General features: G+C 38.4%; 2 protein-coding genes across 5 annotated transcripts; both read right to left on the bottom strand.

The window, feature by feature from the left end:
* Window positions 1-17547: 17547 nt before the first annotated feature.
* LOC148100880 (kinesin-like protein KIF1B) lies at window positions 17548-22489 on the bottom strand. 2 transcript variants are annotated; one of them, XM_087847257.1, is made up of 4 exons: window positions 21921-22489; window positions 20340-20572; window positions 19957-20113; window positions 17548-19745 (listed from the first exon to the last, which is right to left on the bottom strand). In XM_087847257.1, the coding sequence occupies exons 2-4, from the start codon at window positions 20429-20431 to the stop codon at window positions 19512-19514; spliced, it is 483 nt and encodes a 160-aa protein (XP_087703383.1). In that variant the 5' UTR covers window positions 20432-20572; window positions 21921-22489; the 3' UTR covers window positions 17548-19511. The 2 variants fall into 2 exon arrangements, with proteins under 2 accessions (XP_087703383.1, XP_087703384.1); XM_087847258.1 differs by lacking the exon at window positions 21921-22489 and having other exon boundaries at window positions 17548-19517; window positions 19627-19745; window positions 20340-21606.
* Window positions 22490-48533: 26044 nt separating this feature from the next.
* Window positions 48534-52367, bottom strand: LOC148100879 (kinesin-like protein KIF1B). Of its 3 annotated transcripts, none has more exons than XM_087847255.1 (5): window positions 51088-52367; window positions 50218-50450; window positions 49835-49991; window positions 49505-49623; window positions 48534-49395 (listed from the first exon to the last, which is right to left on the bottom strand). In XM_087847255.1, exons 2-5 carry the CDS (start codon window positions 50307-50309, stop codon window positions 49371-49373), a joined length of 393 nt encoding a protein of 130 aa, XP_087703381.1. In that variant the 5' UTR covers window positions 50310-50450; window positions 51088-52367; the 3' UTR covers window positions 48534-49370. The 3 variants fall into 3 exon arrangements, with proteins under 3 accessions (XP_087703381.1, XP_087703382.1, XP_087703380.1); XM_087847256.1 differs by having other exon boundaries at window positions 51799-52367; XM_087847254.1 differs by lacking the exon at window positions 51088-52367 and having other exon boundaries at window positions 50218-50942.
* Window positions 52368-72089: the final 19722 nt, after the last annotated feature.

The following is a 72089-nucleotide window of genomic DNA, read 5'->3' as shown; positions in this document are numbered from 1 at the left end:
TGAAGTTCATCAGGTCAGACGACCAACAGATGATAAGAAATATAATCTTACTAATTATTAGAGTTGAAAAGTACTTTGCTAAGCAAAATTCAATGAGGTTAGGCTGGAGTTGAGACGTTAACATAACAGGTTCAGTTGGTGATGCATGAAAGAAAATAATTTTCTTCTACAAATCTATTGGAGAATTCTGATTGTAAGAAATGAAAAATATTCAAAGAGTGAAACTGTTAAAAAAAAGTGAAGGTTTTGTGCAGCTGGGTGTTGCAGCCCCTTTAGAGGAAAATGGAAACTTGGTTTCATGAGGTTAAAAACAAACACTGGGATGATCCAGACACATTTATTGTTTCTTTAATCACCACAATAGTTTCAGTTTGTGCAAAAATCTCTTAAAAAGCTGTTTTGAGTGATAAGTTAGGCTTTAATGTGTTAAGCTTGCATTAGATAAGACAATGTACCACTGAACACAGGAGGGATTATTGCTGAAAATGGGTCTCTGAACACCTCTGTAGATATTCTATTAAAAATCATTCATGATTTGTGATCAGTGTTAATATTAAGCATTTATATGATTATTTTTTAAAAATTGCTGTGATTCAAACTGAAACCTAATTTGAGTCTATTCTGAAAACAAGACATTTCTAATTCACCTCAGACTTTTGAGCTGTAGTCTACATTGTAATGATAGTGTACCGTTATTTAGTAGAGCAGATGATATGAGACTATCAGGAGAGACTGTTAAAAAGTTATGAGCTGTCTTGATGCAGAGAAAGTGGAGTTTGTCATCCTGGAGCTGCTGCCAAGATTGAATGATGCTCTGCCTCTGTGGTCAAGTTCAGACATAGGCTTTAAGCAACCATGAGCCACTGATAAGCGTGATAGATTAATAAGCATGTATAAAGTGGGCTTGTTAAACAGCTCTGATAGGAGAAAGTCAATGAGCACGCAATAAAGTGGACTTGTTAGGGACAGTTTACCATCAGCCTTGATAAAGTTTAACTTCATTTGTATTGAAAGACAGACTTTAAAGAAGATTCTTATTTGAAACTGGTGATAAAATCCAGGTCAGATACAGTTACATACAAGCATACAGTAAATACTACTGCTCAAAGGTCAGAGGTCAGTTAGAAAAGTCCCTGATTTCAATAGAAAATTGGCTTTAATGTAACATCACATGAAGTTTAGCAGTAATGTTTCACAGCTTTAATCAAATCATTCATCATAAATAAGTTGTGATGGAAAAATGTCTGCAAGTGTGCAGGAGCCCATTTTTAGAGACAATCACTCCTGTGTCATAATGTTCATTGAAGTTTATCAGGTCAGACGACCAACAGATGATAAGAAATATAATCTTACTAATTATTAGAGTTGAAAAGTACTTTGCTAAGCAAAATTCAATGAGGTTAGGCTGGAGCTTGAGACGTTAACATAACAGGTTCAGTTGGTGACGCATGAAAGAAAATAATTTTCTTCTACAAATCTATTGGAGAATTCTGATTGTAAGAAATGAAAAATATTCAAAGAGTGAAACTGTTAAAAAAAGTGAAGGTTTTGTGCAGCTGGGTGTTGCAGCCCCTTTAGAGGAAAATGGAAACTTGGTTTCATGAGGTTGAAAATAAACACTGGGATGATCCAGACACATTTATTGTTTCTTTAATCACCACAATAGTTTCAGTTTGTGCAAAAATCTCTTAAAAAGCTGTTTTGAGTGATAAGTTAGGCTTTAATGTGTTAAGCTTGCATTAGATAAGACAATGTACCACTGAACACAGGAGGGATTATTGCTGAAAATGGGTCTCTGAACACCTCTGTAGATATTCTATTAAAAATCATTCATGATTTGTGATCAGTGTTAATATTAAGCATTTATATGATTATTTTTGATAAATTGCTGTGATTCAAACTGAAACCAAATTTGAGTTTATTCTGAAATCAAGACATTTCTAATTCACCTCAGACTTTTGAGCTGTAGTCTACATTGTAATGATAGTGTATGGTTATTTATTAGAGCAGATGATATGAGACTATCAGGAGAGACTGTTAAAAAGTTATGAGCTGTCTTGATGCAGAGAAAGTGGAGTTTGTCATCCTGGAGCTGCTGCCAAGATTGAATGATGCTCTGCCTCTGTGGTCAAGTTCAGACATAGGCTTTAAGCAACCATGAGCCACTGATAAGCGTGATAGATAAATAAACATGTATAAAGTGGGCTTGTTAAACAGCTCTGATAGGAGAAAGTCAATGAGCACGCAATAAAGTGGACTTGTTAGGGACAGTTTACCATCAGCCTTGATAAAGTTTAACTTATTTTGTATTGAAAGACAGACTTTAAAGAAGATTCTTATTTGAAACTGGTGATAAAATCCAGGTCAGATACAGTTACATACAAGCATACAGTACACACTACTGCTCAAAGGTCAGAGGTCAGTTAGAAAAGTCCCTGATTTTAATAGAAAATTGGCTTTAATGTAACATCACATGAAGGTTATCAGTAATGTTTCACAGCTTTAATCAAATCCTTCATCATCCATAAGTTGTGATGGAAAAATGTCTGCAAGCGTGCAGGAGCCCATTTTTAGAGACAATCACTCCTGTGTCATAATGTTCATTGAAGTTTATCAGGTCAGACGACCAACAGATGATAAGAAATATAATCTTACTAATTATTAGAGTTGAAAAGTACTTTGCTAAGCAAAATTCAATGAGGTTAGGCTGGAGCTTGAGACGTTAACATGACAGGTTCAGTTGGTGACGCATGAAAGAAAATAATTTTCTTCTACAAATCTATTGGAGAATTCTGATTGTAAGAAATGAAAAATATTCAAAGAGTGAAACTGTTAAAAAAAAGTGAAGGTTTTGTGCAGCTGGGTGTTGCAGCCCCTTTAGAGGAAAATGTCAAGTTGGTTTCATGAGGTTAAAAACAAACACTGGGATGATCCAGACACATTTATTGTTTCTTTAATCACCACAATAGTTTCAGTTTGTGCAAAAATCTCTTAAAAAGCTGTTTTGAGTGATAAGTTAGGCTTTAATGTGTTAAGCTTGCATTAGATAAGACAATGTACCACTGAACACAGGAGGGATTATTGCTGAAAATGGGTCTCTGAACACCTCTGTAGATATTCTATTAAAAATCATTCATGATTTGTGATCAGTGTTAATATTAAGCATTTATATGATTATTTTTTAAAAATTGCTGTGATTCAATCTGAAACCAAATTTGAGTCTATTCTGAAAACAAGACATTTCTAATTCACCTCAGACTTTTGAGCTGTAGTCTACATTGTAATGATAGTGTACCGTTATTGATTAGAGCAGATGATATGAGACTATCAGGAGAGACTGTTAAAAAGTTATGAGCTGTCTTGATGCAGAGAAAGTGGAGTTTGTCATCCTGGAGCTGCTGCCAAGATTGAATGATGCTCTGCCTCTGTGGTCAAGTTCAGACATAGGCTTTAAGCAACCATGAGCCACTGATAAGCGTGATAGATAAATAAACATGTATAAAGTGGGCTTGTTAAACAGCTCTGATAGGAGAAAGTCAATGAGCACGCAATAAAGTGGACTTGTTAGGGACAGTTTACCATCAGCCTTGATAAAGTTTAACTTATTTTGTATTGAAAGACAGACTTTAAAGAAGATTCTTATTTGAAACTGGTGATAAAATCCAGGTCAGATACAGCTACATACAAGCATACAGTACACACTACTGCTCAAAGGTCAGAGGTCAGTTAGAAAAGTCCCTGATTTTAATAGAAAATTGGCTTTAATGTAACATCACATGAAGGTTATCAGTAATGTTTCACAGCTTTAATCAAATCCTTCATCATCCATAAGTTGTGATGGAAAAATGTCTGCAAGCGTGCAGGAGCCCATTTTTAGAGACAATCACTCCTGTGTCATAATGTTCATTGAAGTTTATCAGGTCAGACGACCAACAGATGATAAGAAATATAATCTTACTAATTATTAGAGTTGAAAAGTACTTTGCTAAGCAAAATTCAATGAGGTTAGGCTGGAGCTTGAGACGTTAACATGACAGGTTCAGTTGGTGACGCATGAAAGAAAATAATTTTCTTCTACAAATCTATTGGAGAATTCTGATTGTAAGAAATGAAAAATATTCAAAGAGTGAAACTGTTAAAAAAAAGTGAAGGTTTTGTGCAGCTGGGTGTTGCAGCCCCTTTAGAGGAAAATGTCAAGTTGGTTTCATGAGGTTAAAAACAAACACTGGGATGATCCAGACACATTTATTGTTTGTTTAATCACCACAATAGTTTCAGTTTGTGCAAAAATCTCTTAAAAAGCTGTTTTGAGTGATAAGTTAGGCTTTAATGTGTTAAGCTTGCATTAGATAAGACAATGTACCACTGAACACAGGAGGGATTATTGCTGAAAATGGGTCTCTGAACACCTCTGTAGATATTCTATTAAAAATCATTCATGATTTGTGATCAGTGTTAATATTAAGCATTTATATGATTATTTTTTAAAAATTGCTGTGATTCAATCTGAAACCAAATTTGACTCTATTCTGAAAACAAGACATTTCTAATTCACCTCAGACTTTTGAGCTGTAGTCTACATTGTAATGATAGTGTACCGTTATTGATTAGAGCAGATGATATGAGACTATCAGGAGAGACTGTTAAAAAGTTATGAGCTGTCTTGATGCAGAGAAAGTGGAGTTTGTCATCCTGGAGCTGCTGCCAAGATTGAATGATGCTCTGCCTCTGTGGTCAAGTTCAGACATAGGCTTTAAGCAACCATGAGCCACTGATAAGCGTGATAGATTAATAAGCATGTATAAAGTGGGCTTGTTAAACAGCTCTGATAGGAGAAAGTCAATGAGCACGCAATAAAGTGGACTTGTTAGGGACAGTTTACCATCAGCCTTGATAAAGTTTAACTTCATTTGTATTGAAAGACAGACTTTAAAGAAGATTCTTATTTGAAACTGGTGATAAAATCCAGGTCATATACAGTTACATACAAGCATACAGTACACACTACTGCTCAAAGGTCAGAGGTCAGTTAGAAAAGTCCCTGATTTTAATAGAAAATTGGCTTTAATGTAACATCACATGAAGTTTATCAATAATGTTTCACAGCTTTAATCAAATCCTTCATCATCCATAAGTTGTGATGGAAAAATATCTGCAAGCGTGCAGGAGCCAATTTTTAGAGACAATCACTCCTGTGTCATAATGTTCATTGAAGTTTATCAGGTCAGACGACCAACAGATGATAAGAAATATAATCTTACTAATTATTAGAGTTGAAAAGTACTTTGCTAAGCAAAATTCAATGAGGTTAGGCTGGAGCTTGAGACATTAACATAAAAGGTTCAGTTGGTGATGCCTGAAAGAAAATAAATTTCTTCTACAAATCTATTGGAGAATTCTGATTGTAAGAAATGAAAAATATTCAAAGAGTGAAACTGTTAAAAAAAAAGTGAAGGTTTTTTGCAGCTGGGTGTTGCAGCCCCTTTAGAGGAAAATGTCAACTTGGTTTCATGAGGTTAAAAACAAACACTGGGATGATCCAGACACATTTATTTTTTCTTTAATCACCACAATAGTTTCAGTTTGTGCAAAAATCTTTAAAAAGCTGTTTTGAGTGATAAGTTAGGCTTTAATGTGTTAAGCTTGCATTAGATAAGACAATGTACCACTGAACACAGGAGGGATTATTGCTGAAAATGGGTCTCTGAACACCTCTGTAGATATTCTATTAAAATCATTCATGATTTGTGATCAGTGTTAATATTAAGCATTTATATGATTATTTTTTAAAAATTGCTGTGATTCAATCTGAAACCTAATTTGAGTCTATTCTGAAAACAAGACATTTCTAAATCACCTCAGACTTTTGAGCTGTAGTCTACATTGTAATGATAGTGTATGGTTATTGATTAGGGCAGATGATATGAGACTATCCGGAGAGACTGTTAAAACGTTATGAGCTGTCTTGATGCAGAGAAAGTGGAGTTTGTCATCCTGGAGCTGCTGCCAAGATTGAATGATGCTCTGCCTCTGTGGTCAAGTTCAGACATAGGCTTTAAGCAACCATGAGCCACTGATAAGCGTGATAGATTAATAAGCATGTATAAAGTGGGCTTGTTAAACAGCTCTGATAGGAGAAAGTCAATGAGCACGCAATAAAGTGGACTTGTTAGGGACAGTTTACCATCAGCCTTGATAAAGTTTAACTTCATTTGTATTGAAAGACAAACTTTAAAGAAGATTCTTATTTGAAACTGGTGATAAAATCCAGGTCAGATACAGTTACATACAAGCATACAGTACACACTACTGCTCAAAGGTCAGAGGTCAGTTAGAAAAGTCCCCGATTTTAATAGAAACTTGGCTTTAATGTAACATCACATGAAGTTTATCAGTGATGTTTCACAGCTTTAATCAAATCCTTCATCATCCATAAGTTGTGATGGAAAAATGTCTGCAAGCGTGCAGGAGCCCATTTTTAGAGACAATCACTCCTGTGTCATAATGTTCATTGAAGTTTATCAGGTCAGACGACCAACAGATGATAAGAAATATAATCTTACTAATTATTAGAGTTGAAAAGTACTTTGCTAAGCAAAATTCAATGAGGTTAGGCTGGAGCTTGAGACGTTAACATAACAGGTTCAGTTGGTGATGCATGAAAGAAAATAATTTTCTTCTACAAATCTATTGGAGAATTCTGATTGTAAGAAATGAAAAACATTCAAAGAGTGAAACTTTTTAAAAAAGTGAAGGTTTTGTGCAGCTGGGTGTTGCAGCCCCTTTAGAGGAAAATGGAAACTTGGTTTCATGAGGTTAAAAACAAACACTGGGATGATCCAGACACATTTATTGTTTCTTTAATCACCACAATAGTTTCAGTTTGTGCAAAAATCTCTTAAAAAGCTGTTTTGAGTGATAAGTTAGGCTTTAATGTGTTAAGCTTGCATTAGATAAGACAATGTACCACTGAACACAGGAGGGATTATTGCTGAAAATGGGTCTCTGAACACCTCTGTAGATATTCTATCAAAAATCATTCATGATTTGTCATCAGTGTTAATATTAAGCATTTATATGATTATTTTCATAAATTGCTGTGATTCAATCTGAAACCTAATTTGAGTCTATTCTGAAAACAAGACATTTCTAATTCACCTCAGACTTTTGAGCTGTAGTCTACATTGTAATGATAGTGTATCGTTATTGATTAGAGCAGATGATATGAGACTATCAGGAGAGACTGTTAAAAAGTTATGAGCTGTCTTGATGCAGAGAAAGTGGAGTTTGTCATCCTGGAGCTGCTGCCAAGATTGAATGATGCTCTGCCTCTGTGGTCAAGTTCAGACATAGGCTTTAAGCAACCATGAGCCACTGATAAGCGTGATAGATTAATAAGCATGTATAAAGTGGGCTTGTTAAACAGCTCTGATAGGAGAAAGTCAATGAGCACGCAATAAAGTGGACTTGTTAGGGACAGTTTACCATCAGCCTTGATAAAGTTTAACTTCATTTGTATTGAAAGACAGACTTTAAAGAAGATTCTTATTTGAAACTGGTGATAAAATCCTGGTCAGATACAGTTACATACAAGCATACAGTACACACTACTGCTCAAAGGTCAGAGGTCAGTTAGAAAAGTCCCTGATTTTAATAGAAAATTGGCTTTAATGTAACATCACATGCAGTTTATCAGTAATGTTTCACAGCTATTTATCAAATCCTTCATCATCCAGAAGTTGTGATGGAAAAATGTCTGCAAGCGTGCAGGAGCCCATTTTTAGAGACAATCACTCCTGTGTCATAATGTTCATTGAAGTTTATCAGGTCAGACGACCAACAGATGATAAGAAATATAATCTTACTAATTATTAGAGTTGAAAAGTACTTTGCTAAGCAAAATTCAATGAGGTTAGGCTGGAGCTTGAGACGTTAACATGACAGGTTCAGTTGGTGATGCCTGAAAGAAAATAATTTTCTTCTACAAATCTATTGGAGAATTCTGATTGTAAGAAATGAAAAATATTCAAAGAGTGAAACTTTTTAAAAAAGTGAAGGTTTTGTGCAGCTGGGTGTTGCAGCCCCTTTAGAGGAAAATGGAAACTTGGTTTCATGAGGTTAAAAACAAACACTGGGATGATCCAGACACATTTATTGTTTCTTTAATCACCACAATAGTTTCAGTTTGTGCAAAAATCTGTTAAAAAGCTGTTTTGAGTGATAAGTTAGGCTTGAATGTGTTAAGCTTGCATTAGATAAGACAATGTACCACTGAACACAGGAGGGATTATTGCTGAAAATGGGTCTCTGAACACCTCTGTAGATATTCTATTAAAAATCATTCATGATTTGTCATCAGTGTTAATATTAAGCATTTATATGATTATTTTGATAAATTGCTGTGATTCAATCTGAAACCTAATTTGAGTGTATTCAGAAAACAAGACATTTCTAATTCACCTCAGACTTTTGAGCTGTAGTCTACATTGTAATGATAGTGTACCGTTATTGATTATAGCAGCTGATATGAGACTATCAGGAGAGACTGTTAAAAAGTTATGAGCTGTCTTGATGCAGAGAAAGTGGAGTTTGTCATCCTGGAGCTGCTGCCAAGATTGAATGATGCTCTGCCTCTGTGGTCAAGTTCAGACATAGGCTTTAAGCAACCATGAGCCACTGATAAGCGTGATAGATTAATAAGCATGTATAAAGTGGGCTTGTTAAACAGCTCTGATAGGAGAAAGTCAATGAGCACGCAATAAAGTGGACTTGTTAGGGCCAGATTACCATCAGCCTTGATAAAGTTTAACTTCATTTGTATTGAAAGACAGACTTTAAAGAAGATTCTTATTTGAAACTGGTGATAAAATCCTGGTCAGATACAGTTACATACAAGCATACAGTACACACTACTGCTCAAAGGTCAGAGGTCAGTTAGAAAAGTCCCTGATTTCAATAGAAAATTGGCTTTAATGTAACATCACATGAAGTTTAGCAGTAATGTTTCACAGCTTTAATCAAATCCTTCATCATCCATAACTTGTGATGGAAAAATGTCTGCAAGCGTGCAGGAGCCCATTTTTAGAGACAATCACTCCTGTGTCATAATGTTCATTGAAGTTTATCAGGTCAGACGACCAACAGATGATAAGAAATATAATCTTACTAATTATTAGAGTTGAAAAGTACTTTGCTAAGCAAAATTCAATGAGGTTAGGCTGGAGCTTGAGACGTTAACATAACAGGTTCAGTTGGTGACGCATGAAAGAAAATAATTTTCTTCTACAAATCTATTGGAGAATTCTGATTGTAAGAAATTAAAAATATTCAAAGAGTGAAACTGTTAAAAAAAGTGAAGGTTTTGTGCAGCTGGGTGTTGCAGCCCCTTTAGAGGAAAATGTAAACTTGGTTTCATGAGGTTGAAAATAAACACTGGGATGATCCAGACACATTTATTGTTTGTTTAATCACCACAATAGTTTCAGTTTGTGCAAAAATCTCTTAAAAAGCTGTTTTGAGTGATAAGTTAGGCTTTAATGTGTTAAGCTTGCATTAGATAAGACAATGTACCACTGAACACAGGAGGGATTATTGCTGAAAATGGGTCTCTGAACACCTCTGTAGATATTCTATCAAAAATCATTCATGAATTGTGATCAGTGTTAATATTAAGCATTTATATGATTATTTTCATAAATTGCTGTGATTCAATCTGAAACCTAATTTGAGTCTATTCTGAAAACAAGACATTTCTAATTCACCTCAGACTTTTGAGCTGTAGTCTACATTGTAATGATAGTGTACCGTTATTGATTAGAGCAGATGATATGAGACTATCAGGAGAGACTGTTAAAAAGTTATGAGCTGTCTTGATGCAGAGAAAGTGGAGTTTGTCATCCTGGAGCTGCTGCCAAGATTGAATGATGCTCTGCCTCTGTGGTCAAGTTCAGACATAGGCTTTAAGCAACCATGAGCTACTGATAAGCGTGATAGATTAATAAGCATGTATAAAGTGGGCTTGTTAAACAGCTCTGATAGGAGAAAGTTAATGAGCACGCAATAAAGTGGACTTGTTAGGGACAGTTTACCATCAGCCTTGATAAAGTTTAACTTATTTTGTAATGAAAGACAGACTTTAAAGAAGATTCTTGTTTGAAACTGGTGATAAAATCCAGGTCAGATACAGTTACATACAAGCATACAGTACACACTACTGCTCAAAGGTCAGAGGTCAGTTAGAAAAGTCCCAGATTTTAATAGAAAATTGGCTTTAATGTAACATCACATGCAGTTTATCAGTAATGTTTCACAGCTTTAATCAAATCCTTCATCATCCATAAGTTGTGATGGAAAAATGTCTGCAAGCGTGCAGGAGCCCATTTTTAGAGACAATCACTCCTGTGTCATAATGTTCATTGAAGTTTATCAGGTCAGACGACCAACAGATGATAAGAAATATAATCTTACTAATTATTAGAGTTGAAAAGTACTTTGCTAAGCAAAATTCAATGAGGTTAGGCTGGAGCTTGAGACGTTAACATAACAGGTTCAGTTGGTGATGCCTGAAAGAAAATAATTTTCTTCTATAAATCTATTGGAGAATTCTGATTGTAAGAAATGAAAAATATTCAAAGAGTTAAACTGTTAAAAAAAGTGAAGGTTTTGTGCAGCTGGGTGTTGCAGCCCCTTTAGAAGAAAATGTAAACTTGGTTTCATGAGGTTGAAAACAAACACTGGGATGATCCAGACACATTTATTGTTTGTTTAATCACCACAATAGTTTCAGTTTGTGCAAAAATCTCTTAAAAAGCTGTTTTGAGTGATAAGTTAGGCTTTAATGTGTTAAGCTTGCATTAGATAAGACAATGTACCACTGAACACAGGAGGGATTATTGCTGAAAATGGGTCTCTGAACACCTCTGTAGATATTCTATCAAAAATCATTCATGAATTGTGATCAGTGTTAATATTAAGCATTTATATGATTATTTTCATAAATTGCTGTGATTCAATCTGAAACCTAATTTGAGTCTATTCTGAAAACAAGACATTTCTAATTCACCTCAGACTTTTGAGCTGTAGTCTACATTGTAATGATAGTGTACCGTTATTGATTAGAGCAGATGATATGAGACTATCAGGAGAGACTGTTAAAAAGTTATGAGCTGTCTTGATGCAGAGAAAGTGGAGTTTGTCATCCTGGAGCTGCTGCCAAGATTGAATGATGCTCTGCCTCTGTGGTCAAGTTCAGACATAGGCTTTAAGCAACCATGAGCTACTGATAAGCGTGATAGATTAATAAGCATGTATAAAGTGGGCTTGTTAAACAGCTCTGATAGGAGAAAGTTAATGAGCACGCAATAAAGTGGACTTGTTAGGGACAGTTTACCATCAGCCTTGATAAAGTTTAACTTATTTTGTAATGAAAGACAGACTTTAAAGAAGATTCTTGTTTGAAACTGGTGATAAAATCCAGGTCAGATACAGTTACATACAAGCATACAGTACACACTACTGCTCAAAGGTCAGAGGTGAGTTAGAAAAGTCCCCGATTTTAATAGAAAATTGGCTTTAATGTAACATCACATGCAGTTTATCAGTAATGTTTCACAGATTTTTATCAAATCCTTCATCATCCATAAGTTGTGATGGAAAAATGTCTGCAAGCGTGCAGGAGCCCATTTTTAAAGACAATCACTCCTGTGTCATAATGTTCATTGAAGTTTATCAGGTCAGACGACCAACAGATGATAAGAAATATAATCTTACTAATTATTAGAGTTGAAAAGTACTTTGCTAAGCAAAATTCAATGAGGGTAGGCTGGAGCTTGAGACGTTAACATAACAGGTTCAGTTGGTGACGCATGAAAGAAAATAATTTTCTTCTACAAATCTATTGGAGAATTCTGATTGTAAGAAATGAAAAATATTCAAAGAGTGAAACTGTTAAAAAAAAGTGAAGGTTTTGTGCAGCTGGGTGTTGCAGCCCCTTTAGAGGAAAATGTCAACTTGGTTTCATGAGGTTAAAAACAAACACTGGGATGATCCAGACACATTTATTGTTTCTTTAATCACCACAATAGTTTCAGTTTGTGCAAAAATCTCTTAAAAAGCTGTTTTGAGTGATAAGTTAGGCTTTAATGTGTTAAGCTTGCATTAGATAAGACAATGTACCACTGAACACAGGAGGGATTATTGCTGAAAATGGGTCTCTGAACACCTCTGTAGATATTCTATTAAAAATCATTCATGATTTGTGATCAGTGTTAATATTAAGCATTTATATGATTATTTTGATAAATTGCTGTGATTCAAACTGAAACGAAATTTGAGTTTATTCTGAAAATAAGACATTTCTAATTCACCTCAGACTTTTGAGCTGTAGTCTACATTGTAATGATAGTGTACCGTTATTGATTAGAGCAGATGATATGAGACTATCAGGAGAGACTGTTAAAAAGTTATGAGCTGTCTTGATGCAGAGAAAGTGGAGTTTGTCATCCTGGAGCTGCTGCCAAGATTGAATGATGCTCTGCCTCTGTGGTCAAGTTCAGACATAGGCTTTAAGCAACCATGAGCCACTGATAAGCGTGATAGATAAATAAGCATGTATAAAGTGGGCTTGTTAAACAGCTCTGATAGGAAAAATTCAATGAGCATGCAATAAAGTGGACTTGTTAGGGACAGTTTACCATCAGCCTTGATAAAGTTTAACTTAATTTGTATTGAAAGACAGACTTTAAAGAAGATTCTTATTTGAAACTCGTGATAAAATCCAGGTCAGATACAGTTACATACAAGCATACAGTACACACTACTGCTCAAAGGTCAGAGGTCAGTTAGAAAAGTCCCTGATTTCAATAGAAAATTGGCTTTAATGTAACATCACATGAAGTTTAGCAGTAATGTTTCACAGCTTTAATCAAATCCTTCATCATCCATAAGTTGTGATGGAAAAATGTCTGCAAGCGTGCAGGAGCCCATTTTTAGAGACAATCACTCCTGTGTCATAATGTTCATTGAAGTTTATCAGGTCAGACGACCAACAGATGATAAGAAATATAATCTTACTAATTATTAGAGTTGAAAAGTACTTTGCTAAGCAAAATTCAATGAGGTTAGGCTGGAGCTTGAGACGTTAACATGACAGGTTCAGTTGGTGACGCATGAAAGAAAATAATTTTCTTCTACAAATCTATTGGAGAATTCTGATTGTAAGAAATGAAAAATATTCAAAGAGTGAAACTGTTAAAAAAAAGTGAAGGTTTTGTGCAGCTGGGTGTTGCAGCCCCTTTAGAGGAAAATGTCAACTTGGTTTCACGAGGTTAAAAACAAACACTGGGATGATCCAGACACATTTATTGTTTCTTTAATCACCACAATAGTTTCAGTTTGTGCAAAAATCTCTTAAAAAGCTGTTTTGAGTGATAAGTTAGGCTTTAATGTGTTAAGCTTGCATTAGATAAGACAATGTACCACTGAACACAGGAGGGATTATTGCTGAAAATGGGTCTCTGAACACCTCTGTAGATATTCTATCAAAAATCATTCATGAATTGTGATCAGTGTTAATATTAAGCATTTATATGATTATTTTCATAAATTGCTGTGATTCAATCTGAAACCTAATTTGAGTCTATTCTGAAAATAAGACATTTCAAATTCACCTCAGACTTTTGAGCTGTAGTCTACATTGTAATGATAGTGTACCGTTATTGATTAGAGCAGATGATATGAGACTATCAGGAGAGACTGTTAAAAAGTTATGAGCTGTCTTGATGCAGAGAAAGTGGAGTTTGTCATCCTGGAGCTGCTGCCAAGATTGAATGATGCTCTGCCTCTGTGGTCAAGTTCAGACATAGGCTTTAAGCAACCATGAGCCACTGATAAGCGTGATAGATTAATAAGCATGTATAAAGTGGGCTTGTTAAACAGCTCTGATAGGAGAAAGTCAATGAGCACGCAATAAAGTGGACTTGTTAGGGACAGTTTACCATCAGCCTTGATAAAGTTTAACTTCATTTGTATTGAAAGACAGACTTTAAAGAAGATTCTTATTTGAAACTGGTGATAAAATCCAGGTCAGATACAGTTACATACAAGCATACAGTACACACTACTGCTCAAAGGTCAGAGGTGAGTTAGAAAAGTCCCCGATTTTAATAGAAAATTGGCTTTAATGTAACATCACATGAAGTTTATCAGTAATGTTTCACAGCTTTAATCAAATCCTTCATCATAAATAAGTTATGATGGAAAAATGTCTGCAAGCGTGCAGGAGCCCATTTTTAGAGACAATCACTCCTGTGACATAATGTTCATTGAAGTTTATCAGGTCAGACGACCAACAGATGATAAGAAATATAATCTTACTAATTATTAGAGTTGAAAAGTACTTTGCTAAGCAAAATTCAATGAGGTTAGGCTGGAGCTTGAGACTTTAACATAACAGGTTCAGTTGGTGATGCCTGAAAGAAAATAATTTTCTTCTACAAATCTATTGGAGAATTCTGATTGTAAGAAATGAAAAATATTCAAAGAGTGAAACTGTTAAAAAAAGTGAAGGTTTTGTGCAGCTGGGTGTTGCAGCCCCTTTAGAGGAAAATGTCAACTTGGTTTCACGAGGTTAAAAACAAACACTGGGATGATCCAGACACATTTATTGTTTCTTTAATCACCACAATAGTTTCAGTTTGTGCAAAAATCTCTTAAAAAGCTGTTTTGAGTGATAAGTTAGGCTTGAATGTGTTAAGCTTGCATTAGATAAGACAATGTACCACTGAACACAGGAGGGATTATTGCTGAAAATGGGTCTCTGAACACCTCTGTATATATTCTATTAAAAATCATTCATGATTTGTGATCAGTGTTAATATTAAGCATTTATATGATTATTTTGATAAATTGCTGTGATTCAAACTGAAACGAAATTTGAGTTTATTCTGAAAATAAGACATTTCTAATTCACCTCAGACTTTTGAGCTGTAGTCTACATTGTAATGATAGTGTACCGTTATTGATTAGAGCAGATGATATGAGACTATCAGGAGAGACTGTTAAAAAGTTATGAGCTGTCTTGATGCAGAGAAAGTGGAGTTTGTCATCCTGGAGCTGCTGCCAAGATTGAATGATGCTCTGCCTCTGTGGTCAAGTTCAGACATAGGCTTTAAGCAACCATGAGCCACTGATAAGCGTGATAGATTAATAAGCATGTATAAAGTGGGCTTGTTAAACAGCTCTGATAGGAAAAAGTCAATGAGCATGCAATAAAGTGGACTTGTTAGGGACAGTTTACCATCAGCCTTGATAAAGTTTAACTTATTTTGTATTGAAAGACAGACTTTAAAGAAGATTCTTATTTGAAACTGGTGATAAAATCCAGGTCAGATACAGCTACATACAAGCATACAGTACACACTACTGCTCAAAGGTCAGAGGTCAGTTAGAAAAGTTAGAATTCTGGAGAATTCTGATTGTAAGAAATGAAAAATATTGAAAAATATTCAAAGACTGAAAGAGTTGCACACAGTAGAAATTTTGTATTCATCGTTTATCTTGGTTTTCTTCTGATTTTAGTATCTATTTGTGAGTGTAGTTTTTATTTGCATGATTTTATTCTGTTTGTATCGCATGTTTTTATTGTGTCATTTTATGTTGTTTTAATCCACTGTGGATTAGCTGGGCATGGGAAAAATTAGCTGATAGTGATCACATGTTGAGGCATGGGTGTGTCCAGAGGTGTCCTTTCAGCTGTTTTAAAGTCGTATTAAAAGGAAGCAAGCTGAGCACTGGAAGGAGAGAGGCCCTTGATTGGAAGAGGAACGCATGAAGGCCAGGTGGAAAAGAGGGAGCCGCTGCATGATCGTGGGGGGTGCGACGCCGTGTCTGGAGACCGGTCAGCGTGATGTGGTGACCCAGTCCCGACAGCAGGAACGGCGACAGTAGGAGACAACGTGTGTGATTGACATCAGGGCAGATGTATACCACTGCCTGCATTTGTCAGTAGCGTCTCACTGTTGTTCACTGGGTGCAGCCGTGTTGGGAGAGGGTCGCCATGGCTATAAGCCAGGGCAGCTTCCGGGATGATGGTTCTGGCTCCTATTTGTTTTTACTTACAGGTGATGACGTGAGGGGAGCCGCGGTGGTATCGAGCGACGGACTCCAATGCAGAATGCGAACTGGGCTGGGATGTGATGGGCCCAGTGGACGGATGAGACTGGGACAGGAGGCTCCTCATCTGCCTGACACGAGGCTGGCGTGGACCCCGCTCAGCAAGAGGAATTTCTGTCCAGCTCAAGAATACACAAGGAATATTCGTCCTGGGTTGTGGGACTGGGTGAGATTTCTGTGCATGAAGAGAATTGTATTTTGACCAGTTTTAGAATAATCTTATCCAGTCTCAGTGGGAATTTTAGCATATCGAGAAAATTTCATTGTATACTTTATTTCTTAGTATCTGGTTTGTTTTATTCCTGCTGTCCACCTCGTGGAATAAACATGAATGAATGAAACAATACTTTCCTGTCAAAAACAATATTTTAGTCAAGGCTAGCGGAAAGTTTCATATATATCATGAACATCTTTCCTCTTTGTCTCCCTATAGTTTAGTTTCATTTTCTTACCCCAACCGGTGGAGGCAGATGGCCCCTCCCTGATTCTGGTTCTGCCGAAAATGGAGTTTTTCCTTCCCACTGTTGCCAAGTTCTTGCTCATAGGGGGTCATTTGATTGTTGGGGCTTTCTCTGTATTATTGCACAACCTTTATCTTATCATATATTTCAAGTATATATGTTGTGAATTGGCTTGATTTAAATCAAAATGAACTCATTCAATTAAAACCAAATATAACTTGTAATCGAATCTATTCAAATGTAAAGTCATCTCACTCAATTTGGACTAGCACTGAAAAATACACTGACATCCTCTGTTTCCCAATTAGCAGATCAGAGGTTGATGTTTTATTCATGACTCAATACTTGAATGGTTTTATCCTGTTTATAAATAAATATTTAAAAAGGACATTGCTTCATTGTCTGATTCATTCTTTGTCTGTTTCAGTCCTTAATACACACACGTATACAATAATTCTAGTTGCCACAGTCTCCGGAGATCCTATGCTCCGTTTTCTCATACTTTTCTTCACTGTTTACCTCATTTTGTCCAATAAAATGTACATTTTTGTAAACAATGACTTGTTTTGGCCTATTAAAAAAACTGTCTCCATATGAGGACGTTTATCATATAACTAACTTTTAGGTCTGTGGGATGGAAGGATGGGAACTTTAAATGTTGTGCCTCCATAATTATTCTAGAGTCTTTACAGTGTTCAGCCCCTGCTGTGATTTGGTGCTACATACATAAACTTGAAATGAATGAATCCACCTGTTCACAGGAGATCACAGGAAGATGACACCAAACATCAGAAGATCTTATTGTGCGCCACAGTAAAAGGGTGGTTTCTTGGGACTAAAGCACATAATAAACTACAGCAGAAGCTCACATAAAGCAGGAAATAAGCAGGCAGCACTTGATCTGCTAATGCACGTTTCCCACTTTTATTGTTGCCTCATTCACTAACAGTTCAATGGTGCAAGATTACCATACACAGAATTAGGATATCTGCATGACACATCTATGCTGTACAGCGAATGGATTATAATTATTACAAATACAGTAAACATATTTACATTTTAGTTCAAGCTCCATACAACATAGATATTTACAAAGTATGAAAATAAAACCGGTCTGACAAATAATAAACAGCGTTAATGACGGGGTTTTTTTTCTTTTCTTTTGGTGAACAAATCTGAAAGGGGGCTTGGTTAACTGATATTAATTGTCAGAGGGGGAAGGTGGAAAATATCATGGCTAGTTTTGTTTGAAAGGCATCAACAGAAAAACACACACAGAAAAAAGTGATGAGGTAAAGAAAGACACAATAAGTCTGCTGTCGTTTTAGATCTCACCAGCTACTTTGTATAGTCCTAGACCTCTGATATTAGAAAAAATAAAAATGAGTTAAAATACACCTTTATTTTGATAGAGTTCAGATGGATGTCTAGCATGACTAATGAGTAGATCTCCTCCAAAAAAACAACAGACTTCTAATTCACTTAAACCGCTTTCTAATAAAGAGGAAGCACTAATGTAACTCACCTCCTCAGTCGAGGTGCAGGGGGTTACATTTTAGGTCTCCTCTGTCTTACATTCAAACCCTCTCTTAGTTCACACTAAAATAGCAAATATTTTCATGGGGTAGTATCAGAAATAAGACCTTTGAATATGTAGTCCCTTTAACTTCTTTCCTTCTATTAAACCATTCATTCATTCTTTTTCCTTACGTCCTTCTAACCTTTTCACTGTGTTTTCTTTGCGTCTTTACAACAAGAGTGTAAAGTTAATAGCAGTAAATGTCAAGGCTTTCTGATTCTCAGTGAGATAGAGCGAGCTAGAGGAGCAGAGAGGGATGTGTTAAACGAGGGTTAACTACCACACTCATCCCAGAACAGACTGCATGTACAAATCAAGTTCTCTCCTTAGTTCGTTTTCATCCTCCTAGTCCTCCTCCTCATCTCCTTGTAACCCTGTTAGTGAGTCAGTATTTTACTGACTCACTAACTGACACTGGCACTATCGGGGGTTTGGAGGCGGCGTATGTACACAGATTGAGGAGGATCTAAGTATGACGTGGATGACAGAGGAAATTGGGCGTGGCCCTCCTGTCAAAGTTCATTCCCACTTTGAGTTTTTGTTTCAGAGACGGTTCAGCCTGATGCAAATTCACTGCGAGAAGAAAAATACCCTATAAATCTATTAGCAGCTATAGTTTAGGTAGCAGAGCGTAAACTAACACGTCACTTTGAGATATCTGTAGATTTTTCCTTCATGGTTTCAAATGTAAGCTGGTTGATTTGGTTCATTTTTGTTTTTCGTTTGAAACTGAGCAAACCTGGTCTTCTCCTGAGGACTGCTGCAGGTATCATTCAAGCATGTTAATTTAATAAAAAACCAACAGCAAAAACCCCCAAAATAAAATGAAACTCATTTCAGGAGACAAATAAAACTGATAGAGACATTTTTTTGTACAGATAATTGGCAAACCGAAAGTTTCTAAACAGTCGTGCACACACAAGTAGACTACTACAACATGCTACTTAGTTAGGGGAGTTTGGGAATGACAACCAAGCGGAACAAAATTAGACCCAAACATTGTCATCGAAACAAAAACACAAAAAGCTGAGGGGAGGGAATAGAGAGGAGGAAAGCTAAGTTGGCAGCGGGGTTGCTGGAGGGAAGCGGGGAGGCAAAAGTTCTGTGGAACTTAAACGTTTGAGTTGCATGAAAAGAGACTTAAGCCACAAGTCTACTTACAAGAGAAAACCATCAAGAATCACAATGATTAATACGTTTTAACACTTGGTATTTTCGGTATTTTCAAAGGCTTTTCATAAAGGATGGAAGCGGTGGTTTTCCCGCGTACCGCTCCGCCCGCTCAGTTCTTCCTCGCCAACTTAGATCTGTGGGGAGAGTTTTACGTTGTGAGGAGAAGGGAATGTTTTTGAAGGGTGCAGAAGCTGTACGTTTGACTGTGGTGTGAGAGGTGCGTGTGTGTCTGTGTGTGTGTACCTTATTGTTCCTGCTAGCAGAGGATTAAAGGCGTACAGCCAGTCGTTCATGTCATTCTCGTTGTTGGCCTGCAGGAGGATGCCTCCATGTTTTGCGCAGACTGCAAATGTGTTGGGCGTCTGAAAAGAAAACATCACATTATATTTATGTTCATTCAAATGATAAATCCCAGTCCATTTGCCATTTCATCAATCAATGTGTCCAAAACTGGCCAACGTGCACCAAAACATTTTGAATGAATTCTCATTAAAGACAAGCGTGTTACATCCAGCCTTTCTCTATCCTGCCTCAAACCATAAGCATGGCCTGCTGGTCTTCGCTGTATTCCACCTGTGCTGTGGAGAGGTTGAGGACGCCTCGCTCCACGGGGTCCTGGTTGCTGTTGTAGATGAAGACGTAGGGCCGGCGAACAACCACAAAATGCTTCACCCATGAGTTAGAGCGAGGCTCCATAAAGCTTAGAAAACCCTTCTTGGACACAACAGATCTGAAAAGAAGTGATTTTATTCATTTATTTATTTTTTAAGAGAGCGCTTGTTTTTCTGAGGAAGAAGCAGAGTTGGTTTGTTTCCAGCTGAAATCATCCAGGCTCAGGAATTTGAATCAATCCACATCATTTCTGCTTGAACTAGAGAACATGAGTGTCGACTTACATTTGGTCTGTGAGACACATGTCTTAGTGACAGTATTTAGGTTAATATGGCATTACTCACCCTGGTCGCATTTCTTCATTATCAGGCACCAAGTTGAGGAACTCGTTCTTTGCAGCCCACGCAAGGTAGGAGGTCTCCAGAGTGGGAACCATCTGGAAGTTTTCATAGTCTGAGCAGGAGGGACTGGAGGCTGGAGGCTCCCTATTCTGGTATTCTAAACAGTACTTAGCCGAAACCCAAAGACTGCTTGGTTGAGTTAACTTCCTGAACTATCTACAACATATGGTGGAAACCTGAAATTAAGACAGAGCAGACTAGAGGTAAGACATGACCATTACTGAATATTAAAAATAATAAGATTTAGTGATAATTTTCATACACTATTTATTTACCACATCAATAAACAGCATGGCAGGGCAAAATATGTTTTCTAACATGGCAACCTTTTAAAAGTGAAAGGAGACAGAAAGACAGGTGAGAACGAATAAAACTTAACTGACTTTTTGATGGCATTTTACACAAAGTACTAGTACAGTATCTAGAAAATGTGGGAAAATACTGGCATCATGTACAGTACTTTCTTCTGAAGAAATTATGTTGGGACCCTGAAAAAAACTAATATGTACAATAATGGATTTCTATACATTTGACATCAGATGAAAACTTTGGTTGTAAGATTTGGATAATTATTTGTTAAAAGCTAGAAAATTTAAATGAGAATAAGAAAGAAAAGTATTTCTTTGTGCCCCCCTTTCCCTTTAATGCTCTACCTGGCCCCATGGCAAAACTTTGCTAGACCCGCCCCTGCACAGTTACCAGCTGTCAGCTACATAGAAAAGGATCCTGGTGTAAGTTGTCTCTCAGAAACAGTTCATAGCTTTCCTTCAACCCATTCATGTCACCTAAAAGGTAAACCTGTTTCTCCATCACCTGTTCAGCTCTGATGATTCAGTAAGGACATCTCCTGGTTTCTTCTTCATGTTTCCCTCTCACCAGATAACCAAACCGATATCATGACCAGCAGCTTTTACGGCTCCAACAAACATCAGCTGATACTAGAAAGTAATATTAAATAAATTCTAACAACAGCTTATCAAGTTTAAAGGCGCTGCTGCTGTTTAACCCGACCTCCACTAGTTTCCTCTTTCTGGCGCAAAGCGGGAGATAAACAAGCAAGAGAGACAGGAGAGAGGCGGCAGAAACGCCGATCAGCTGATCGTTGATCAGTTTCACGATTGAAGTAGCAGCAGGAGAGGGAGGGGGGAGAATGAGAGAAGAAGCTGACAGCGTAAAGACACAGAATAACTCCAGCTTTTTGTCTTTTTTTTATTGTAGCTGAAGTACAGGACAAATCCCATTTATTTTCAGCTCAATGCGAAATGCTTAATATTAACTCTGAATACCAGAGGATTACGTTTTTTACAGGATGGTAGGCAACTCTACTAACTCACCATATGAATAAAATAAAGTTCACCAGTAACATCATAGCACCCACCCAACTGTATAGAAACTCTGTCATGCTAGCTAGTACACAGTACAAGTTATTGTAACTGACTGTAAAAAGTTAGCACAACGAAAATAAACTACACCAAAACTTGGTTTATATCTGACCCAGATAGACTGCAGGTCATAACTTCTTACCTGAAGCTCATTTCACCTGACAGTCGGACTGGCAGCCGCCTTGGGTCTCTCCACCTCCGCCTCCCCTTTCCCCCATCCACCTGCTGACCTCCACCACTTGCTAATTTTACTGAATCTGTGAAAGCTCCACCATAGCCACTACCAAACAATTGAGTTATTTTTACACGTCTGCCAGCATCTGTCCAATCCCCACCTTTCACTGTCTACACGGTTACGAAAAAAAGACAACAACAACAAAACATCGGCCTATTTAAAACAAAAAATTACCATCGGGCCACCGGCCAAATGCCCGGTATGCCCGATGGCCAGTCCAGCTATGCTGATGGGGACTGTGACGGTTTGCAGTTAAATTCCTGCTCTTACAGGATCAGTGAGTGTCTGTTTAAAGATTATTAACATACTTTTACATCACTATGGAACACCAGCATTTCTGCACAGGAGAGAACCACCTGCCTTAATCTACCATGATGCTCTGTGCTATGTTGTCATGGCAATATGAAGTCAAATAAATACAAATGTAGAAAAATGCACATTTAAAGGAGGACAAGAAGACAGGCAACTGGAAGAGCTTTTGAAGCAGGAAAACTTTTCTGGATTTCTCTTAATTTAACTGGAAATTTTGCTAATACAAGTCAAGGAGGAAACAAGGAGGCAGGTTGGATTATATTTGAGGACAGGACGCATGAAGGAGAAGCATGAGGAGAAAACAGCAGAGCGATGGTGGATCAAGTCGAAGAAGCAAGCATCAAAACTGTGAGTAAACATAACACACAAAGAGTTAAAAATTACTGTGCTGATTAAGGAAACATTAAATTTGGTTAGTTTGGGGTCTCAAGCTTCAGGTTTGTGGCTTCAGTTACTCTCAAAATTGAGGAAAGACAAAAAATGTTTCTTTTGAAAGGCTGTTGGAGGATTCTTACTGTAAGAAATATATGGATGTGCATCTGCTTTTATTTAAAAAAAAACAGTTGAATTTTATTTAGTCACATTGGAAAGTGAAAACTGGAGGATCAGGACAATAATGTGGCCAAATTTACTGTTTCCTTAATCAGATCAATAATTTTGCTCTGAATTAGAAATGTTGAAATGGGTTATTTTCTTTCTTCTCTACTGATTACTGTGTTACATGGTTAGTTACTTGTCAGTCTACATGGTTAATGATACTTTTAAAAAATGCAGTTTATTCGGAATTTTGTAGAAAAAGGCTCTGCACCTGTGAAAAACAAATCCAAACCCCCAAAATCACTGTAGATCAGAGTAGCTAAGCTCTGGTTAACTGCAATTATATTACAGGAGATTAAAAATATTAGGATGATTGAAAGAAACAAAGATTGCTTTAAGGTCTGAAGATTTGACTTTCCTATTGAAAGAGATGAAAACTAATCCATGTGTGACACTGAGAAAAAACTGAAAGCTAAAAAGATCTGGAGGTCCAAATGTTGTTATAAAAATGTGCAAACTTGATTTAATGACATTAGAAAGAAAAAATGGAATGTTTATAAAGGTAATATATAAAAATGATTTTTATATTACTTGAAAAAATGATGTTGGTTAGTACAGCTGTATTTGGAAAAACTGCTGGGTCACTAGTAAGATGAGATTTAATGTGATAAACTGAGGGAAGGTAATATAATCTGCACACTCGCTATTATTGTTGTAATCCACACACCAGCAAATATTTTATCAAACATTAATCATAATTGGTGATCAATGCAAGTTTTAAACAATTATATTTATCTGCAAAACCAAATAAATCAAAACCAATTTACAAAATATAAAAAAGAAATCTTGTTTTTTTTTTTAAGATAAAAAGACGTTTCTAACTGACTTCAGTTAGCTGAGATGTAGAGGAGATTGATGAGCACGCAATAAAGTGAACTTGTTAGGGAGAGATTGCAATCAACTCAAATTTTGATGATAGACACAGATAAAAATGAGCGTTTTTTAGACACTGATTTGTGGACCAATCACATGATTATAAACCAGGTAAAAATTGACTTCAAACTTTTGAGCTGTAGTGTAGATTGATTACAATGATAGCGTATAATTATCTATTACTGACACTGTTAAAAAGCTGTTTTGAGTGATAAGTTAGGCTTTAATGTGTTAAGCTTGCATTAGATAAGACAATGTACCACTGAACACAGGAGGGATTATTGCTGAAAATGGGTCTCTGAACACCTCTGAATTGCTGTGATTCAATCTGAAACCTAATTTGAGTCTATTCAGAAAACAAGACATTTCTAATTCACCTCAGACTTTTGAGCTGTAGTCTACATTGTAATGATAGTGTACCGTTATTAATTAGGGCAGATGATATGAGACTATCAGGAGAGACTGTTAAAAAGTTATGAGCTGTCTTGATGCAGAGAAAGTGGAGTTTGTCATCCTGGAGCTGCTGCCAAGATTGAATGATGCTCTGCCTCTGTGGTCAAGTTCAGACATAGGCTTTAAGCAACCATGAGCCACTGATAAGCGTGATAGATTAATAAGCATGTATAAAGTGGGCTTGTTAAACAGCTCTGATAGGAGAAAGTCAATGAGCACGCAATAAAGTGGACTTGTTAGGAACAGTTTACCATCAACTTTGATAAAGTTTAACTTCATTTGTATTGAAAGACAGACTTTAAAGAAGATTCTTATTTGAAACTGGTGATAAAATCCAGGTCAGATACAGTTACATACAAGCATACAGTACACACTACTGCTCAAAGGTCAGAGGTCAGTTAGAAAAGTCCCAGATTTTAATAGAAAATTGGCTTTAATGTAACATCACATGCAGTTTATCAGTAATGTTTCACAGCTTTAATCAAATCCTTCATCATCCATAAGTTGTGATGGAAAAATGTCTGCAAGCGTGCAGGAGCCCATTTTTAGAGACAATCACTCCTGTGTCATAATGTTCATTGAAGTTTATCAGGTCAGACGACCAACAGATGATAAGAAATATAATCTTACTAATTATTAGAGTTGAAAAGTACTTTGCTAAGCAAAATTCAATGAGGTTAGGCTGGAGCTTGAGACGTTAACATAACAGGTTCAGTTGGTGATGCCTGAAAGAAAATAATTTTCTTCTATAAATCTATTGGAGAATTCTGATTGTAAGAAATGAAAAATATTCAAAGAGTTAAACTGTTAAAAAAAGTGAAGGTTTTGTGCAGCTGGGTGTTGCAGCCCCTTTAGAAGAAAATGGAAACTTGGTTTCATGAGGTTGAAAACAAACACTGGGATGATCCAGACACATTTATTGTTTCTTTAATCACCACAATAGTTTCAGTTTGTGCAAAAATCTCTTAAAAAGCTGTTTTGAGTGATAAGTTAGGCTTTAATGTCTTAAGCTTGCATTAGATAAGACAATGTACCACTGAACACAGGAGCGATTATTGCTGAAAATGGGTCTCTGAACACCTCTGTAGATATTCTATTAAAAATCATTCATGATTTGTGATCAGTGTTAATATTAAGCATTTATATGATTATTTTGATAAATTGCTGTGATTCAATCTGAAACCTAATTTGAGTCTATTCTGAAAACAAGACATTTCAAATTCACCTCAGACTTTTGAGCTGTAGTCTACATTGTAATGATAGTGTACCGTTATTGATTAGAGCAGATGATATGAGACTATCAGGAGAGACTGTTAAAAAGTTATGAGCTGTCTTGATGCAGAGAAAGTGGAGTTTGTCATCCTGGAGCTGCTGCCAAGATTGAATGATGCTCTGCCTCTGTGGTCAAGTTCAGACATAGGCTTTAAGCAACCATGAGCCACTGATAAGCGTGATAGATTAATAAGCATGTATAAAGTGGGCTTGTTAAACAGCTCTGATAGGAGAAAGTCAATGAGCACGCAATAAAGTGGACTTGTTAGGGACAGTTTACCATCAGCCTTGATAAAGTTTAACTTCATTTGTATTGAAAGACAGACTTTAAAGAAGATTCTTATTTGAAACTGGTGATAAAATCCTGGTCAGATACAGTTACATACAAGCATACAGTAAATACTACTGCTCAAAGGTCAGAGGTCAGTTAGAAAAGTCCCTGATTTTAATAGAAAATTGGCTTTAATGTAACATCACATGAAGGTTATCAGTAATGTTTCACAGCTTTTATCAAATCCCTCATCATAAATAAGTTGTGATGGAAAAATGTCTGCAAGCGTGCAGGAGCCCATTTTTAGAGACAATCACTCCTGTGTCATAATGTTCATTGAAGTTTATCAGGTCAGACGACCAACAGATGATAAGAAATATAATCTTACTAATTATTAGAGTTGAAAAGTACTTTGCTAAGCAAAATTCAATGAGGTTAGGCTGGAGCTTGAGACGTTAACATAACAGGTTCAGTTGGTGATGCCTGAAAGAAAATAATTTTCTTCTACAAATCTATTGGAGAATTCTGATTGTAAGAAATGAAAAATATTCAAAGAGTGAAACTGTTAAAAAAAGTGAAGGTTTTGTGCAGCTGGGTGTTGCAGCCCCTTTAGAGGAAAATGGAAACTTGGTTTCATGAGGTTAAAAACAAACACTGGGATGATCCAGACACATTTATTGTTTCTTTAATCACCACAATAGTTTCAGTTTTTGCAAAAATCTCTTAAAAAGCTGTTTTGAGTGATAAGTTAGGCTTTAATGTGTTAAGCTTGCATTAGATAAGACAATGTACCACTGAACACAGGAGGGATTATTGCTGAAAATGGGTCTCTGAACACCTCTGTAGATATTCTATTAAAAATCATTCATGATTTGTGATCAGTGTTAATATTAAGCATTTATATGATTATTTTTTAAAAATTGCTGTGATTCAATCTGAAACCTAATTTGAGTCTATTCTGAAAACAAGACATTTCTAATTCACCTCAGACTTTTGAGCTGTAGTCTACATTGTAATGATAGTGTACCGTTATTTATTAGAGCAGATGATATGAGACTATCAGGAGAGACTGTTAAAAAGTTATGAGCTGTCTTGATGCAGAGAAAGTGGAGTTTGTCATCCTGGAGCTGCTGCCAAGATTGAATGATGCTCTGCCTCTGTGGTCAAGTTCAGACATAGGCTTTAAGCAACCATGAGCCACTGATAAGCGTGATAGATTAATAAGCATGTATAAAGTGGGCTTGTTAAACAGCTCTGATAGGAGAAAGTCAATGAGCACGCAATAAAGTGGACTTGTTAGGGACAGTTTACCATCAGCCTTGATAAAGTTTAACTTCATTTGTATTGAAAGACAGACTTTAAAGAAGATTCTTATTTGAAACTGGTGATAAAATCCAGGTCAGATACAGTTACATACAAGCATACAGTACACACTACTGTTCAAAGGTCAGAGGTGAGTTAGAAAAGTCCCCGATTTTAATAGAAAATTGTCTTTATTGTAACATCACATGAAGTTTATCAGTAATGTTTCACAGCTTTAATCAAATCCTTCATCATCCATAAGTTGTGATGGAAAAATGTCTGCAAGCGTGCAGGAGCCCATTTTTAGAGACAATCACTCCTGTGACATAATGTTCATTGAAGTTTATCAGGTCAGACGACCAACAGATGATAAGAAATATAATCTTACTAATTATTACAGTTGAAAAGTACTTTGCTAAGCAAAATTCAATGAGGTTAGGCTGGAGCTTGAGACGTTAACATAACAGGTTCAGTTGGTGATGCCTGAAAGAAAATAATTTTCTTCTACAAATCTATTGGAGAATTCTGATTGTAAGAAATGAAAAATATTCAAAGAGTTAAACTGTTAAAAAAAGTGAAGGTTTTGTGCAGCTGGGTGTTGCAGCCCCTTTAGAGGAAAATGTCAACTTGGTTTCATGAGGTTAAAAACAAACACTGGGATGATCCAGACACATTTATTGTTTCTTTAATCACCACAATAGTTTCAGTTTGTGCAAAAATCTCTTAAAAAGCTGTTTTGAGTGATAAGTTAGGCTTTAATGTGTTAAGCTTGCATTAGATAAGACAATGTACCACTGAACACAGGAGGGATTATTGCTGAAAATGGGTCTCTGAACACCTCTGTAGATATTCTATTAAAAATCATTCATGATTTGTCATCAGTGTTAATATTAAGCATTTATATGATTATTTTTTTTAAAATTGCTGTGATTCAATCTGAAACCTAATTTGAGTCTATTCTGAAAACAAGACATTTCTAATTCACTTCAGACATTTGAGCTGTAGTCTACATTGTAATGACAGTGTACCATTTTTTATTAGAGCAGATGACATGAGACTATCAGGAGAGACTGTTAAAAAGTTATGAGCTGTCTTGATGCAGAGAAAGTGGAGTTTGTCATCCTGGAGCTGCTGCCAAGATTGAATGATGCTCTGCCTCTGTGGTCAAGTTCAGACATAGGCTTTAAGCAACCATGAGCCACTGATAAGCGTGATAGATTAATAAGCATGTATAAAGTGGGCTTGTTAAACAGCTCTGATAGGAGAAAGTCAATGAGCACGCAATAAAGTGGACTTGTTAGGGACAGTTTACCATCAGCCTTGATAAAGTTTAACTTCATTTGTATTGAAAGACAGACTTTAAAGAAGATTCTTATTTGAAACTGGTGATAAAATCCAGGTCAGATACAGTTACATACAAGCATACAGTACACACTACTGCTCAAAGGTCAGAGGTCAGTTAGAAAAGTCCCTGATTTTAATAGAAAATTGGCTTTAATGTAACATCACATGCAGTTTATCAGTAATGTTTCACAGATTTTTATCAAATCCTTCATCATCCATAAGTTGTGATGGAAAAATGTCTGCAAGCGTGCAGGAGCCCATTTTTAAAGACAATCACTCCTGTGTCATAATGTTCATTGAAGTTTATCAGGTCAGACGACCAACAGATGATAAGAAATATAATCTTACTAATTATTAGAGTTGAAAAGTACTTTGCTAAGCAAAATTCAATGAGGGTAGGCTGGAGCTTCAGACGTTAACATAACAGGTTCAGTTGGTGACGCATGAAAGAAAATAATTTTCTTCTACAAATCTATTGGAGAATTCTGATTGTAAGAAATGAAAAATATTCAAAGAGTGAAACTTTTTAAAAAAGTGAAGGTTTTGTGCAGCTGGGTGTTGCAGCCCCTTTAGAGGAAAATGGAAACTTGGTTTCATGAGGTTAAAAACAAACACTGGGATGATCCAGACACATTTATTGTTTCTTTAATCACCACAATAGTTTCAGTTTTTGCAAAAATCTCTTAAAAAGCTGTTTTGAGTGATAAGTTAGGCTTGAATGTGTTAAGCTTGCATTAGATAAGACAATGTACCACTGAACACAGGAGGGATTATTGCTGAAAATGGGTCTCTGAACACCTCTGTAGATATTCTATTAAAAATCATTCATGATTTGTGATCAGTGTTAATATTAAGCATTTATATGAATATTTTCATAAATTGCTGTGATTCAATCTGAAACCAAATTTGAGTCTATTCAGAAAACTAGACATTTCTAATTCACCTCAGACTTTTGAGCTGTAGTCTACATTGTAATGATAGTGTACCGTTATTTATTAGAGCAGATGATATGAGACTGTCAGGAGAGACTGTTAAAAAGTTATGAGCTGTCTTGATGCAGAGAAAGTGGAGTTTGTCATCCTGGAGCTGCTGCCAAGATTGAATGATGCTCTGCCTCTGTGGTCAAGTTCAGACATAGGCTTTAAGCAACCATGAGCCACTGATAAGCGTGATAGATTAATAAGCATGTATAAAGTGGGCTTGTTAAACAGCTCTGATAGGAGAAAGTCAATGAGCACGCAATAAAGTGGACTTGTTAGGGCCAGATTACCATCAGCCTTGATAAAGTTTAACTTCATTTGTATTGAAAGACAGACTTTAAAGAAGATTCTTATTTGAAACTGGTGATAAAATCCAGGTCAGATACAGTTACATACAAGCATACAGTACACACTACTGCTCAAAGGTCAGAGGTCAGTTAGAAAAGTCCCTGATTTCAATAGAAAATTGGCTTTAATGTAACATCAGATGAAGTTAAGCAGTAATGTTTCACAGCTTTAATCAAATCCTTCATCATCCATAAGTTGTGATGGAAAAATGTCTGCAAGCGTGCAGGAGCCCATTTTTAGAGACAATCACTCCTGTGACATAATGTTCATTGAAGTTTATCAGGTCAGACGACCAACAGATGATAAGAAATATAATCTTACTAATTATTAGAGTTGAAAAGTACTTTGCTAAGCAAAATTCAATGAGGTTAGGCTGGAGCTTGAGACGTTAACATAACAGGTTCAGTTGGTGATGCCTGAAAGAAAATAATTTTCTTCTACAAATCTATTGGAGAATTCTGATTGTAAGAAATGAAAAATATTCAAAGAGTGAAACTGTTAAAAAAAAGTGAAGGTTTTGTGCAGCTGGGTGTTGCAGCCCCTTTAGAGGAAAATGTCAACTTGGTTTCACGAGGTTAAAAACAAACACTGGGATGATCCAGACACATTTATTGTTTCTTTAATCACCACAATAGTTTCAGTTTGTGCAAAAATCTCTTAAAAAGCTGTTTTGAGTGATAAGTTAGGCTTTAATGCGGGCGGCCGCGTGGCCGGCGGCCGAGACGAGACAGTTCAGGCGGGCGGCCGCGTGGCCGGCGGCAGAGACGAGACAGTTCAGGCGGGCGGCCGCGTGGCCGGCGGCCGAGGCGAGACAGTTCAGGCGGGCGGCCGCGAGGAAGGCGGCGACGGCCGCTGAGCTGGTCCGGTGGGCGGCCGCGAGGAAGGCGGCGGCGGCCGCTGAGCTGGTCCGGTGGGCGGCCGCGAGGAAGGCGGCGGCGGCCGCTAAGCAGGTCCGGTGGGCGGCCGCGCCGGCGATGACGTCCAGAACGTGGCTGGGGCGACGGTGCGGCAGCCGCAGGACCAGGCGAAGCGGAGGCTGGCGACGCGGCAGCCGCCGGACCAGGCGAAGCAGAGGCTGGCGACGAGGCTGAGGCCGGACCTGGCGAAGCTGAAGCTGAAGCAGAGGCTGAGTCCGGACCAGGCGAAGCAGAGGCTGGCGACGAGGCTGAGGCCGGACCTGGCGAAGCTGAAGCTGAAGCTGAGTCTGAGTCCGGCCCAGGCGAAGCAGACGCTGACGCTGAAGCTGAGTCCGGCCCAGGCGACGCAGACGCTGAAGCTGAGTCTGAGGCTGGCCCAGGCGATGCAGACGCTGACGCTGAGGCTGGACCAGGTGACGGCACGGGAGCCGGGGGTGACGGAGCCACAGCTTTAGGGCCAGCGGGCGCGGAAGCCCCTGGCTGGAGACAGGCCGGGCCAGCGGGCGCGGAAGCCCCTGGCTGGAGACAGGCAGGGCCAGCGGGCGCGGAAGCCCCTGGCTGGAGACAGGCCGGGCCAGCGGGCGCGGAGGCCCCTGGCTGGAGACAGGCCGGGCCAGCGGGCGCGGAGGCCCCTGGCTGGAGAGCGGCCGGGCCAGCGGGCGCGGAGGCCCCTGGCGGGAGAGCGGCCGGGCCAGCGGGCGCGGAGGCCCCTGGCGGGAGAGCGGCCGGGCCAGCGGGCGCGGAGGCCCCTGGCGGGAGAGCGGCCGGGCCAGCGGGCGCGGAGGCCCCTGGCTGGCAAGCAGGAGGGCTCACAGCTGGCTCTGGGTGCTGTGGCTGCAGGTCCGAGGACTGGACTGACTGGACGGGAGGCGACTGGACTGACTGGACGGGAGGCGACTGGACTGACTGGACGGGAGGCGACTGGACTGACTGGACTACAGACTGGACTGACTGGAGGACGGGAGGAGACTGGACTACAGACTGGACTGACTGGAGGACGGGAGGAGACTGGACTACAGGGGACTGGAGGACGGGAGGAGACTGGAGGACGGGAGGAGACTGGAGGACGGGAGGAGACTGGAGGACGGGAGGAGACTGGAGGACGGGAGGAGACTGGACTACAGGGGACTGGAGTGAAGGCTGAAGAGCAGGTGAGTGAACTGACTGGAGTGGAAGCTGAACAGCAGGTGAGGGAACTGACTGGAGTGGAAGCTGAACAGCAGGTGAGGGAACTGACTGGAGTGGAAGCTGAACAGCAGGTGAGGGAACTGACTGGAGTGGAAGCTGAACAGCAGGTGAGGGAACTGACTGGAGTGGGGAAGCTAAGGGATGAACAGAGGTTGGCGATGCTAATGGCTGAGCTAATGACAGAGTTACCGAGGGGGATAAGATTGCGGCCTGGGCTAATAAGGCTGGTGCCTGAGCAGGGGACACCTCAGCTAGCCTAACCAGGGACAGTGCGAGGGCGTGAAAGGTTGGATCAGGAGGGGGATGAAGAGGTGGAGTAGTAGGTGGGCCGGTGAGCTCTTCCAAGCCTCCAGGGAGGTCAGGCTGGGTTGAGGCTGCCCTCAGCCTGGGCGCTGGGACAGGCACGGGAGGTGGCTGGACACCAGTCACCCCCACCCGGGACACAAGAGTGGATGTAGACTGCGTCGCAGCTGCCTTCCTCCTGGGAGCTGGCACCGGTGTGGGTGTAGGCCGGGCCCTAGACATCTGAGGAGGTGAAATGGCTGAAGAAGAAGGCCAAATCTGGGCTGCCGTGCTGGTGGGGAATGGCTGAGTGACGGGTGTGGAAATGGTGACCGGGTGTGTGCTACTGGCAGGTTTATCAGAGTTCGGTCTGTTTTTTCTGCCACCACGATTTACAGTCTTTGTGGGAGCAGCGCAGAAAAAATCTTCCCAGTCGACATCCTCCAGGAGGGAAACTCCCCATGGATCGGTGGTGGATCTGTTATGTGTTTTATGGGGATAATCAGATGATGGATGTGGAAAACAGTTAGTGGAACTCACCACCGGGAGTTGTTGAAAATAGTCCATATTATGGCGGCGTGTGCGCCGCTTTCTTCGGGAAGAGGAAGCGGCCGGGGTGAACAGCTGAGCCTCTGGCGCGGTAGCCTCCATTGAGTCGAGGTGGGAGGCGTAGCCGCGGTGCCGTGGCGAAGGTGGAGGTCCGGCGAATGAGGCGGCGGGTGTGCGAACGAGGAGCGGAGCGGCGAGAGAGGGAGCGGCCGAAACGCGGCACGAAACGTCCGCTCTCCGCGGCAAATGCTCCGAGGCAGGTGTGGCAGCAGGTGGGGGAACGCGGCGTCTCCGAGGCCCGCCCAGAGCCAGGCGAGTCCCCTCGAAGACGTGCTCTCGCTCCGCGAAGAGCCGCTGTTTTCCCCTGACCACCTCTGCCCAACGGTAAAGCGCTGCCACCTGCCGCTCGTTGAGGTCCGAGTCCGCTGGGTCCCAATCGTGTCTTCGTGGCACGGGTCGTGTCATTCTGTCAGGCGTTGTGTGGAGGCGAGGAAGAAGGAACCCAAACGCAGGACTCACAGGTAGGTGAAGACTGGTGGATGTTTATTATAAGGAGTGGAGGAACAGAGGGTGAACGGACACTGACTGGCTGGAACACTGAATGGCTGACTGACTGCGAGAACACGGGGAGGACAACATCACACGAACATCATCAATGACACGACAAAGAACGAATGGAAACAGAAGACTTAAATACACAGACTGATGAGGATGATAATGAGAGACCGGTGGGTACACAGCTGAACATAATCTGGCTAATGGCACGAGACGAGGTGACAGGAACAAACAGGAAATGAAACAGGAAGTGGCAAAATAAACTGAACATGAACAAAACGGAAAGCACTGGGTCACCGACCCAGGAACCCTGACATAATGTGTTAAGCTTGCATTAGATAAGACAATGTACCACTGAACACAGGAGGGATTATTGCTGAAAATGGGTCTCTGAACACCTCTGTAGATGTTCTATTAAAAATCATTCATGATTTGTGATCAGTGTTAATATTAAGCATTTATATGATTATTTTGATAAATTGCTGTGATTCAATCTGAAACCAAATTTGAGTGTATTCAGAAAACAAGACATTTCTAATTCACCTCAGACTTTTGAGCTGTAGTCTACATTGTAATGATAGTGTACCGTTATTGATTAGAGCAGATGATATGAGACTATCAGGAGAGACTGTTAAAAAGTTTTGAGCTGTCTTGATGCAGAGAAAGTGGAGTTTGTCATCCTGGAGCTGCTGCCAAGATTGAATGATGCTCTGCCTCTGTGGTCAAGTTCAGACATAGGCTTTAAGCAACCATGAGCCACTGATAAGCGTGATAGATTAATAAGCATGTATAAAGTGGGCTTGTTAAACAGCTCTGATAGGAGAAAGTCAATGAGCACGCAATAAAGTGGACTTGTTAGGGACAGTTTACCATCAGCCTTGATAAAGTTTAACTTCATTTGTATTGAAAGACAGACTTTAAAGAAGATTCTTATTTGAAACTGGTGATAAAATCCAGGTCAGATACAGTTACATACAAGCATACAGTACACACTACTGCTCAAAGGTCAGAGGTCAGTTAGAAAAGTCCCTGATTTTAATAGAAAATTGGCTTTAATGTAACATCACATGCAGTTTATCAGTAATGTTTCACAGATTTTTATCAAATCCTTCATCATCCATAAGTTGTGATGGAAAAATGTCTGCAAGCGTGCAGGAGCCCATTTTTAAAGACAATCACTCCTGTGTCATAATGTTCATTGAAGTTTATCAGGTCAGACGACCAACAGATGATAAGAAATATAATCTTACTAATTATTAGAGTTGAAAAGTACTTTGCTAAGCAAAATTCAATGAGGGTAGGCTGGAGCTTCAGACGTTAACATAACAGGTTCAGTTGGTGACGCATGAAAGAAAATAATTTTCTTCTACAAATCTATTGGAGAATTCTGATTGTAAGAAATGAAAAATATTCAAAGAGTGAAACTTTTTAAAAAAGTGAAGGTTTTGTGCAGCTGGGTGTTGCAGCCCCTTTAGAGGAAAATGGAAACTTGGTTTCATGAGGTTAAAAACAAACACTGGGATGATCCAGACACATTTATTGTTTCTTTAATCACCACAATAGTTTCAGTTTTTGCAAAAATCTCTTAAAAAGCTGTTTTGAGTGATAAGTTAGGCTTTAATGCGGGCGGCCGCGTGGCCGGCGGCCGAGACGAGACAGTTCAGGCGGGCGGCCGCGTGGCCGGCGGCCGAGACGAGACAGTTCAGGCGGGCGGCCGCGTGGCCGGCGGCCGAGGCGAGACAGTTCAGGCGGGCGGCCGCGAGGAAGGCGGCGACGGCCGCTGAGCTGGTCCGGTGGGCGGCCGCGAGGAAGGCGGCGGCGGCCGCTGAGCTGGTCCGGTGGGCGGCCGCGAGGAAGGCGGCGGCGGCCGCTGAGCTGGTCCGGTGGGCGGCCGCGAGGAAGGCGGCGGCGGCCGCTAAGCAGGTCCGGTGGGCGGCCGCGCCGGCGATGACGTCCAGAACGTGGCTGGGGCGACGGTGCGGCAGCCGCAGGACCAGGCGAAGCGGAGGCTGGCGACGCGGCAGCCGCCGGACCAGGCGAAGCAGAGGCTGGCGACGAGGCTGAGGCCGGACCTGGCGAAGCTGAAGCTGAAGCAGAGGCTGAGTCCGGACCAGGCGAAGCAGAGGCTGGCGACGAGGCTGAGGCCGGACCTGGCGAAGCTGAAGCTGAAGCTGAGTCTGAGTCCGGCCCAGGCGAAGCAGACGCTGACGCTGAAGCTGAGTCCGGCCCAGGCGACGCAGACGCTGAAGCTGAGTCTGAGGCTGGCCCAGGCGATGCAGACGCTGACGCTGAGGCTGGACCAGGTGACGGCACGGGAGCCGGGGGTGACGGAGCCACAGCTTTAGGGCCAGCGGGCGCGGAAGCCCCTGGCTGGAGACAGGCCGGGCCAGCGGGCGCGGAAGCCCCTGGCTGGAGACAGGCCGGGCCAGCGGGCGCGGAAGCCCCTGGCTGGAGACAGGCAGGGCCAGCGGGCGCGGAGGCCCCTGGCTGGAGACAGGCCGGGCCAGCGGGCGCGGAGGCCCCTGGCTGGAGAGCGGCCGGGCCAGCGGGCGCGGAGGCCCCTGGCGGGAGAGCGGCCGGGCCAGCGGGCGCGGAGGCCCCTGGCGGGAGAGCGGCCGGGCCAGCGGGCGCGGAGGCCCCTGGCGGGAGAGCGGCCGGGCCAGCGGGCGCGGAGGCCCCTGGCTGGCAAGCAGGAGGGCTCACAGCTGGCTCTGGGTGCTGTGGCTGCAGGTCCGAGGACTGGACTGACTGGACGGGAGGCGACTGGACTGACTGGACGGGAGGCGACTGGACTGACTGGACGGGAGGCGACTGGACTGACTGGACTACAGACTGGACTGACTGGAGGACGGGAGGAGACTGGACTACAGACTGGACTGACTGGAGGACGGGAGGAGACTGGACTACAGGGGACTGGAGGACGGGAGGAGACTGGAGGACGGGAGGAGACTGGAGGACGGGAGGAGACTGGAGGACGGGAGGAGACTGGAGGACGGGAGGAGACTGGACTACAGGGGACTGGAGTGAAGGCTGAAGAGCAGGTGAGTGAACTGACTGGAGTGGAAGCTGAACAGCAGGTGAGGGAACTGACTGGAGTGGAAGCTGAACAGCAGGTGAGGGAACTGACTGGAGTGGAAGCTGAACAGCAGGTGAGTGAACTGACTGGAGTGGAAGCTGAACAGCAGGTGAGGGAACTGACTGGAGTGGAAGCTGAACAGCAGGTGAGGGAACTGACTGGAGTGGAAGCTGAACAGCAGGTGAGGGAACTGACTGGAGTGGGGAAGCTAAGGGATGAACAGAGGTTGGCGATGCTAATGGCTGAGCTAATGACAGAGTTACCGAGGGGGATAAGATTGCGGCCTGGGCTAATAAGGCTGGTGCCTGAGCAGGGGACACCTCAGCTAGCCTAACCAGGGACAGTGCGAGGGCGTGAAAGGTTGGATCAGGAGGGGGATGAAGAGGTGGAGTAGTAGGTGGGCCGGTGAGCTCTTCCAAGCCTCCAGGGAGGTCAGGCTGGGTTGAGGCTGCCCTCAGCCTGGGCGCTGGGACAGGCACGGGAGGTGGCTGGACACCAGTCACCCCCACCCGGGACACAAGAGTGGATGTAGACTGCGTCGCAGCTGCCTTCCTCCTGGGAGCTGGCACCGGTGTGGGTGTAGGCCGGGCCCTAGACATCTGAGGAGGTGAAATGGCTGAAGAAGAAGGCCAAATCTGGGCTGCCGTGCTGGTGGGGAATGGCTGAGTGACGGGTGTGGAAATGGTGACCGGGTGTGTGCTACTGGCAGGTTTATCAGAGTTCGGTCTGTTTTTTCTGCCACCACGATTTACAGTCTTTGTGGGAGCAGCGCAGAAAAAATCTTCCCAGTCGACATCCTCCAGGAGGGAAACTCCCCATGGATCGGTGGTGGATCTGTTATGTGTTTTATGGGGATAATCAGATGATGGATGTGGAAAACAGTTAGTGGAACTCACCACCGGGAGTTGTTGAAAATAGTCCATATTATGGCGGCGTGTGCGCCGCTTTCTTCGGGAAGAGGAAGCGGCCGGGGTGAACAGCTGAGCCTCTGGCGCGGTAGCCTCCATTGAGTCGAGGTGGGAGGCGTAGCCGCGGTGCCGTGGCGAAGGTGGAGGTCCGGCGAATGAGGCGGCGGGTGTGCGAACGAGGAGCGGAGCGGCGAGAGAGGGAGCGGCCGAAACGCGGCACGAAACGTCCGCTCTCCGCGGCAAATGCTCCGAGGCAGGTGTGGCAGCAGGTGGGGGAACGCGGCGTCTCCGAGGCCCGCCCAGAGCCAGGCGAGTCCCCTCGAAGACGTGCTCTCGCTCCGCGAAGAGCCGCTGTTTTCCCCTGACCACCTCTGCCCAACGGTAAAGCGCTGCCACCTGCCGCTCGTTGAGGTCCGAGTCCGCTGGGTCCCAATCGTGTCTTCGTGGCACGGGTCGTGTCATTCTGTCAGGCGTTGTGTGGAGGCGAGGAAGAAGGAACCCAAACGCAGGACTCACAGGTAGGTGAAGACTGGTGGATGTTTATTATAAGGAGTGGAGGAACAGAGGGTGAACGGACACTGACTGGCTGGAACACTGAATGGCTGACTGACTGCGAGAACACGGGGAGGACAACATCACACGAACATCATCAATGACACGACAAAGAACGAATGGAAACAGAAGACTTAAATACACAGACTGATGAGGATGATAATGAGAGACCGGTGGGTACACAGCTGAACATAATCTGGCTAATGGCACGAGACGAGGTGACAGGAACAAACAGGAAATGAAACAGGAAGTGGCAAAATAAACTGAACATGAACAAAACGGAAAGCACTGGGTCACCGACCCAGGAACCCTGACATAATGTGTTAAGCTTGCATTAGATAAGACAATGTACCACTGAACACAGGAGGGATTATTGCTGAAAATGGGTCTCTGAACACCTCTGTAGATGTTCTATTAAAAATCATTCATGATTTGTGATCAGTGTTAATATTAAGCATTTATATGATTATTTTGATAAATTGCTGTGATTCAATCTGAAACCAAATTTGAGTGTATTCAGAAAACAAGACATTTCTAATTCACCTCAGACTTTTGAGCTGTAGTCTACATTGTAATGATAGTGTACCGTTATTGATTAGAGCAGATGATATGAGACTATCAGGAGAGACTGTTAAAAAGTTTTGAGCTGTCTTGATGCAGAGAAAGTGGAGTTTGTCATCCTGGAGCTGCTGCCAAGATTGAATGATGCTCTGCCTCTGTGGTCAAGTTCAGACATAGGCTTTAAGCAACCATGAGCCACTGATAAGCGTGATAGATTAATAAGCATGTATAAAGTGGGCTTGTTAAACAGCTCTGATAGGAGAAAGTCAATGAGCACGCAATAAAGTGGACTTGTTAGGGACAGTTTACCATCAGCCTTGATAAAGTTTAACTTCATTTGTATTGAAAGACAGACTTTAAAGAAGATTCTTATTTGAAACTGGTGATAAAATCCAGGTCAGATACAGTTACATACAAGCATACAGTACACACTACTGCTCAAAGGTCAGAGGTCAGTTAGAAAAGTCCCCGATTTTAATAGAAAATTGGCTTTAATGTAACATCACATGAAGTTTATCAGTGATGTTTCACAGCTTTAATCAAATCCTTCATCATAAATAAGTTGTCATGGAAAAATGTCTGCAAGCGCGCAGGAGCCCATTTTTAGAGACAATCACTCCTGTGTCATAATGTTCATTGAAGTTTATCAGGTCAGACGACCAACAGATGATAAGAAATATAATCTTACTAATTATTAGAGTTGAAAAGTACTTTGCTAAGCAAAATTCAATGAGGTTAGGCTGGAGCTTGAGACGTTAACATAACAGGTTCAGTTGGTGACGCATGAAAGAAAATAATTTTCTTCTACAAATCTATTGGAGAATTCTGATTGTAAGAAATGAAAAATATTCAAAGAGTGAAACTGTTAAAAAAAAGTGAAGGTTTTGTGCAGCTGGGTGTTGCAGCCCCTTTAGAGGAAAATGGAAACTTGGTTTCATGAGGTTAAAAACAAACACTGGGATGATCCAGACACATTTATTGTTTCTTTAATCACCACAATAGTTTCAGTTTGTGCAAAAATCTCTTAAAAAGCTGTTTTGAGTGATAAGTTAGGCTTTAATGTGTTAAGCTTGCATTAGATAAGACAATGTACCACTGAACACAGGAGGGATTATTGCTGAAAATGGGTCTCTGAACACCTCTGTAGATATTCTATTAAAAATCATTCATGATTTGTCATCAGTGTTAATATTAAGCATTTATATGATTATTTTTTAAAAATTGCTGTGATTCAATCTGAAACCTAATTTGAGTCTATTCTGAAAACAAGACATTTCTAATTCACCTCAGACTTTTGAGCTGTAGTCTACATTGTAATGATAGTGTACCGTTATTGATTAGAGCAGATGATATGAGACTATCAGGAGAGACTGTTAAAAAGTTATGAGCTGTCTTGATGCAGAGAAAGTGGAGTTTGTCATCCTGGAGCTGTTGCCAAGATTGAATGATGCTCTGCCTCTGTGGTCAAGTTCAGACATAGGCTTTAAGCAACCATGAGCCACTGATAAGCGTGATAGATTAATAAGCATGTATAAAGTGGGCTTGTTAAACAGCTCTGATAGGAGAAAGTCAATGAGCACGCAATAAAGTGGACTTGTTAGGGACAGTTTACCATCAGCCTTGATAAAGTTTAACTTCATTTGTATTGAAAGACAGACTTTAAAGAAGATTCTTATTTGAAACTGGTGATAAAATCCTGGTCAGATACAGTTACATACAAGCATACAGTAAATACTACTGCTCAAAGGTCAGAGGTCAGTTAGAAAAGTCCCTGATTTTAATAGAAAATTGGCTTTAATGTAACATCACATGAAGGTTATCTGTAATGTTTCACAGCTTTAATCAAATCCTTCATCATAAATAAGTTGTGATGGAAAAATGTCTGCAAGCGTGCAGGAGCCCATTTTTAGAGACAATCACTCCTGTGTCATAATGTTCATTGAAGTTTATCAGGTCAGACGACCAACAGATGATAAGAAATATAATCTTACTAATTATTAGAGTTGAAAAGTACTTTGCTAAGCAAAATTCAATGAGGTTAGGCTGGAGCTTGAGACGTTAACATGACAGGTTCAGTTGGTGACGCATGAAAGAAAATAATTTTCTTCTACAAATCTATTGGAGAATTCTGATTGTAAGAAATGAAAAATATTCAAAGAGTGAAACTGTTAAAAAAAAGTGAAGGTTTTGTGCAGCTGGGTGTTGCAGCCCCTTTAGAGGAAAATGGAAACTTGGTTTCATGAGGTTAAAAACAAACACTGGGATGATCCAGACACATTTATTGTTTCTTTAATCACCACAATAGTTTCAGTTTGTGCAAAAATCTCTTAAAAAGCTGTTTTGAGTGATAAGTTAGGCTTTAATGTGTTAAGCTTGCATTAGATAAGACAATGTACCACTGAACACAGGAGGGATTATTGCTGAAAATGGGTCTCTGAACACCTCTTTAGATATTCTATTAAAAATCATTCATGATTTGTGATCAGTGTTAATATTAAGCATTTATATGATTATTTTTTAAAAATTGCTGTGATTCAATCTGAAACCTAATTTGAGTCTATTCTGAAAACAAGACATTTCTAATTCACCTCAGACTTTTGAGCTGTAGTCTACATTGTAATGATAGTGTACCGTTATTGATTATAGCAGATGATATGAGACTATCAGGAGAGACTGTTAAAAAGTTATGAGCTGTCTTGATGCAGAGAAAGTGGAGTTTGTCATCCTGGAGCTGTTGCCATGATTGAATGATGCTCTGCCTCTGTGGTCAAGTTCAGACATAGGCTTTAAGCAACCATGAGCCACTGATAAGCGTGATAGATTAATAAGCATGTATAAAGTGGGCTTGTTAAACAGCTCTGATAGGAGAAAGTCAATGAGCACGCAATAAAGTGGACTTGTTAGGGACAGTTTACCATCAGCCTTGATAAAGTTTAACTTCATTTGTATTGAAAGACAGACTTTAAAGAAGATTCTTATTTGAAACTGGTGATAAAATCCAGGTCAGATACAGTTACATACAAGCATACAGTACACACTACTGCTCAAAGGTCAGAGGTCAGTTAGAAAAGTCCCTGATTTCAATAGAAAATTGGCTTTAATGTAACATCACATGAAGTTTAGCAGTAATGTTTCACAGCTTTAATCAAATCCTTCATCATCCATAAGTTGTGATGGAAAAATGTCTGCAAGCGTGCAGGAGCCCATTTTTAGAGACAATCACTCCTGTGTCATAATGTTCATTGAAGTTTATCAGGTCAGACGACCAACAGATGATAAGAAATATAATCTTACTAATTATTAGAGTTGAAAAGTACTTTGCTAAGCAAAATTCAATGAGGTTAGGCTGGAGCTTCAGACGTTAACATGACAGGTTCAGTTGGTGATGCCTGAAAGAAAATAATTTTCTTCTACAAATCTATTGGAGAATTCTGATTGTAAGAAATGAAAAATATTCAAAGAGTGAAACTGTTAAAAAAAAAGTGAAGGTTTTGTGCAGCTGGGTGTTGCAGCCCCTTTAGAGGAAAATGGAAACTTGGTTTCATGAGGTTAAAAACAAACACTGGGATGATCCAGACACATTTATTGTTTCTTTAATCACCACAATAGTTTCAGTTTGTGCAAAAATCTCTTAAAAAGCTGTTTTGAGTGATAAGTTAGGCTTTAATGTGTTAAGCTTGCATTAGATAAGACAATGTACCACTGAACACAGGAGGGATTATTGCTGAAAATGGGTCTCTGAACACCTCTGTAGATATTCTATTAAAAATCATTCATGATTTGTGATCAGTGTTAATATTAAGCATTTATATGATTATTTTCATAAATTGCTGTGATTCAATCTGAAACCTAATTTGAGTGTATTCAGAAAACAAGACATTTCTAATTCACCTCAGACTTTTGAGCTGTAGTCTACATTGTAATGATAGTGTACCGTTATTGATTATAGCAGCTGATATGAGACTATCAGGAGAGACTGTTAAAAAGTTATGAGCTGTCTTGATGCAGAGAAAGTGGAGTTTGTCATCCTGGAGCTGCTGCCAAGATTGAATGATGCTCTGCCTCTGTGGTCAAGTTCAGACATAGGCTTTAAGCAACCATGAGCCACTGATAAGCGTGATAGATTAATAAGCATGTATAAAGTGGGCTTGTTAAACAGCTCTGATAGGAGAAAGTCAATGAGCACGCAATAAAGTGGACTTGTTAGGGCCAGATTACCATCAGCCTTGATAAAGTTTAACTTCATTTGTATTGAAAGACAGACTTTAAAGAAGATTCTTATTTGAAACTGGTGATAAAATCCTGGTCAGATACAGTTACATACAAGCATACAGTACACACTACTGCTCAAAGGTCAGAGGTCAGTTAGAAAAGTCCCTGATTTCAATAGAAAATTGGCTTTAATGTAACATCACATGAAGTTTAGCAGTAATGTTTCACAGCTTTAATCAAATCCTTCATCATCCATAAGTTGTGATGGAAAAATGTCTGCAAGCGTGCAGGAGCCCATTTTTAGAGACAATCACTCCTGTGTCATAATGTTCATTGAAGTTTATCAGGTCAGACGACCAACAGATGATAAGAAATATAATCTTACTAATTATTAGAGTTGAAAAGTACTTTGCTAAGCAAAATTCAATGAGGTTAGGCTGGAGCTTGAGACGTTAACATGACAGGTTCAGTTGGTGACGCATGAAAGAAAATAATTTTCTTCTACAAATCTATTGGAGAATTCTGATTGTAAGAAATGAAAAATATTCAAAGAGTGAAACTGTTAAAAAAAAGTGAAGGTTTTGTGCAGCTGGGTGTTGCAGCCCCTTTAGAGGAAAATGTCAACTTGGTTTCACGAGGTTAAAAACAAACACTGGGATGATCCAGACACATTTATTGTTTCTTTAATCACCACAATAGTTTCAGTTTGTGCAAAAATCTCTTAAAAAGCTGTTTTGAGTGATAAGTTAGGCTTTAATGTGTTAAGCTTGCATTAGATAAGACAATGTACCACTGAACACAGGAGGGATTATTGCTGAAAATGGGTCTCTGAACACCTCTGTAGATATTCTATCAAAAATCATTCATGAATTGTGATCAGTGTTAATATTAAGCATTTATATGATTATTTTCATAAATTGCTGTGATTCAATCTGAAACCTAATTTGAGTCTATTCTGAAAATAAGACATTTCAAATTCACCTCAGACTTTTGAGCTGTAGTCTACATTGTAATGATAGTGTACCGTTATTGATTAGAGCAGATGATATGAGACTATCAGGAGAGACTGTTAAAAAGTTATGAGCTGTCTTGATGCAGAGAAAGTGGAGTTTGTCATCCTGGAGCTGCTGCCAAGATTGAATGATGCTCTGCCTCTGTGGTCAAGTTCAGACATAGGCTTTAAGCAACCATGAGCCACTGATAAGCGTGATAGATTAATAAGCATGTATAAAGTGGGCTTGTTAAACAGCTCTGATAGGAGAAAGTCAATGAGCACGCAATAAAGTGGACTTGTTAGGGACAGTTTACCATCAGCCTTGATAAAGTTTAACTTCATTTGTATTGAAAGACAGACTTTAAAGAAGATTCTTATTTGAAACTGGTGATAAAATCCAGGTCAGATACAGTTACATACAAGCATACAGTACACACTACTGCTCAAAGGTCAGAGGTGAGTTAGAAAAGTCCCCGATTTTAATAGAAAATTGGCTTTAATGTAACATCACATGAAGTTTATCAGTAATGTTTCACAGCTTTAATCAAATCCTTCATCATAAATAAGTTATGATGGAAAAATGTCTGCAAGCGTGCAGGAGCCCATTTTTAGAGACAATCACTCCTGTGACATAATGTTCATTGAAGTTTATCAGGTCAGACGACCAACAGATGATAAGAAATATAATCTTACTAATTATTAGAGTTGAAAAGTACTTTGCTAAGCAAAATTCAATGAGGTTAGGCTGGAGCTTGAGACTTTAACATAACAGGTTCAGTTGGTGATGCCTGAAAGAAAATAATTTTCTTCTACAAATCTATTGGAGAATTCTGATTGTAAGAAATGAAAAATATTCAAAGAGTGAAACTGTTAAAAAAAGTGAAGGTTTTGTGCAGCTGGGTGTTGCAGCCCCTTTAGAGGAAAATGTCAACTTGGTTTCACGAGGTTAAAAACAAACACTGGGATGATCCAGACACATTTATTGTTTCTTTAATCACCACAATAGTTTCAGTTTGTGCAAAAATCTCTTAAAAAGCTGTTTTGAGTGATAAGTTAGGCTTTAATGTGTTAAGCTTGCATTAGATAAGACAATGTACCACTGAACACAGGAGGGATTATTGCTGAAAATGGGTCTCTGAACACCTCTGTATATATTCTATTAAAAATCATTCATGATTTGTGATCAGTGTTAATATTAAGCATTTATATGATTATTTTGATAAATTGCTGTGATTCAAACTGAAACGAAATTTGAGTTTATTCTGAAAATAAGACATTTCTAATTCACCTCAGACTTTTGAGCTGTAGTCTACATTGTAATGATAGTGTACCGTTATTGATTAGAGCAGATGATATGAGACTATCAGGAGAGACTGTTAAAAAGTTATGAGCTGTCTTGATGCAGAGAAAGTGGAGTTTGTCATCCTGGAGCTGCTGCCAAGATTGAATGATGCTCTGCCTCTGTGGTCAAGTTCAGACATAGGCTTTAAGCAACCATGAGCCACTGATAAGCGTGATAGATTAATAAGCATGTATAAAGTGGGCTTGTTAAACAGCTCTGATAGGAAAAAGTCAATGAGCATGCAATAAAGTGGACTTGTTAGGGACAGTTTACCATCAGCCTTGATAAAGTTTAACTTATTTTGTATTGAAAGACAGACTTTAAAGAAGATTCTTATTTGAAACTGGTGATAAAATCCAGGTCAGATACAGCTACATACAAGCATACAGTACACACTACTGCTCAAAGGTCAGAGGTCAGTTAGAAAAGTTAGAATTCTGGAGAATTCTGATTGTAAGAAATGAAAAATATTGAAAAATATTCAAAGACTGAAAGAGTTGCACACAGTAGAAATTTTGTATTCATCGTTTATCTTGGTTTTCTTCTGATTTTAGTATCTATTTGTGAGTGTAGTTTTTATTTGCATGATTTTATTCTGTTTGTATCGCATGTTTTTATTGTGTCATTTTATGTTGTTTTAATCCACTGTGGATTAGCTGGGCATGGGAAAAATTAGCTGATAGTGATCACATGTTGAGGCATGGGTGTGTCCAGAGGTGTCCTTTCAGCTGTTTTAAAGTCGTATTAAAAGGAAGCAAGCTGAGCACTGGAAGGAGAGAGGCCCTTGATTGGAAGAGGAACGCATGAAGGCCAGGTGGAAAAGAGGGAGCCGCTGCATGATCGTGGGGGGTGCGACGCCGTGTCTGGAGACCGGTCAGCGTGATGTGGTGACCCAGTCCCGACAGCAGGAACGGCGACAGTAGGAGACAACGTGTGTGATTGACATCAGGGCAGATGTATACCACTGCCTGCATTTGTCAGTAGCGTCTCACTGTTGTTCACTGGGTGCAGCCGTGTTGGGAGAGGGTCGCCATGGCTATAAGCCAGGGCAGCTTCCGGGATGATGGTTCTGGCTCCTATTTGTTTTTACTTACAGGTGATGACGTGAGGGGAGCCGCGGTGGTATCGAGCGACGGACTCCAATGCAGAATGCGAACTGGGCTGGGATGTGATGGGCCCAGTGGACGGATGAGACTGGGACAGGAGGCTCCTCATCTGCCTGACACGAGGCTGGCGTGGACCCCGCTCAGCAAGAGGAATTTCTGTCCAGCTCAAGAATACACAAGGAATATTCGTCCTGGGTTGTGGGACTGGGTGAGATTTCTGTGCATGAAGAGAATTGTATTTTGACCAGTTTTAGAATAATCTTATCCAGTCTCAGTGGGAATTTTAGCATATCGAGAAAATTTCATTGTATACTTTATTTCTTAGTATCTGGTTTGTTTTATTCCTGCTGTCCACCTCGTGGAATAAACATGAATGAATGAAACAATACTTTCCTGTCAAAAACAATATTTTAGTCAAGGCTAGCGGAAAGTTTCATATATATCATGAACATCTTTCCTCTTTGTCTCCCTATAGTTTAGTTTCATTTTCTTACCCCAACCGGTGGAGGCAGATGGCCCCTCCCTGATTCTGGTTCTGCCGAAAATGGAGTTTTTCCTTCCCACTGTTGCCAAGTTCTTGCTCATAGGGGGTCATTTGATTGTTGGGGCTTTCTCTGTATTATTGCACAACCTTTATCTTATCATATATTTCAAGTATATATGTTGTGAATTGGCTTGATTTAAATCAAAATGAACTCATTCAATTAAAACCAAATATAACTTGTAATCGAATCTATTCAAATGTAAAGTCATCTCACTCAATTTGGACTAGCACTGAAAAATACACTGACATCCTCTGTTTCCCAATTAGCAGATCAGAGGTTGATGTTTTATTCATGACTCAATACTTGAATGGTTTTATCCTGTTTATAAATAAATATTTAAAAAGGACATTGCTTCATTGTCTGATTCATTCTTTGTCTGTTTCAGTCCTTAATACACACACGTATACAATAATTCTAGTTGCCACAGTCTCCGGAGATCCTATGCTCCGTTTTCTCATACTTTTCTTCACTGTTTACCTCATTTTGTCCAATAAAATGTACATTTTTGTAAACAATGACTTGTTTTGGCCTATTAAAAAAACTGTCTCCATATGAGGACGTTTATCATATAACTAACTTTTAGGTCTGTGGGATGGAAGGATGGGAACTTTAAATGTTGTGCCTCCATAATTATTCTAGAGTCTTTACAGTGTTCAGCCCCTGCTGTGATTTGGTGCTACATACATAAACTTGAAATGAATGAATCCACCTGTTCACAGGAGATCACAGGAAGATGACACCAAACATCAGAAGATCTTATTGTGCGCCACAGTAAAAGGGTGGTTTCTTGGGACTAAAGCACATAATAAACTACAGCAGAAGCTCACATAAAGCAGGAAATAAGCAGGCAGCACTTGATCTGCTAATGCACGTTTCCCACTTTTATTGTTGCCTCATTCACTAACAGTTCAATGGTGCAAGATTACCATACACAGAATTAGGATATCTGCATGACACATCTATGCTGTACAGCGAATGGATTATAATTATTACAAATACAGTAAACACATTTACATTTTAGTTCAAGCTCCATACAACATAGATATTTACAAAGTATGAAAATAAAACCGGTCTGACAAATAATAAACAGCGTTAATGACGGGGTTTTTTTTCTTTTCTTTTGGTGAACAAATCTGAAAGGGGGCTTGGTTAACTGATATTAATTGTCAGAGGGGAAGGTGGAAAATATCATGGCTAGTTTTGTTTGAAAGGCATCAACAGAAAAACACACACAGAAAAAAGTGATGAGGTAAAGAAAGACACAATAAGTCTGCTGTCGTTTTAGATCTCACCAGCTACTTTGTATAGTCCTAGACCTCTGATATTAGAAAAAATAAAAATGAGTTAAAATACACCTTTATTTTGATAGAGTTCAGATGGATGTCTAGCATGACTAATGAGTAGATCTCCTCCAAAAAAACAACAGACTTCTAATTCACTTAAACCGCTTTCTAATAAAGAGGAAGCACTAATGTAACTCACCTCCTCAGTCGAGGTGCAGGGGGTTACATTTTAGGTCTCCTCTGTCTTACATTCAAACCCTCTCTTAGTTCACACTAAAATAGCAAATATTTTCATGGGGTAGTATCAGAAATAAGACCTTTGAATATGTAGTCCCTTTAACTTCTTTCCTTCTATTAAACCATTCATTCATTCTTTTTCCTTACGTCCTTCTAACCTTTTCACTGTGTTTTCTTTGCGTCTTTACAACAAGAGTGTAAAGTTAATAGCAGTAAATGTCAAGGCTTTCTGATTCTCAGTGAGATAGAGCGAGCTAGAGGAGCAGAGAGGGATGTGTTAAACGAGGGTTAACTACCACACTCATCCCAGAACAGACTGCATGTACAAATCAAGTTCTCTCCTTAGTTCGTTTTCATCCTCCTAGTCCTCCTCCTCATCTCCTTGTAACCCTGTTAGTGAGTCAGTATTTTACTGACTCACTAACTGACACTGGCACTATCGGGGGTTTAGAGGCGGCGTATGTACACAGATTGAGGAGGATCTAAGTATGACGTGGATGACAGAGGAAATTGGGCGTGGCCCTCCTGTCAAATTTCATTCCCACTTTGAGTTTTTGTTTCAGAGACGGTTCAGCCTGATGCAAATTCACTGCGAGAAGAAAAATACCCTATAAATCTATTAGCAGCTATAGTTTAGGTAGCAGAGCGTAAACTAACACGTCACTTGGAGATATCTGTAGATTTTTCCTTCATGGTTTCTAATGTAAGCTGGTTGATTTGGTTCATTTTTGTTTTTCGTTTGAAACTGAGCAAACCTGGTCTTCTCCTGAGGACTGCTGCAGGTATCATTCAAGCATGTTAATTTAATAAAAAACCAACAGCAAAAACCCCCAAAATAAAATGAAACTCATTTCAGGAGACAAATAAAACTGATAGAGACATTTTTTTGTACAGATAATTGGCAAACCGAAAGTTTCTAAAGAGTCGTGCACACACAAGTAGACTACTACAACATGCTACTTAGTTAGGGGAGTTTGGGAATGACAACCAAGCGGAACAAAATTAGACCCAAACATTGTCATCGAAACAAAAACACAAAAAGCTGAAGGGACGGAATAGAGAGGAGGAAAGCTAAGTTGGCAGCGGGGTTGCTGGAGGGAAGCGGGGAGGCAAAAGTTCTGTGGAACTTAAACGTTTGAGTCGCATGAAAAGAGACTTAAGCCACAAGTCTACTTACAAGAGAAAACCATCAAGAATCACAATGATTAATACGTTTTAACACTTGGTATTTTCGGTATTTTCAAAGGCTTTTCATAAAGGATGGAAGCGGTGGTTTTCCCGCGTACCGCTCCGCCCGCTCAGTTCTTCCTCGCCAACTTAGATCTGTGGGGAGAGTTTTACGTTGTGAGGAGAAGGGAATGTTTTTGAAGGGTGCAGAAGCTGTACGTTTGACTGTGGTGTGAGAGGTGCGTGTGTGTCTGTGTGTGTGTACCTTATTGTTCCTGCTAGCAGAGGATTAAAGGCGTACAGCCAGTCGTTCATGTCATTCTCGTTGTTGGCCTGCAGGAGGATGCCTCCATGTTTTGCGCAGACTGCAAATGTGTTGGGCGTCTGAAAAGAAAACATCACATTATATTTATGTTCATTCAAATGATAAATCCCAGTCCATTTGCCATTTCATCAATCAATGTGTCCAAAACTGGCCAACGTGCACCAAAACATTTTGAATGAATTCTCATTAAAGACAAGCGTGTTACATCCAGCCTTTCTCTATCCTGCCTCAAACCATAAGCATGGCCTGCTGGTCTTCGCTGTATTCCACCTGTGCTGTGGAGAGGTTGAGGACGCCTCGCTCCACGGGGTCCTGGTTGCTGTTGTAGATGAAGACGTAGGGCCGGCGAACAACCACAAAATGCTTCACCCATGAGTTAGAGCGAGGCTCCATAAAGCTTGGAAAACCCTTCTTGGACACAACAGATCTGAAAAGAAGTGATTTTATTCATTTATTTATTTTTTAAGAGAGCGCTTGTTTTTCTGAGGAAGAAGCAGAGTTGGTTTGTTTCCAGCTGAAATCATCCAGGCTCAGGAATTTGAATCAATCCACATCATTTCTGCTTGAACTAGAGAACATGAGTGTCGACTTACATTTGGTCTGTGAGACACATGTCTTAGTGACAGTATTTAGGTTAATATGGCATTACTCACCCTGGTCGCATTTCTTCAATATCAGGCACCAAGTTGAGGAACTCGTTCTTTGCAGCCCACGCAAGGTAGGAGGTCTCCAGAGTGGGAACCATCTGGAAGTTTTCATAGTCTGAGCAGGAGGGACTGGAGGCTGGAGGCTCCCTATTCTGGTATTCTAAACAGTACTTAGCCGAAACCCAAAGACTGCTTGGTTGAGTTAACTTCCTGAACTATCTACAACATATGGTGGAAACCTGAAATTAAGACAGAGCAGACTAGAGGTAAGACATGACCATTACTGAATATTAAAAATAATAAGATTTAGTGATAATTTTCATACACTATTTATTTACCACATCAATAAACAGCATGGCAGGGCAAAATATGTTTTCTAACATGGCAACCTTTTAAAAGTGAAAGGAGACAGAAAGACAGGTGAGAACGAATAAAACTTAACTGACTTTTTGATGGCATTTTACACAAAGTACTAGTACAGTATCTAGAAAATGTGGGAAAATACTGGCATCATGTACAGTACTTTCTTCTGAAGAAATTATGTTGGGACCCTGAAAAAAACTAATATGTACAATAATGGATTTCTATAAATTTGACATCAGATGAAAACTTTGGTTGTAAGATTTGGATAATTATTTGTTAAAAGCTAGAAAATTTAAATGAGAATAAGAAAGAAAAGTATTTCTTTGTGCCCCCCTTTCCCTTTAATGCTCTACCTGGCCCCATGGCAAAACTTTGCTAGACCCACCCCTGCACAGTTACCAGCTGTCAGCTACATAGAAAAGGATCCTGGTGTAAGTTGTCTCTGAGAAACAGTTCATAGCTTTCCTTCAACCCATTCATGTCACCTAAAAGGTAAACCTGTTTCTCCATCACCTGTTCAGCTCTGATGATTCAGTAAGGACATCTCCTGGTTTCTTCTTCATGTTTCCCTCTCACCAGATAACCAAACCGATATCATGACCAGCAGCTTTTACGGCTCCAACAAACATCAGCTGATACTAGAAAGTAATATTAAATAAATTCTAACAACAGCTTATCAAGTTTAAAGGCGCTGCTGCTGTTTAACCCCACCTCCACTAGTTTCCTCTTTCTGGCGCAAAGCGGGAGATAAACAAGCAAGAGAGACAGGAGAGAGGCGGCAGAAACGCCGATCAGCTGATCGTTGATCAGTTTCACGATTGAAGTAGCAGCAGGAGAGGGAGGGGGGAGAATGAGAGAAGAAGCTGACAGCGTAAAGACACAGAATAACTCCAGCTTTTTGTCTTTTTTTTATTGTAGCTGAAGTACGGGACAAATCCCATTTATTTTCAGCTCAATGCGAAATGCTTAATATTAACTCTGAATACCAGAGGATTACGTTTTTTACAGGATGGTAGGCAACTCTACTAACTCACCATATGAATAAAATAAAGTTCACCAGTAACATCATAGCACCCACCCAACTGTATAGAAACTCTGTCATGCTAGCTAGTACACAGTACAAGTTATTGTAACTGACTGTAAAAAGTTAGCACAACGAAAATAAACTACACCAAAACTTGGTTTATATCTGACCCAGATAGACTGCAGGTCATAACTTCTTACCTGAAGCTCATTTCACCTGACAGTCGGACTGGCAGCCGCCTTGGGTCTCTCCACCTCCGCCTCCCCTTTCCCCCATCCACCTGCTGACCTCCACCACTTGCTAATTTTACTGAATCTGTGAAAGCTCCACCATAGCCACTACCAAACAATTGAGTTATTTTTACACGTCTGCCAGCATCTGTCCAATCCCCACCTTTCACTGTCTACACGGTTACGAAAAAAAGACAACAACAACAAAACATCGGCCTATTTAAAACAAAAAATTACCATCGGGCCACCGGCCAAATGCCCGGTATGCCCGATGGCCAGTCCAGCTATGCTGATGGGGACTGTGACGGTTTGCAGTTAAATTCCTGCTCTTACAGGATCAGTGAGTGTCTGTTTAAAGATTATTAACATACTTTTACATCACTATGGAACACCAGCATTTCTGCACAGGAGAGAACCACCTGCCTTAATCTACCATGATGCTCTGTGCTATGTTGTCATGGCAATATGAAGTCAAATAAATACAAATGTAGAAAAATGCACATTTAAAGGAGGACAAGAAGACAGGCAACTGGAAGAGCTTTTGAAGCAGGAAAACTTTTCTGGATTTCTCTTAATTTAACTGGAAATTTTGCTAATACAAGTCAAGGAGGAAACAAGGAGGCAGGTTGGATTATATTTGAGGACAGGACGCATGAAGGAGAAGCATGAGGAGAAAACAGCAGAGCGATGGTGGATCAAGTCGAAGAAGCAAGCATCAAAACTGTGAGTAAACATAACACACAAAGAGTTAAAAATTACTGTGCTGATTAAGGAAACATTAAATTTGGTTAGTTTGGGGTCTCAAGCTTCAGGTTTGTGGCTTCAGTTACTCTCAAAATTGAGGAAAGACAAAAAATGTTTCTTTTGAAAGGCTGTTGGAGGATTCTTACTGTAAGAAATATATGGATGTGCATCTGCTTTTATTTAAAAAAAAACAGTTGAATTTTATTTAGTCACATTGGAAAGTGAAAACTGGAGGATCAGGACAATAATGTGGCCAAATTTACTGTTTCCTTAATCAGATCAATAATTTTGCTCTGAATTAGAAATGTTGAAATGGGTTATTTTCTTTCTTCTCTACTGATTACTGTGTTACATGGTTAGTTACTTGTCAGTCTACATGGTTAATGATACTTTTAAAAAATGCAGTTTATTCGGAATTTTGTAGAAAAAGGCTCTGCACCTGTGAAAAACAAATCCAAACCCCCAAAATCACTGTAGATCAGAGTAGCTAAGCTCTGGTTAACTGCAATTATATTACAGGAGATTAAAAATATTAGGATGATTGAAAGAAACAAAGATTGCTTTAAGGTCTGAAGATTTGACTTTCCTATTGAAAGAGATGAAAACTAATCCATGTGTGACACTGAGAAAAAACTGAAAGCTAAAAAGATCTGGAGGTCCAAATGTTGTTATAAAAATGTGCAAACTTGATTTAATGACATTAGAAAGAAAAAATGGAATGTTTATAAAGGTAATATATAAAAATGATTTTTATATTACTTGAAAAAATGATGTTGGTTAGTACAGCTGTATTTGGAAAAACTGCTGGGTCACTAGTAAGATGAGATTTAATGTGATAAACTGAGGGAAGGTAATATAATCTGCACACTCGCTATTATTGTTGTAATCCACACACCAGCAAATATTTTATCAAACATTAATCATAATTGGTGATCAATGCAAGTTTTAAACAATTATATTTATCTGCAAAACCAAATAAATCAAAACCACTTTACAAAATATAAAAAAGAAATCTTGTTTTTTTTTTTAAGATAAAAAGACGTTTCTAACTGACTTCAGTTAGCTGAGATGTAGAGGAGATTGATGAGCACGCAATAAAGTGAACTTGTTAGGGAGAGATTGCAATCAACTCAAATTTTGATGATAGACACAGATAAAAATGAGCGTTTTTTAGACACTGATTTGTGGACCAATCACATGATTATAAACCAGGTAAAAATTGACTTCAAACTTTTGAGCTGTAGTGTAGATTGATTACAATGATAGTGTATAATTATCTATTACAGAAGAATGTATAGAAGTATGAGGACAGAGAGACACTGTTAAAAAGCTGTTTTGAGTGATAAGTTAGGCTTTAATGTGTTACGCTTGCATTAGATAAGACAATGTACCACTGAACACAGGAGGGATTATTGCTGAAAATGGGTCTCTGAACACCTCTGTAGATATTTTATTAAAAATCATTCATGATTTGTGATCAGTGTTAATATTAAGCATTTATATGATTATTTTGATAAATTGCTGTGATTCAATCTGAAACCTAATTTGAGTCTATTCTGAAAACAAGACATTTCTAATTCACCTCAGACTTTTGAGCTGTAGTCTACATTGTAATGATAGTGTACCGTTATTGATTGGAGCAGATGATATGAGACTATCAGGAGAGACTGTTAAAAAGTTATGAGCTGTCTTGATGCAGAGAAAGTGGAGTTTGTCATCCTGGAGCTGCTGCCAAGATTGAATGATGCTCTGCCTCTGTGGTCAAGTTCAGACATAGGCTTTAAGCAACCATGAGCCACTGATAAGCGTGATAGATTAATAAGCATGTATAAAGTGGGCTTGTTAAACAGCTCTGATAGGAGAAAGTCAATGAGCACGCAATAAAGTGGACTTGTTAGGGACAGTTTACCATCAGCCTTGATAAAGTTTAACTTCATTTGTATTGAAAGACAGACTTTAAAGAAGATTTTTATTTGAAACTGGTGATAAAATCCAGGTCAGATACAGTTACATACAAGCATACAGTACACACTACTGCTCAAAGGTCAGAGGTCAGTTAGAAAAGTCCCCGATTTTAATAGAAAATTGGCTTTAATGTAACATCACATGAAGTTTATCAGTGATGTTTCACAGCTTTAATCAAATCATTCATCATAAATAAGTTGTGATGGAAAAATGTCTGCAAGCGTGCAGGAGCCCATTTTTAGAGACAATCACTCCTGTGTCATAATGTTCATTGAAGTTTATCAGGTCAGACGACCAACAGATGATAAGAAATATAATCTTACTAATTATTAGAGTTGAAAAGTACTTTGCTAAGCAAAATTCAATGAGGTTAGGCTGGAGCTTGAGACGTTAACATAACAGGTTCAGTTGGTGATGCCTGAAAGAAAATAATTTTCTTCTACAAATCTATTGGAGAATTCTGATTGTAAGAAATGAAAAATATTCAAAGAGTGAAACTTTTTAAAAAAGTGAAGGTTTTGTGCAGCTGGGTGTTGCAGCCCCTTTAGAGGAAAATGGAAACTTGGTTTCATGAGGTTAAAAACAAACACTGGGATGATCCAGACACATTTATTGTTTCTTTAATCACCACAATAGTTTCAGTTTGTGCAAAAATCTCTTAAAAAGCTTTTTTGAGTGATAAGTTAGGCTTTAATGTGTTAAGCTTGCATTAGATAAGACAATGTACCACTGAACACAGGAGGGATTATTGCTGAAAATGGGTCTCTGAACACCTCTGTAGATATTCTGTTAAAAATCATTCATGATTTGTGATCAGTGTTAATATTAAGCATTTATATGATTATTTTCATAAATTGCTGTGATTCAATCTGAAACCTAATTTGAGTCTATTCTGAAAACAAGGCATTTCTAATTCACCTCAGACTTTTGAGCTGTAGTCTACATTGTAATGATAGTGTACCGTTATTGATTAGAGCAGATGATATGAGACTATCAGGAGAGACTGTTAAAAAGTTATGAGCTGTCTTGATGCAGAGAAAGTGGAGTTTGTCATCCTGGAGCTGCTGCCAAGATTGAATGATGCTCTGCCTCTGTGGTCAAGTTCAGACATAGGCTTTAAGCAACCATGAGCCACTGATAAGCATGATAGATAAATAAGCATGTATAAAGTGGGCTTGTTAAACAGCTCTGATAGGAGAAAGTCAATGAGCATGCAATAAAGTGGACTTGTTAGGGACAGTTTACCATCAGCCTTGATAAAGTTTAACTTCATTTGTATTGAAAGACAAACTTTAAAGAAGATTCTTATTTGAAACTGGTGATAAAATCCAGGTCAGATACAGTTACATACAAGCATACAGTACACACTACTGCTCAAAGGTCAGAGGTCAGTTAGAAATGTCCTTGATTTTAATAGAAAATTGGCTTTAATGTAACATCACATGCAGTTTATCAGTAATGTTTCACAGCTTTAATCAAATCATTCATCATAAATAAGTTGTGATGGAAAAATGTCTGCAAGCGTGCAGGAGCCCATTTTTAAAGACAATCACTCCTGTGTCATAATGTTCATTGAAGTTTATCAGGTCAGACGACCAACAGATTAGTGTTTTTATTGATCTAAAAAAAGCTTTTGACACAATTAACCATGAAATATTACTTCATAAACTGGAGTACTATGGTATTAGAGGAGTGGTGCTAGAGTGGGTCAGAAGTTATTTGAGAGACAGACAACAATTTGTGAAGATTGGTGAATATCAATCAGAGTGTCTGGACATTGTTTGCGGAGTTCCACAGGGGTCAGTATTGGGACCAAAGCTGTTTATCCTCTATATCAATGATATATGTAAAACATCTGATATATTACAGTTTATTTTATTTGCAGATGATACAAATATTTTTTGTGCTGGAGAGAATTCACAGCAGCTTTTGGAAATTTTCACACAAGAAATGATTAAACTAAAAACATGGTTTGACAGAAACAAGTTATCACTAAATTTGAAAAAAACTACATTTATGTTATTTGGAAATTGTAAAAAAGATGCCGGAGCAAAATTGTTAATAAACAATGTTGAAGTAGAGCAAGTTTCTGAAACAAAATTTCTGGGTGTGATAATAGATAACAAAATCTGCTGGAAACCTCACATAAAGCATATACAAGCTAAACTGTCAAGAAGCATCTCTGTACTGAGTAAAGTTAAACATTTTTTGCCTTCCAAATCACTCCGGGTACTTTACTGTTCACTTATATTGCCATATTTAGAATACTGTGTGGAAATCTGGGGAAATACATACAAAACTTCACTTCAACCACTATGTAAAACTCAGAAAAAGGCAATCAGGATTATTACTAAAGCAGGATTTAGAGACCACACTAACATCATGTTCTTGAAATTAAAAATTCTGAAGTTTATGGATCTTATAAAATATAAAACTGCAAAAATTATGTACAAAGCCAGATACAATATGTTACCAGGAAATGTACAGAGGATGTTTTTTGACAGAGAAGGGGACTATGCATTGAGGGGAAAATTAAATCTGAAGACTCTTAAAGCACGGACACAGGTTAAAACCTTTTGGGTTACTATTTATGGGGTAAAACTGTGGAACAGTTTTACTGTGGACCTACAGCAATGTTCAAGCATTAGTCAGTTTATAAAGATGTTTCGAAAACTAATTTTGGAAGAATATGAAACTGATAAAGTTGATCACCCATTGTATATATAACTATGCTAAATTGTATCTAAATTATATCTATCACTGTAGCTATGTTTATACATGTTCTCCTTGTTTATTGTGTGGGGTAAGTGATGATGGGAATTAGGTGAATAGTGGGATTCAATAGAATGTTAAGCATGGGGTAGGGATTAATAAGTATGTTATACTTCTTCCTACTCCATTTCAGACCTAATAATTGTCATTTCATGTAATTGAGACTATGTTTTATTTATTTTTTTATTTTTTTATTTTTATTTTATTTTTATTTTTATTTTTATTTTTATTTTTATTTTTATTTTTATTTTTTTATTTTCTTTGTTTTATCTGAGCACATACGTGTGTATATGTACACAGAGTAAATGCAAGTATGTGGACTTGTGTATATATTGGGTTTTTTTTGTATATGTCTGAAATAAATAAAGATACAATACAGATGATAAGAAATATAATCTTACTAATTATTAGAGTTGAAAAGTACTTTGCTAAGCAAAATTCAATGAGGTTAGGCTGGAGCTTGAGACGTTAACATAACAGGTTCAGTTGGTGATTCATGAAAGAAAAAAATTTTCTTCTACAAATCTATTGGAGAATTCTGATTGTAAGAAATGAAAAATATTCAAAGAGTGAAACTGTTAAAAAAAAGTGAAGGTTTTGTGCAGCTGGGTGTTGCAGCCCCTTTAGAGGAAAATGTCAACTTGGTTTCACAAGGTTAAAAACAAACACTGGGATGATCCAGACACATTTATTGTTTCTTTAATCACCACAATAGTTTCAGTTTGTGCAAAAATCTCTTAAAAAGCTGTTTTGAGTGATAAGTTAGGCTTTAATGTGTTAAGCTTGCATTAGATAAGACAATGTACCACTGAACACAGGAGGGATTATTGCTGAAAATGGGTCTCTGAACACCTCTGTAGATATTCTATTAAAAATCATTCATGATTTGTGATCAGTGTTAATATTAAGCATTTATATGATTATTTTTTAAAAATTGCTGTGATTCAATCTGAAACCTAATTTGAGTCTATTCAGAAAACAAGACATTTCTAATTCACCTCAGACTTTTGAGCTGTAGTCTACATTGTAATGATAGTGTACCGTTATTTATTAGAGCAGATGATATGAGACTATCAGGAGAGACTGTTAAAAAGTTATGAGCTGTCTTGATGCAGAGAAAGTGGAGTTTGTCATCCTGGAGCTGCTGCCAAGTTTGAATGATGCTCTGCCTCTGTGGTCAAGTTCAGACATAGGCTTTAAGCAACCATGAGCCACTGATAAGCGTGATAGATTAATAAGCATGTATAAAGTGGGCTTGTTAAACAGCTCTGATAGGAGAAAGTCAATGAGCACGCAATAAAGTGGACTTGTTAGGGACAGTTTACCATCAGCCTTGATAAAGTTTAACTTCATTTGTATTGAAAGACAGACTTTAAAGAAGATTCTTATTTGAAACTGGTGATAAAATCCAGGTCAGATACAGTTACATACAAGCATACAGTATACACTACTGCTCAAAGGTCAGAGGTCAGTTAGAAAAGTCCCTGATTTTAATAGAAAATTGGCTTTAATGTAACATCACATGCAGTTTATCAGTAATGTTTTACAGCTTTTTATCAAATCATTCATCATAAATAAGTTGTGATGGAAAAATGTCTGCAAGTGTGCAGGAGCCCATTTTTAGAGACAATCACTCCTGTGACATAATGTTCATTGAAGTTTATCAGGTCAGACGACCAACAGATGATAAGAAATATAATCTTACTAATTATTAGAGTTGAAAAGTACTTTGCTAAGCAAAATTCAATGAGGTTAGGCTGGAGCTTGAGACGTTAACATAACAGGTTCAGTTGGTGATGCATGAAAGAAAATAATTTTCTTCTACAAATCTATTGGAGAATTCTGATTGTAAGAAATGAAAAATATTCAAAGAGTGAAACTTTTTAAAAAAGTGAAGGTTTTGTGCAGCTGGGTGTTGCAGCCCCTTTAGAGAAAAATGTCAACTTGGTTTCATGAGGTTAAAAACAAACACTGGGATGATCCAGACACATTTATTGTTTCTTTAATCACCACAATAGTTTCAGTTTGTGCAAAAATCTCTTAAAAAGCTGTTTTGAGTGATAAGTTAGGCTTTAATGTGTTAAGCTTGCATTAGATAAGACAATGTACCACTGAACACAGGAGGGATTATTGCTGAAAATGGGTCTCTGAACACCTCTGTAGATGTTCTATTAAAAATCATTCATGATTTGTGATCAGTGTTAATATTAAGCATTTATATGATTATTTTTTAAAAATTGCTGTGATTCAATCTGAAACCTAATTTGAGTCTATTCTGAAAACAAGACATTTCTAATTCACCTCAGACTTTTGAGCTGTAGTCTACATTGTAATGATAGTGTACCGTTATTTATTAGAGCAGATGATATGAGACTATCAGGAGAGACTGTTAAAAAGTTATGAGCTGTCTTGATGCAGAGAAAGTGGAGTTTGTCATCCTGGAGCTGCTGCCAAGATTGAATGATGCTCTGCCTCTGTGGTCAAGTTCAGACATAGGCTTTAAGCAACCATGAGCCACTGATAAGCGTGATAAATTAATAAGCATGTATAAAGTGGGCTTGTTAAACAGCTCTGATAGGAGAAAGTCAATGAGCACGCAATAAAGTGGACTTGTTAGGGACAGTTTACCATCAGCCTTGATAAAGTTTAACTTCATTTGTATTGAAAGACAGACTTTAAAGAAGATTCTTATTTGAAACTGGTGATAAAATCCTGGTCAGATACAGTTACATACAAGCATACAGTAAATACTACTGCTCAAAGGTCAGAGGTCAGTTAGAAAAGTCCCTGATTTTAATAGAAAATTGGCTTTAATGTAACATCACATGAAGGTTATCAGTAATGTTTCACAGCTTTAATCAAATCCTTCATCATCCATAAGTTGTGATGGAAAAATGTCTGCAAGCGTGCAGGAGCCCATTTTTAAAGACAATCACTCCTGTGTCATAATGTTCATTGAAGTTTATCAGGTCAGACGACCAACAGATGATAAGAAATATAATCTTACTAATTATTAGAGTTGAAAAGTACTTTGCTAAGCAAAATTCAATGAGGTTAGGCTGGAGCTTGAGACGTTAACATAAAAGGTTCAGTTGGTGATGCATGAAAGAAAATAATTTTCTTCTACAAATCTATTGGAGAATTCTGATTGTAAGAAATGAAAAATATTCAAAGAGTTAAACTGTTAAAAAAAGTGAAGGTTTTGTGCAGCTGGGTGTTGCATCCCCTTTAGAGGAAAATGTCAACTTGGTTTCATGAGGTTAAAAACAAACACTGGGATGATCCAGACACATTTATTGTTTCTTTAATCACCACAATAGTTTCAGTTTGTGCAAAAATCTCTTAAAAAGCTGTTTTGAGTGATAAGTTAGGCTTTAATGTGTTAAGCTTGCATTAGATAAGACAATGTACCACTGAACACAGGAGGGATTATTGCTGAAAATGGGTCTCTGAACACCTCTGTAGATATTCTATTAAAAATCATTCATGATTTGTGATCAGTGTTAATATTAAGCATTTATATGATTATTTTGATAAATTGCTGTGATTCAATCTGAAACCTAATTTGAGTCTATTCAGAAAACAAGACATTTCTAATTCACCTCAGACTTTTGAGCTGTAGTCTACATTGTAATGATAGTGTACCGTTATTGATTAGAGCAGATGATATGAGACTATCAGGAGAGACTGTTAAAAAGTTATGAGCTGTCTTGATGCAGAGAAAGTGGAGTTTGTCATCCTGGAGCTGCTGCCAAGATTGAATGATGCTCTGCCTCTGTGGTCAAGTTCAGACATAGGCTTTAAGCAACCATGAGCCACTGATAAGCGTGATAGATTAATAAGCATGTATAAAGTGGGCTTGTTAAACAGCTCTGATAGGAGAAAGTCAATGAGCACGCAATAAAGTGGACTTGTTAGGGACAGTTTACCATCAGCCTTGATAAAGTTTAACTTCATTTGTATTGAAAGACAGACTTTAAAGAAGATTCTTATTTGAAACTGGTGATAAAATCCACGTCAGATACAGTTACATACAAGCATACAGTACACACTACTGCTCAAAGGTCAGAGGTCAGTTAGAAAAGTCCCAGATTTTAATAGAAAATTGGCTTTAATGTAACATCACATGCAGTTTATCAGTAATGTTTCACAGCTTTAATCAAATCCTTCATCATCCATAAGTTGTGATGTAAAGATTTCTGCAAGCGTGCAGGAGCCCATTTTTAGAGACAATCACTCCTGTGTCATAATGTTCATTGAAGTTTATCAGGTCAGACGACCAACAGATGATAAGAAATATAATCTTACTAATTATTAGAGTTGAAAAGTACTTTGCTAAGCAAAATTCAATGAGGTTAGGCTGGAGCTTGAGACGTTAACATAACAGGTTCAGTTGGTGATGCCTGAAAGAAAATAATTTTCTTCTACAAATCTATTGGAGAATTCTGATTGTAAGAAATGAAAAATATTCAAAGAGTTAAACTGTTAAAAAAAGTGAAGGTTTTGTGCAGCTGGGTGTTGCAGCCCCTTTAGAGGAAAATGTAAACTTGGTTTCATGAGGTTAAAAACAAACACTGGGATGATCCAGACACATTTATTGTTTCTTTAATCACCACAATAGTTTCAGTTTGTGCAAAAATCTCTTAAAAAGCTGTTTTGAGTGATAAGTTAGGCTTTAATGTCTTAAGCTTGCATTAGATAAGACAATGTACCACTGAACACAGGAGCGATTATTGCTGAAAATGGGTCTCTGAACACCTCTGTAGATATTCTATTAAAAATCATTCATGATTTGTGATCAGTGTTAATATTAAGCATTTATATGATTATTTTGATAAATTGCTGTGATTCAATCTGAAACCAAATTTGAGTCTATTCTGAAAACAAGACATTTCTAATTCACCTCAGACTTTTGAGCTGTAGTCTACATTGTAATGATAGTGTATGGTTATTGATTAGAGCAGATGATATGAGACTATCAGGAGAGACTGTTAAAAAGTTATGAGCTGTCTTGATGCAGAGAAAGTGGAGTTTGTCATCCTGGAGCTGCTGCCAAGATTGAATGATGCTCTGCCTCTGTGGTCAAGTTCAGACATAGGCTTTAAGCAACCATGAGCCACTGATAAGCGTGATAGATTAATAAGCATGTATAAAGTGGGCTTGTTAAACAGCTCTGATAGGAGAAAGTCAATGAGCATGCAATAAAGTGGACTTGTTAGGGACAGTTTACCATCAGCCTTGATAAAGTTTAACTTATTTTGTATTGAAAGACAGACTTTAAAGAAGATTCTTATTTGAAACTGGTGATAAAATCCAGGTCAGATACAGTTACATACAAGCATACAGTACACACTACTGCTCAAAGGTCAGAGGTCAGTTCGAAAAGTCCCTGATTTTAATAGAAAATTGGCTTGAAGGTAAAATCACATGAATTTTATCAGTAATGTTTCACAGCTTTAATCAAATCATTCATCATCCATAAGTTGTGATGGAAAAATGTCTGCAAGCGTGCAGGAGCCCATTTTTAGAGACAATCACTCCTGTGTCATAATGTTCATTGAAGTTTATCAGGTCAGACGACCAACAGATGATAAGAAATATAATCTTACTAATTATTAGAGTTGAAAAGTACTTTGCTAAGCAAAATTCAATGAGGTTAGGCTGGAGTTTGAGACGTTAACATAACAGGTTCAGTTGGTGATGCATGAAAGAAAATAATTTTCTTCTACAAATCTATTGGAGAATTCTGATTGTAAGAAATGAAAAATATTCAAAGAGTGAAACTTTTTAAAAAAGTGAAGGTTTTGTGCAGCTGGGTGTTGCAGCCCCTTTAGAGGAAAATGTCAACTTGGTTTCATGAGGTTAAAAACAAACACTGGGATGATCCAGACACATTTATTGTGAATTTAATCACCACAATAGTTTCAGTTTGTGCAAAAATCTTTAAAAAGCTGTTTTGAGTGATAAGTTAGGCTTTAATGTGTTAAGCTTGCATTAGATAAGACAATGTACCACTGAACACAGGAGGGATTATTGCTGAAAATGGGTCTCTGAACACCTCTGTAGATATTCTATTAAAAATCATTCATGATTTGTCATCAGTGTTAATATTAAGCATTTATATGATTATTTTTTAAAAATTGCTGTGATTCAATCTGAAACCTAATTTGAGTCTATTCTGAAAACAAGACATTTCTAATTCACCTCAGACTTTTGAGCTGTAGTCTACATTGTAATGATAGTGTACCGTTATTGATTAGAGCAGATGACATGAGACTATCAGGAGAGACTGTTAAAAAGTTATGAGCTGTCTTGATGCAGAGAAAGTGGAGTTTGTCATCCTGGAGCTGCTGCCAAGATTGAATGATGCTCTGCCTCTGTGGTCAAGTTCAGACATAGGCTTTAAGCAACCATGAGCCACTGATAAGCGTGATAGATTAATAAGCATGTATAAAGTGGGCTTGTTAAACAGCTCTGATAGGAGAAAGTCAATGAGCACGCAATAAAGTGGACTTGTTAGGGACAGTTTACCATCAGCCTTGATAAAGTTTAACTTCATTTGTATTGAAAGACAGACTTTAAAGAAGATTCTTATTTGAAACTGGTGATAAAATCCAGGTCAGATACAGTTACATACAAGCATACAGTACACACTACTGCTCAAAGGTCAGAGGTCAGTTCGAAAAGTCCTTGATTTTAATAGAAACTTGGCTTTAATGTAACATCACATGAAGTTTATCAGTAATGTTTCACAGCTTTAATCAAATCCTTCATCATCCATAAGTTGTGATGGAAAAATGTCTGCAAGCGTGCAGGAGCCCATTTTTAGAGACAATCACTCCTGTGTCATAATGTTCATTGAAGTTTATCAGGTCAGACGACCAACAGATGATAAGAAATATAATCTTACTAATTATTAGAGTTGAAAAGTACTTTGCTAAGCAAAATTCAATGAGGTTAGGCTGGAGCTTGAGACGTTAACATAACAGGTTCAGTTGGTGACGCCTGAAAGAAAATAAATTTCTTCTACAAATCTATTGGAGAATTCTGATTGTAAGAAATTAAAAATATTCAAAGAGTGAAACTGTTAAAAAAAAGTGAAGGTTTTGTGCAGCTGGGTGTTGCAGCCCCTTTAGAGGAAAATGTCAACTTGGTTTCACAAGGTTAAAAACAAACACTGGGATGATCCAGACACATTTATTGTTTCTTTAATCACCACAATAGTTTCAGTTTGTGCAAAAATCTCTTAAAAAGCTGTTTTGAGTGATAAGTTAGGCTTTAATGTGTTAAGCTTGCATTAGATAAGACAATGTACCACTGAACACAGGAGGGATTATTGCTGAAAATGGGTCTCTGAACACCTCTGTAGATATTCTATTAAAAATCATTCATGATTTGTGATCAGTGTTAATATTAAGCATTTATATGATTATTTTTTAAAAATTGCTGTGATTCAATCTGAAACCTAATTTGAGTCTATTCAGAAAACAAGACATTTCTAATTCACCTCAGACTTTTGAGCTGTAGTCTACATTGTAATGATAGTGTACCGTTATTTATTAGAGCAGATGATATGAGACTATCAGGAGAGACTGTTAAAAAGTTATGAGCTGTCTTGATGCAGAGAAAGTGGAGTTTGTCATCCTGGAGCTGCTGCCAAGATTGAATGATGCTCTGCCTCTTTGGTCAAGTTCAGACATAGGCTTTAAGCAACCATGAGCCACTGATAAGCGTGATAGATTAATAAGCATGTATAAAGTGGGCTTGTTAAACAGCTCTGATAGGAGAAAGTCAATGAGCACGCAATAAAGTGGACTTGTTAGGGACAGTTTACCATCAGCCTTGATAAAGTTTAACTTATTTTGTATTGAAAGACAGACTTTAAAGAAGATTCTTATTTGAAACTGGTGATAAAATCCAGGTCAGATACAGTTACATACAAGCATACAGTACACACTACTGCTCAAAGGTCAGAGGTCAGTTAGAAAAGTCCCTGATTTTAATAGAAAATTGGCTTTAATGTAACATCACATGAAGGTTATCAGTAATGTTTCACAGCTTTTTATCAAATCATTCATCATAAATAAGTTGTGATGGAAAAATGTCTGCAAGCGTGCAGGAGCCCATTTTTAAAGACAATCACTCCTGTGTCATAATGTTCATTGAAGTTTATCAGGTCAGACGACCAACAGATGATAAGAAATATAATCTTACTAATTATTAGAGTTGAAAAGTACTTTGCTAAGCAAAATTCAATGAGGTTAGGCTGGAGCTTGAGACGTTAACATAAAAGGTTCAGTTGGTGATGCCTTAAAGAAAATAAATTTCTTCTACAAATCTATTGGAGAATTCTGATTGTAAGAAATGAAAAATATTCAAAGAGTGAAACTGTTAAAAAAAGTGAAGGTTTTGTGCAGCTGGGTGTTGCAGCCCCTTTAGAGGAAAATGGAAACTTGGTTTCATGAGGTTAAAAACAAACACTGGGATGATCCAGACACATTTATTGTTTCTTTAATCACCACAATAGTTTCAGTTTGTGCAAAAATCTCTTAAAAAGCTGTTTTGAGTGATAAGTTAGGCTTTAATGTGTTAAGCTTGCATTAGATAAGACAATGTACCACTGAACACAGGAGGGATTATTGCTGAAAATGGGTCTCTGAACACCTCTGTAGATGTTCTATTAAAAATCATTCATGATTTGTGATCAGTGTTAATATTAAGCATTTATATGATTATTTTCATAAATTGCTGTGATTCAATCTGAAACCAAATTTGAGTCTATTCTGAAAACAAGACATTTCTAATTCACCTCAGACTTTTGAGCTGTAGTCTACATTGTAATGATAGTGTACCGTTATTGATTAGAGCAGATGATATGAGACTATCAGGAGAGACTGTTAAAAAGTTATGAGCTGTCTTGATGCAGAGAAAGTGGAGTTTGTCATCCTGGAGCTGCTGCCAAGATTGAATGATGCTCTGCCTCTGTGGTCAAGTTCAGACATAGGCTTTAAGCAACCATGAGCCACTGATAAGCGTGATAGATTAATAAGCATGTATAAAGTGGGCTTGTTAAACAGCTCTGATAGGAGAAAGTCAATGAGCATGTAATAAAGTGGGCTTGTTAGGGACAGTTTACCATCAGCCTTGAGAAAGTTTAACTTCATTTGTATTGAAAGTCAGACTTTAAAGAAGATTCTTATTTGAAACTGGTGATAAAATCCAGGTCAGATACAGTTACATACAAGCATACAGTACACACTACTGCTCAAAGGTCAGAGGTCATTTAGAAAAGTCCCTGATTTTAATAGAAACTTGGCTTTAATGTAACATCACATGAAGGTTATCTGTAATGTTTCACAGCTTTTTATCAAATCATTCATCATAAATAAGTTGTGATGGAAAAATGTTTGCAAGCGTGCAGGAGCCCATTTTTAGAGACAATCACTCCTGTGTCATAATGTTCATTGAAGTTTATCAGGTCAGACGACCAACAGATTAGTGTTTTCATTGATCTAAAAAAAGCTTTTGACACAATTAACCATGAAATATTACTTCATAAACTGGAGTACTATGGTATTAGAGGAGTGGTGCTAGAGTGGGTCAGAAGTTATTTGAGAGACAGACAACAATTTGTGAAGATTGGTGAATATCAATCAGAGTGTCTGGACATTGTTTGCGGAGTTCCACAGGGGTCAGTATTGGGACCAAAGCTGTTTATCCTCTATATCAATGATATATGTAAAACATCTGATATATTACAGTTTATTTTATTTGCAGATGATACAAATATTTTTTGTGCTGGAGAGAATTCACAGCAGCTTTTGGAAATTTTCACACAAGAAATGATTAAACTAAAAACATGGTTTGACAGAAACAAGTTATCACTAAATTTGAAAAAAACTACATTTATGTTATTTGGAAATTGTAAAAAAGATGCCGGAGCAAAATTGTTAATAAACAATGTTGAAGTAGAGCAAGTTTCTGAAACAAAATTTCTGGGTGTGATAATAGATAACAAAATCTGCTGGAAACCTCACATAAAGCATATACAAGCTAAACTGTCAAGAAGCATCTCTGTACTGAGTAAAGTTAAACATTTTTTGCCTTCCAAATCACTCCGGGTACTTTACTGTTCACTTATATTGCCATATTTAGAATACTGTGTGGAAATCTGGGGAAATACATACAAAACTTCACTTCAACCACTATGTAAAACTCAGAAAAAGGCAATCAGGATTATTACTAAAGCAGGATTTAGAGACCACACTAACATCATGTTCTTGAAATTAAAAATTCTGAAGTTTATGGATCTTATAAAATATAAAACTGCAAAAATTATGTACAAAGCCAGATACAATATGTTACCAGGAAATGTACAGAGGATGTTTTTTGACAGAGAAGGGGACTATGCATTGAGGGGAAAATTAAATCTGAAGACTCTTAAAGCACGGACACAGGTTAAAACCTTTTGGGTTACTATTTATGGGGTAAAACTGTGGAACAGTTTTACTGTGGACCTACAGCAATGTTCAAGCATTAGTCAGTTTATAAAGATGTTTCGAAAACTAATTTTGGAAGAATATGAAACTGATAAAGTTGATCACCCATTGTATATATAACTATGCTAAATTGTATCTAAATTATATCTATCACTGTAGCTATGTTTATACATGTTCTCCTTGTTTATTGTGTGGGGTAAGTGATGATGGGAATTAGGTGAATAGTGGGATTCAATAGAATGTTAAGCATGGGGTAGGGATTAATAAGTATGTTATACTTCTTCCTACTCCATTTCAGACCTAATAATTGTCATTTCATGTAATTGAGACTATGTTTTATTTATTTATTTATTTTTTTATTTTATTTTTATTTTTATTTTTATTTTTATTTTTATTTTTATTTTTATTTTTATTTTTATTTTTTTATTTTCTTTGTTTTATCTGAGCACATACGTGTGTATATGTACACAGAGTAAATGCAAGTATGTGGACTTGTGTATATATTGGGTTTTTTTTGTATATGTCTGAAATAAATAAAGATACAATACAGATGATAAGAAATATAATCTTACTAATTATTAGAGTTGAAAAGTACTTTGCTAAGCAAAATTCAATGAGGTTAGGCTGGAGCTTGAGACGTTAACATAACAGGTTCAGTTGGTGATGCCTGAAAGAAAATAATTTTCTTCTACAAATCTATTGGAGAATTCTGATTGTAAGAAATGAAAAATATTCAAAGAGTGAAACTGTTAAAAAAAAGTGAAGGTTTTGTGCAGCTGGGTGTTGCAGCCCCTTTAGAGGAAAATGGAAACTTGGTTTCATGAGGTTAAAAACAAACACTGGGATGATCCAGACACATTTATTGTTTCTTTAATCACCACAATAGTTTCAGTTTGTGCAAAAATCTTTAAAAAGCTGTTTTGAGTGATAAGTTAGGCTTTAATGTGTTTAGCTTGCATTAGATAAGACAATGTACCACTGAACACAGGAGGGATTATTGCTGAAAATGGGTCTCTGAACACCTCTGTAGATGTTCTATTAAAAATCATTCATGATTTGTGATCAGTGTTAATATTAAGCATTTATATGATTATTTTTTAAAAATTGCTGTGATTCAATCTGAAACCTAATTTGAGTCTATTCTGAAAACAAGACATTTCTAATTCACCTCAGACTTTTGAGCTGTAGTCTACATTGTAATGATAGTGTATGGTTATTGATTAGAGCAGATGATATGAGACTATCAGGAGAGACTGTTAAAAAGTTATGAGCTGTCTTGATGCAGAGAAAGTGGAGTTTGTCATCCTGGAGCTGCTGCCAAGATTGAATGATGCTCTGCCTCTGTGGTCAAGTTCAGACATAGGCTTTAAGCAACCATGAGCCACTGATAAGCGTGATAGATTAATAAGCATGTATAAAGTAGGCTTGTTAAACAGCTCTGATAGGAGAAAGTCAATGAGCATGCAATAAAGTGGACTTGTTAGGGACAGTTTACCATCAGCCTTGATAAAGTTTAACTTCATTTGTATTGAAAGACAGACTTTAAAGAAGATTCTTATTTGAAACTGGTGATAAAATCCAGGTCAGATACAGTTACATACAAGCATACAGTACACACTACTGCTCAAAGGTCAGAGGTCAGTTAGAAAAGTCCCTGATTTTAATAGAAACTTGGCTTTAATGTAACATCACATGAAGTTTATCAGTAATGTTTCACAGCTTTAATCAAATCATTCATCATAAATAAGTTGTGATGGAAAAATGTCTGCAAGCGTGCAGGAGCCCATTTTTAAAGACAATCACTCCTGTGTCATAATGTTCATTGATGTTTATCAGGTCAGACGACCAACAGATGATAAGAAATATAATCTTACTAATTATTAGAGTTGAAAAGTACTTTGCTAAGCAAAATTCAATGAGGTTAGGCTGGAGCTTGAGACGTTAACATAACAGGTTCAGTTGGTGATGCATGAAAGAAAATAATTTTCTTCTACAAATCTATTGGAGAATTCTGATTGTAAGAAATGAAAAATATTCAAAGAGTGAAACTGTTAAAAAAAAGTGAAGGTTTTGTGCAGCTGGGTGTTGCAGCCCCTTTAGAGGAAAATGTCAACTTGGTTTCATGAGGTTAAAAACAAACACTGGGATGATCCAGACACATTTATTGTTTCTTTAATCACCACAATAGTTTCAGTTTGTGCAAAAATCTCTTAAAAAGCTGTTTTGAGTGATAAGTTAGGCTTTAATGTGTTAAGCTTGCATTAGATAAGACAATGTACCACTGAACACAGGAGGGATTATTGCTGAAAATGGGTCTCTGAACACCTCTGTAGATATTCTATTAAAAATCATTCATGATTTGTGATCAGTGTTAATATTAAGCATTTATATGATTATTTTGATAAATTGCTGTGATTCAATCTGAAACCAAATTTGAGTGTATTCAGAAAACAAGACATTTCTAATTCACCTCAGACTTTTGAGCTGTAGTCTACATTGTAATGATAGTGTACCGTTATTGATTAGAGCAGATGATATGAGACTATCAGGAGAGACTGTTAAAAAGTTATGAGCTGTCTTGATGCAGAGAAAGTGGAGTTTGTCATCCTGGAGCTGCTGCCAAGATTGAATGATGCTCTGCCTCTGTGGTCAAGTTCAGACATAGGCTTTAAGCAACCATGAGCCACTGATAAGCGTGATAGATTAATAAGCATGTATAAAGTGGGCTTGTTAAACAGCTCTGATAGGAGAAAGTCAATGAGCACGCAATAAAGTGGACTTGTTAGGGACAGTTTACCATCAGCCTTGATAAAGTTTAACTTCATTTGTATTGAAAGTCAGACTTTAAAGAAGATTCTTATTTGAAACTGGTGATAAAATCCAGGTCAGATACAGTTACATACAAGCATACAGTACACACTACTGCTCAAAGGTCAGAGGTCAGTTAGAAAAGTCCCTGATTTTAATAGAAAATTGGCTTTAATGTAACATCACATGAAGGTTATCAGTAATGTTTCACAGCTTTTTATCAAATCATTCATCATAAATAAGTTGTGATGGAAAAATTTCTGCAAGCGTGCAGGAGCCCATTTTTAGAGACAATCACTCCTGTGTCATAATGTTCATTGAAGTTTATCAGGTCAGACGACCAACAGATGATAAGAAATATAATCTTACTAATTATTAGAGTTGAAAAGTACTTTGCTAAGCAAAATTCAATGAGGTTAGGCTGGAGCTTGAGACGTTAACATAACAGGTTCAGTTGGTGATGCCTGAAAGAAAATAATTTTCTTCTACAAATCTATTGGAGAATTCTGATTGTAAGAAATGAAAAATATTCAAAGAGTGAAACTGTTAAAAAAAGTGAAGGTTTTGTGCAGCTGGGTGTTGCAGCCCGTTTAGAGGAAAATGGAAACTTGGTTTCATGAGGTTAAAAACAAACACTGGGATGATCCAGACACATTTATTGTTTCTTTAATCACCACAATAGCTTCAGTTTGTGAAAAAGATCTTTAAAAAGCTGTTTTGAGTGATAAGTTAGGCTTTAATGTGTTAAGCTTGCATTAGATAAGACAATGTACCACTGAACACAGGAGGGATTATTGCTGAAAATGGGTCTCTGAACACCTCTGTAGATATTCTATTAAAAATCATTCATGATTTGTGATCAGTGTTAATATTAAGCATTTATATGATTATTTTTTAAAAATTGCTGTGATTCAATCTGAAACCTAATTTGAGTCTATTCTGAAAACAAGACATTTCTAATTCACCTCAGACTTTTGAGCTGTAGTCTACATTGTAATGATAGTGTACCGTTATTGATTATAGCAGATGATATGAGACTATCAGGAGAGACTGTTAAAAAGTTATGAGCTGTCTTGATGCAGAGAAAGTGGAGTTTGTCATCCTGGAGCTGCTGCCAAGATTGAATGATGCTCTGCCTCTGTGGTCAAGTTAAGACATAGGCTTTAAGCAACCATGAGCCACTGATAAGCGTGATAGATTAATAAGCATGTATAAAGTGGGCTTGTTAAACAGCTCTGATAGGAGAAAGTCAATGAGCACGCAATAAAGTGGACTTGTTAGGGACAGTTTACCATCAGCCTTGATAAAGTTTAACTTATTTTGTATTGAAAGACAGACTTTAAAGAAGATTCTTATTTGAAACTGGTGATAAAATCCAGGTCAGATACAGTTACATACAAGCATACAGTACACACTACTGCTCAAAGGTCAGAGGTCAGTTAGAAAAGTCCCTGATTTTAATAGAAAATTGGC

Source organism: Neolamprologus brichardi, chromosome 10 (genome assembly GCF_056152115.1).
Source record: "Neolamprologus brichardi isolate AB-2024 chromosome 10, ASM5615211v1, whole genome shotgun sequence".
NCBI classification, from domain to species: Eukaryota; Metazoa; Chordata; class Actinopteri; order Cichliformes; family Cichlidae; genus Neolamprologus; species Neolamprologus brichardi.
Note: the sequence above shows the minus strand (reverse complement) of the source record. Positions and strands in the feature narration are given on the sequence as shown.

Excerpts from the sequence above, each read along its gene's own strand:
- LOC148100879 (XM_087847255.1), bottom strand. The coding sequence starts at position 50,309 with ATGGTTCCCACTCTGGAGACCTCCTACCTTGCGTGGGCTGCAAAGAAC. Across the intron at positions 49,992-50,217 it reads ATTGAAGAAATGCGACCAGG|ATCTGTTGTGTCCAAGAAGG; the intron begins GTGAGTAATGCC and ends ACTTCTTTTCAG. Across the intron at positions 49,396-49,504 it reads CTGCTAGCAGGAACAATAAG|ATCTAAGTTGGCGAGGAAGA; the intron begins GTACACACACAC and ends CTCTCCCCACAG.
- LOC148100880 (XM_087847257.1), bottom strand. The coding sequence starts at position 20,431 with ATGGTTCCCACTCTGGAGACCTCCTACCTTGCGTGGGCTGCAAAGAAC. Across the intron at positions 20,114-20,339 it reads AATGAAGAAATGCGACCAGG|ATCTGTTGTGTCCAAGAAGG; the intron begins GTGAGTAATGCC and ends ACTTCTTTTCAG. Across the intron at positions 19,746-19,956 it reads TCAACCTCTCCACAGCACAG|ACGCCCAACACATTTGCAGT; the intron begins GTGGAATACAGC and ends TTTTCTTTTCAG.